The 60,948-nt window shown below is 48.0% G+C and overlaps 5 protein-coding genes across 18 annotated transcripts; 2 read left to right on the forward strand and 3 right to left on the reverse strand.

Moving 5' to 3' along the window:
• Positions 1-18,854: 18,854 nt before the first annotated feature.
• S100A16 (S100 calcium binding protein A16) lies at positions 18,855-25,061 on the reverse strand. Of its 2 annotated transcripts, none has more exons than XM_060087896.1 (3): positions 24,895-25,061; positions 19,892-20,069; positions 18,855-19,578 (listed from the first exon to the last, which is right to left on the reverse strand). In XM_060087896.1, exons 2-3 carry the CDS (start codon positions 20,042-20,044, stop codon positions 19,420-19,422), a joined length of 312 nt encoding a protein of 103 aa, XP_059943879.1. In that variant the 5' UTR covers positions 20,045-20,069; positions 24,895-25,061; the 3' UTR covers positions 18,855-19,419. The 2 variants fall into 2 exon arrangements, with proteins under 2 accessions (XP_059943879.1, XP_059943877.1); XM_060087894.1 differs by having other exon boundaries at positions 24,899-25,060.
• A 1,042-nt stretch (positions 25,062-26,103) lies between these two features.
• S100A14 (S100 calcium binding protein A14) lies at positions 26,104-29,311 on the reverse strand. 2 transcript variants are annotated; one of them, XM_060087904.1, is made up of 4 exons: positions 29,229-29,311; positions 27,699-27,806; positions 27,112-27,258; positions 26,104-26,887 (listed from the first exon to the last, which is right to left on the reverse strand). In XM_060087904.1, exons 2-4 carry the CDS (start codon positions 27,726-27,728, stop codon positions 26,750-26,752), a joined length of 315 nt encoding a protein of 104 aa, XP_059943887.1. In that variant the 5' UTR covers positions 27,729-27,806; positions 29,229-29,311; the 3' UTR covers positions 26,104-26,749. The 2 variants fall into 2 exon arrangements, with proteins under 2 accessions (XP_059943887.1, XP_059943885.1); XM_060087902.1 differs by lacking the exon at positions 29,229-29,311 and adding an exon at positions 28,214-28,728.
• A 1,388-nt stretch (positions 29,312-30,699) lies between these two features.
• S100A13 (S100 calcium binding protein A13) lies at positions 30,700-38,756 on the reverse strand. Of its 3 annotated transcripts, none has more exons than XM_060087943.1 (3): positions 38,638-38,756; positions 37,468-37,661; positions 30,700-30,924 (listed from the first exon to the last, which is right to left on the reverse strand). In XM_060087943.1, exons 2-3 carry the CDS (start codon positions 37,618-37,620, stop codon positions 30,781-30,783), a joined length of 297 nt encoding a protein of 98 aa, XP_059943926.1. In that variant the 5' UTR covers positions 37,621-37,661; positions 38,638-38,756; the 3' UTR covers positions 30,700-30,780. The 3 variants fall into 3 exon arrangements, with proteins under 3 accessions (XP_059943926.1, XP_059943938.1, XP_059943932.1); XM_060087955.1 differs by lacking the exon at positions 38,638-38,756 and adding an exon at positions 38,527-38,618; XM_060087949.1 differs by lacking the exon at positions 38,638-38,756 and adding an exon at positions 37,820-38,106.
• Positions 38,300-43,062, forward strand: S100A1 (S100 calcium binding protein A1). 5 transcript variants are annotated; one of them, XM_060087918.1, is made up of 4 exons: positions 38,300-38,388; positions 39,630-39,688; positions 41,649-41,801; positions 42,757-43,062. In XM_060087918.1, the coding sequence occupies exons 3-4, from the start codon at positions 41,661-41,663 to the stop codon at positions 42,898-42,900; spliced, it is 285 nt and encodes a 94-aa protein (XP_059943901.1). In that variant the 5' UTR covers positions 38,300-38,388; positions 39,630-39,688; positions 41,649-41,660; the 3' UTR covers positions 42,901-43,062. The 5 variants fall into 5 exon arrangements, with proteins under 5 accessions (XP_059943901.1, XP_059943909.1, XP_059943890.1 ...); XM_060087926.1 differs by lacking the exon at positions 38,300-38,388 and adding an exon at positions 38,508-38,566; XM_060087907.1 differs by lacking the exon at positions 38,300-38,388 and adding an exon at positions 38,803-38,993.
• A 1,710-nt stretch (positions 43,063-44,772) lies between these two features.
• CHTOP (chromatin target of PRMT1) lies at positions 44,773-54,282 on the forward strand. Of its 6 annotated transcripts, none has more exons than XM_060090558.1 (8): positions 44,773-45,082; positions 45,569-45,640; positions 46,071-46,152; positions 47,500-47,653; positions 48,278-48,361; positions 50,219-50,405; positions 51,234-51,371; positions 53,051-54,282. In XM_060090558.1, the coding sequence occupies exons 3-8, from the start codon at positions 46,088-46,090 to the stop codon at positions 53,254-53,256; spliced, it is 834 nt and encodes a 277-aa protein (XP_059946541.1). In that variant the 5' UTR covers positions 44,773-45,082; positions 45,569-45,640; positions 46,071-46,087; the 3' UTR covers positions 53,257-54,282. The 6 variants fall into 6 exon arrangements, with proteins under 6 accessions (XP_059946541.1, XP_059946544.1, XP_059946543.1 ...); XM_060090561.1 differs by having other exon boundaries at positions 50,222-50,405; XM_060090560.1 differs by having other exon boundaries at positions 45,569-45,610.
• The last annotated feature ends 6,666 nt before the right edge of the window (positions 54,283-60,948 follow it).

Here is a 60,948-nt window from a genome sequence, read left to right on the forward strand (position 1 = left end):
CACTAACTTGCTGTGTGATCTAGAGCAATTCTCTCCCCCTCCTGGCAGAACAGGAGGGTTGGATAGACCGACCCCTAGATTCCAGTCCCGCTCTACATTCTCCACTTCTCCATGAAGGCAGAGAAGCCGGGACACAGGCAGGCAGTGGGCACATCCTGGCAGTGACTGTGCCCATGCCCAGACTGGGAAGCTGGGTGTCTGCTTTCCGTCCATTCCCTCGCCCCAGCTCCAGGTGCCAGAGGTTTCCCACCAGCGGCTCCTGGGCTTTGCCTGTCTTGTTTATGCCTCCTGGTGGTTGCGACATGGCATTGCAGGCTGGTCTCTGGGCTCTCCTTTCCCTCCCTCCTGTCGGGGTCTGCCAGTTCTTGCCCTGCCCTGGTCCTGACTCACGCAGGAGTAGGCAGTGCTGATTCAACTCCAGTGAGCCTTCCCACACCCACACCTCTCATACCTGCCTGATGTATGAAGTTTTTCCAGCCCAGGTGGACTTCTAAGATGGAAACTGTACACCTGTAAACTGTTTAAAAGCCACAGGGAGGGGTCAGGAGGGAACTAGGTGGCAGAAGTGAGGGGCTGAACACTGCCAAGCTCTGCCAACCTGCCCACTGTCCCGGGGGCAGCTTGGCAGGAAGAGAAATGGTCTTGCTGTTGGGGCCCCAGGTTTAAGCCCTGGCTTTCTCCTGACTTACCGTGCGACTTTGGGAGAGTTGCACCAACCTCTGAGCTTACACTTTTTCACTACAAGGATCACTTTTATTCTTCTTCCCCACCCCCCAGCCCCCCGCAAATAAGCTTTGAGATATTTTCTCTTAACAAACTGCATGAAATAATTATCTACTATTCCCTGACAACTGCTCAGCATGAGAGAACCTGCGTTATCACACTGGGTGTGGGTCATTCTGGATCTGCGGTGTGTAATGCATTTGTCATTCCCTTTGCTGGAGCGGTGCAGACTGACGTTATGGGGCACCTGCTCTGTGCTGGGTAACTGTCCGTATATCATCCCATTTAATTTACACAACAATCCCAGGAAATTGGTACAGTCTTACCCCACATTACAAAGGAGAAAACTGAGGTTCAGGGAAGTTTCCCCAAGCTCACACAGTGAATGAGGCATGACTTAAACACAGGTGATCACAATGGTGAACCTCCCCTATAATGTCCAATCATCAAGAATCCCCAAGAGGGGCTTCCCTGGTGGCGCAGTGGTTAAGAATCCGCCTGTCAATGCAGGGAACACAGGTTCGAGCCCTGGTCCTGGAGGATCCAACATGCTGCAGAGCGGCTAGGCCCGTGAGCCACAACTACCGAGCCTGCACTCCAGAGCTGGCGAGCCACAACTGAGCCGGCGAGCCACAACTACTGAGCCTGTGCGCCTAGAGCCCATGCTCTGCAACAAGAGAAGCCACCACAATGAGAAGCCCACGCAGCAACGAAGACCCAATACAGCTAATCAATCAATTAATCTTAAAAAAAAAAAAACTGAGAGTGAAATTTGAAAAGGTACATAAAATAGGCAGCTTTGCAGGGGGAAAAATATTTTTTAATATATATATATAATTCACCAAAATTGACTAAGAGAGAGGAAATCTGAAGACCTATAACTATTAAAGAAATTGATCCATAATATATAAATCCACACAATAATGATAAAAAATAAAACAGATCCGGGCTTCCCTGGTGGCGCAGTGGTTGAGAGTCCACCTGCCGATGCAAGGGACGCGGGTTCGTGCCCTGGTCTGGGAAGATCCCACATGCCGCAGAGCAGCTGAGCCCGTGAGCTATGGCCGCTGAGCCTGCGTGTCCGGAGCCTGTGCTCTGCAACGGGAGAGGCCACAACAGAGAGAGGCCCGCGTACCACAAATAAATACATACATACATACATACATACATACATAAAACAGATCCAAATGATTTTTGCAGGCAAGTTTATCAAATAGCCAAGAAAAAAACTCTTATACAAACTTATATTTCTAGAAAACAGAAAAAAAGGAAAGAGTGCCCAGCTTATTTTATGTGGCAGATACGAAATAAGCTTTGCGGTAAAGACTGCTGGTTGCCCCATTACCTATTCTCTTGTCTCTCAGAGCAAAAGAACCTGTACTTTTAAGTGCAAATAAAGGCTACACTCCCCAGCCTTCCTTGCATCTAAGAGTAGCCACATGACTAAGCTCTGGCCTAGAGAAGTAAACTGAAGTGATGTTACTGAGCAGGACATTATGGAGCCTTCCCCGGACAGGCCCCCCCCCCCCCCCGATCCCCCACCCATGTCCTTCTCCTGCCTTTTATTTGTAGAAAAGCTTTGGTCTCAAAGGCCTCCCCTGAGTCACAAAAAGCCGGCTCAAGAGTCAAGGATTGAAAGAATGGGAACTTATAGTAACAAAAGATAGCAGTTTGGCCAGGAGAACTGGTAACAATTTAAACAGGTAGGCCATATGGCAGTCACAGAATCGCTCACTCCTCCCTGAAGGACATAGAGAACAGAATCTGATGCACATTTCTGAGTTGTTTTGCAGATACGAAAACCACCACCAGAGGGAAAAAGCTAACTAGATGGTAACCAGACTATAGCCATGATATAAGCTGCTCCATCTTGAGCAGTACTAAATCTATGGCTTGCCTAATTCCAGAAACTGGCCTCAAGGAAATGGGAACAAATCAACCCTGGAGTTGTAGATTGACTGCTCTTAAAACAATCAAGATGATGCTGACCAGATCACTGCATGACCAGTTTTGAGATGATTGTCAGAGTTGACTGTTACTGTTCGTCACATAGCCCCTGCCTGAACACCCCTGAAACTTCCCAGTTTTTTCCTATAAAATCCTTTTCCCTCTAACTGGCAACTTGGAGATGGTTTGGGGGACACTAGTCCACCATCTTCCCATGTTGCCAGCTTCTTGTATAAAGCATCTTTCTCCACCAACCCTTGTCTCTCGAACATTGACTTCTGAGCCAAATCTGAGTTTGCTTACAACTCTGGCCAGTAACAGCAAAAGATGCAACTTCTGATTCATGCCTTTAATGGCAGAGAACATGCCGTTCTTTCACTGCTGTTTAGAATGCAGATGAGCCATTTGGACCATACAAACCAGGGATAGCTGAGCAGAACCACCAAACTAACCCTAGACCACAAACCTCCAGATAGTACGTGACAAAGCAGTCAACTTCTTCCTCCTTGCCTCTGCTATTTTTGGTATTTGTTACACACAGCCAAATCTGTGTACTAAGTAAATCACCCTACATGTTAACACCAGAAATGTACCATATGAAAAAGGAAAATTAGAAACCAATCTCAATTATGCTTACAGATACAAAATCCTCAGTAAACTATAAGCAAATGGAACCCATCATTATACTTAAGAAAAATGCATCATGACTAAGTTGGGTCAACATCATGAATGCAGAGATGGTTTTAACATTAGAAAAAGTATTAATGTAAGTCACCCCATTAACAGATTAAAATTAAAATTATATGATTATCTCAATAGATGCCAGAATAAATTCAATACCCATTCATAATGAAACTCTTAGTAATCTAGGAATGGAAAGAAATACCTTGACCAACAAAGGGCATCTATCAAAAACTTAGTTCAACTTCATTCTCAATAGTAAATGATTTAAATTATTCTTTTTTTAATATAAATTTATTTATTTATCTATTTTTGGCTGCATTGGGTCTTCGTTGCTGCACGCGGGCTTTCTCTGGTTGCAGCGAGCAAGGGCTACTCTTCGTTGTGGTGCGCAGGCTTCTCACTGTTGTGGCTCCTCTTTTTGCAGAGCATGGGATCTAGATGTGCAGGCTTCAGTAGTTGTGGCACGTGGGCTCAGTCGTTGTGGCACACGGGCTCTAGAGAGCAGGCTTAGTAGTTGTGGTGCACGGGCTTAGTTGCTCTGTGGCATGTGGGATCTTCCCAGACCAGGGCTTGAACCCATGTCCCCTACATTAGCAGGCAGATTCTTAACCACTGAGCCACCAGGGAAGTCCCTAAATCATTCTTATTAAAGTCAAGAACAAGGAAAGGATTCCCACTATTATCACTTCACTCAACGTTAAACTGAAGAGTATGGCCATTTTTCTTAAGGTCTAAGGATTAGGAAAAAATAACAAGATGATATGATTGTCTCCATGGAAAGACAAGAACTCTGACAGCTGACTACAAACAGTGCAGCATAAAAGCCCTGTTGGGATAAGAAGTGGATGAACATAGGTGTGGGCTGACCTGGGGCAGCAAAGCCCCCTCCTGCAAATCCCCAGAGCTGGAGGATTATGACCTAAAGAGACTGCCTCTTCCCAGAGCTGTGTTTTAAATTAAAGTTTGAAGGCATAGCCCTTCCCAGAATGTTGCCTAGTAGAGTGACAGCAAAGAGAATAGTGACACTAGTTCTCTGGTGTCTTTGGCTGTCCACACTGAGGGCCCCAATACCCATCACCAGATACAATAACTGAGAACAAACCCCACCCCAGCCCAGGAAACATGTACTTACAAGCCAAAATAATCAGAACCTGAGGTGTATAGCTGTTATAATGACATACAAAAAAAGAGCAAGCTAAACCATTTGAAGTAGAATTGTTGAAACTGATGAACCAAGAAATTAAAATAAGATAATAAATATCCTCAAAAAGATAAAGAACAACTGATAGAAATAAGAACAAGAGGTCATAAAAAAAAGAACCGAGTAGACATATCGAATATAAAAAATATATTTGTTGACATTAAGAACACAACAAGTGGAAAAAATAAAGGATGGATACAGCTAGAGAACAAATGAGTGAACTGGGAGATCAGACTGAGAAAATCTCCCAGAGGGCAGAAGAAAAGATTAAAGAGAGAATATTTCAAAAGGAGCTAAATGACATAGAGAATAAAAGTGTGAGATCAGGACAATAGGATTCTCCAAAGAGAGGAAGAAAAAAAGGTGGGGGAGAATAGCTGAAGAAGTATGGTAATACATTTCTGAGAGTTAGAGAAAGGTGAAAGTTCTCAGCTTGAAACGGCTCACAGAGTGCTAACTGGGGTAACTAGGAGGGGAAAAAACACATTTAGACTCATACTGAAATTTAAGTATATCAAATCAGATAAAATTCTAAACATCTCCAAAAGAAATACAAAGGAACAAAGTCAAACTGCATCAGACTTCTCAACAGAAACACTAGATGCAAGAGGACAAAGTAGCAGTGTTTTTAAACATTGAAAGAAATCTTACATATAGCCAAATAGTCATTCAAATGTGAGGGTATTAAACCCTGGTGGTCCAGGAGTTGGGACTGCTCTTCCACTGCCTGGGGCCAGGTTCAATCCCTGGTGGGGGAAATAGGATCCCACAAGCAGCCTGGCACAGCCAAAAAAAAAAAAAAAAAAATCCTCAGGCATAGTAGGCCTCAGGAAAAAGACCAACATTAAAAACACTCTTCTGGGGCTTCCCTGGTGGCGCAGTGGTTGAGAGTCCGCCTGTCGATGCAGGGGACATGGGTTCGTGCCCCGGTCCGGGAAGATCCCACATGCCACAGAGCGGCTAGACCCATGAGCCATGGCCGCTGAGCCTGCGCGTCGGGAGCCTGTGCTCTGCAACGGGAGAGGCCACAACGGTGAGAGGCCCGCATACCGCAAAAAAATAAATAAATAAAATAAACCACTCTTTGGGACATCCCTGGTGGCACAGTGGTTAAGAATCTGCCTGCCAATGCAGGGGACATGGGTTCAAGCCCTGGTCTGGGAAGATCCCACATGCCATGGAGCAATTAAGCCCGTGCACCACAACTACTGAGCCTGTGCTCTAGAGCCTACGAGCTACATCTACTGAGCCCTCGTGCCACAACTACTGAAGCCTGCACGCCTAGAGCCCATGCTCTGCAACAAGAGAAGCCACCGCAATGAGAAGCCCACACACTGAAACAAAGAGTAGCTCCTGCCCACCACAACTAGAGAAAGCCCACGTGCAGCAACAAAGAACCAACACAGCCAAAAATAATAAATAAATTTATTTAAAAAAAAAAAAAACGGGCTTCCCTGGTGGCACAGTGGTTGAGAGTCCGCCTGCCGATGCAGGGGACGCGGGTTCGTGCCCCGGTCCAGGAAGATCCCACATGCTGCTGAGCGGCTGGGCCCTTGAGCCATGGCCGCTGAGCCTGTGTGTCCGGAGCCTGTGTTCTGCAACGGGAGAAGCCACGACAGTGAGAGGCCCATGTACCGCAAAAAAAAAACAAAAACAAAAAACAAACAAACAAACAAAAAACACTCTTAGAGAAAGTACTCAAATAAGAAGAGAGATAAATGAGGATGATGCTTGAGATATGGGGAGTAAAATTGGTTAAATAATATAATAAAACTGATTATTTTTAAAAGCCAAAGGGCAAGGGAGAGAGAGAGAGAATGAAATGGTTGGTTGGAGAGCAGAGTCTCCAGTTGCTGCAGGTTTTATTTGCAAAAAAAGGACTTGGCAGAAAATTTTATTATCGGCTGGAGGAAAGGTACTTGAGGGGCAAGACAGCTAGCCTTTGGTTGTGGAATTACACAAAAGAAGAATCAACCTGAATTTTAAGAACTGTCAAGATGATGAGAGGAGAGAGAGGAAAGGGCAAGACTAAAAGGATATGAGGGTGTGAAAAAGTACTTTTGCTATTAAGGGAAATATAAAATGAATGATACATTTAGAAATTATTCTAAGGAGGAACATGGAGTTAAATTAAAGCAATCACAACATTGTAAAAATATAGAATGTATAACTTTTAAAATATAAGAAGAAAGTTGGCTCCATCCATTGGAAAGCAAGAAAGAAAAAAACAACAAAAACGCACAGTATACGGAAAATTAAAATGTCAGAATAAGTCCTAATACTATAAAGGAATCTGTAATAAAGGTGAACAAGATAAACATACTTGTTAAAAGACAAAGATTCCCAAGTTGGGTTTAAAATTTTTTTCAGCAATATGTTGCATACAAGAGAAACATTTAAAAGAAAAATGTATTAAATGTTTAAATTTTAAATATTTTAAATAAAAGAACAGGATTAAATACACTAGGGAAATATAAAGCATAAGGAATATCAGGGAATTAATTTTGATATTTGATAAAAGAGAATTCAAGATGAAAAAATATGAGACAAGAGGAACATAATACAAGAAAATACAAACATCATGAACATTAAAACACCAATAATATAGCCTCAAAATATATAAAGCAACAGCTAACAAAACTTCTGGAAGAAATAAATAAATTATGGTTAGAAATTGTAATTAACTCTTCTCAGAAACTGATCAAGGAGACAAAAAAAAGCAGAAATATAAAATAGCTGAATAATGTTATTGGTAAATTCAAACTATTTGGTATATATATATAGACTCCTACACCCAACAAAGAGAACATAAACATTTTTTTCTAGCACATGTGGATCATGTAATATTGAATAAGCTCTAGGACACAAAAGAAGTCTCAATAAGTTTCAAAGAATCATTATTACACAGATTATGTTTTCTTACTATAATACAATAATAATTTTAATTAATAGATAATAAAATAGTTTTAAAAGAAACAGAAAAAAAATGAAAACAGCCTTACTGTTCATCAACAGTATAGAGAAATAAATTAGAGCTTTTTTTTTTTTTGCAGTACACGGGCCTCTCACTGTTGTGGCCTGTTGCAGAGCACAGGCTCCGGACGCGCAGGCTCAGCGGCCATGGCTCACAGGCCCAGCCGCTCCACGGCATGTGGGATCTTCCCAGACCAGGGCACGAACCCGTGTCCCCTGCATCGGCAGGCGGACTCTCAACCACTGCGCCACCAGGGAAGCCCTGGAGCATATTTAAACAATGAAATATGACACAGTAATGTAAATGAATGAACTTCATCAATATGGATAAAACAAGAGAGGAAGTTGCAGAAGAATCCATGCGTTATGGTACTATTTATGTAAAGTGCAAAAACATGCAATACTAAATAACATATTGCTTAGGAATATGTACACATTGATCAAAATTATTTTTTTAATCAAGGGAATCATAAACGCATAATTCAGGATGGTGGTAAAAAACTATAAACTCATAATTCAGGAGCAAAATTTGCCACCCCAAAATGTGTCTCTTTGGCTTGAAGATTAATTTAATTTTAAGAAACATAAGACTCAGGAAGTCTTTCTTTTAACGTCCCCTTTGCTGCCTAAAGAATTTGGATAAAAGCCAGAATAAAGCTATCACCAGAGCTATCTGCAAAGAATATAGGCTAGGTGTGGTAGGGAAAGATCAGAGTCCACTAGTGTCCGATTGTCTCTGCATGGCCCAGCAAATATTTATTTACAAAATATTTGCTTCTCTATCTCCAACTGAACTGTCTTCCTCTCCTTTGAAGTTCCAAACAACTACCCCCAAATTCCTCTTTTGTCTTTAGCTGAAGATGATATTTAAGGTGAGGGTTTTGACCATTTTGGTGAGTTACTTAGTTTTCCTAGGTCTCGCCCATGTATACATCTTACTAACCTTTTGTTTGATTTTCTCCTGTTAATCTGTCTCATGTCAATTTAATTATTAGACCAGCCAGAAGAACCTAGAAGGGCAGAGGAAAATTTCCTCCTCCCAACAGTGGCTACAGCTGTGGAGAGGGCCAGTGCAATATAGGATTGCACGTGGAGACCTTCACCTAGATCTGTAAATTTTGTTTGTTTTAAGGGATCTAAAGCAAATTTTTTTTTTTTTTTTTTTTTTTTTGTGGTACGCAGGCCTCTCACTGTTGTGGCCTCTCCCGTTGCGGAGCACAGGCTCCGGACGCCCAGGCTCAGCAGCCATGGCTCATGGGCCCAGCCGCCCCGCGGCATGTGGGATCCTCCCGGACCAGGGCACGAACCCGTGTCCCCTGAATCAGCAGGCGGACTCTTAACCACTGTGCCACCAAGGAAGCCCTAAAGCAAATATTTTTTAAATGTTCAAATTCAACAAAGCTTATGACTGGATAATGTGCTATTTTCTATACTCTTCTGTATGCCTGAAATATTTCAACATTAAAATAGTAGGAAAAGAAAAAGAAAGAAAAAGAAATAAAAGAAGAGAGAGCATCCATGGAAGAAAAGCCAGCCACAGACAAGGTAGGAAAATCCAGTTAGCCTGAGATTTTCCCATGGAACTCACAATGGCAGCAAACAGAGGAGCCATGTCTACAGGGCACAGAGAGAAAGAATGTATGACCTGAGAATTTTATGCCCTGCCAAGCAGCAACAGTCTCAAGCTGAAAGAACTCAGGGAATACAGAAGCCAAGAGCCCTTTGAAATCCAACCAACCAAATAATGACTCAAATAAAGGATGCCGGAATGGAGAAGCCAGGCTAAAAGGTCTGTTTGTGAGAGCTGAATTCATAGAACTAAGACTAAACTTGCATTGGAAATCGTGGTTACAAAACAGAATGTGAATACTGTATACGTCGACATTTTTAAATGAACTAATATAACTATCAGAAATTGGTAGATTGGGGCAGGGGAAATGAGAATAAGTGTAAATATACTGTTTCTCTCATCCTTCTGGTAGGTGGTGAGGAGTTGTTTTTTATCTCTGACTCTTTTACAAGCTAATATTTCTCATGATGAAAAATGATTTTTCACCACGAGATTTATTTTATTTCATAAAATTTAGTAATTTGTTCATTTTCCATTTGCCATTTTTCCCTTTTGTTATCTACAAGTAAAACTTAAATAGTACTTTTTATTATAAATAACATGTATTGTGATCCCATTTTTGTAACTTTTTTTTCTGTAAGTCTATCTATCAGTCTCTCTAGCTGTCTATACTGATAGAGAGCCAAATGGTATTCAACAAATGTTAATGCTTATTTCTGGGTGGTGGGATAGTGATTAATTTTTTTCTTTCTTCTCTGTATTTTGCTGCTTAATTTGTTGCTGTTGTTGCTGCTGCTAATGGATATGGGTCATGGGCATTCTTTTAGAAGAAACAGAAAAGATGACCTTGGCAGTAGTTTCAGGAATGGATCGAGGCAGGATTTGTGGGAAGCAGAGAAGATTGGCCCTTGCAGTGAGGGGAGATGGTGATGGTTTTGAAATGATGGGAAGGGCATTAGAGAGGGAAAGAAGTGAACAGATTTGAGATTTATTTTTGAGGTAGAACCAATAGAACTTGCTGATCAATTAGGTATGGGGAGTGAGAGGTAAGGAAGACCCCAAGAAAACTTCTAGATTTGACTTGTACGGCTGAGCAGATTGTAACGCCGTTAATATGGGAAGGTGGGATTGAGGATGTGGATTTAGAGGGAAAACCAGGAGTTTGTTTTTGGACTTGGTCAGTTTCATATACTGTGAAACATCCATGTGGAAGTTCATTTATTCAACAAATATTGAGTACTTGTTGGTGAGCCAACACGGGTTGTGAAAGAATTCACAGAAGTATTAACAAGGGGAAAAAAAGAAAGTTATTCACTTTCTGAGGGAGGAAAGAGGCCAGATGCATAGAGTGACATTAGCCCCAAAGGCTGGGGGTTTGAGCCTTTCACAGGGCTTCAAAGGGCAAGGTGCAAGAAAGAGGAGGTGGGTTCATACCTATTTTGGTACAGAGTTGTATCAAAGCTGGATGTGCTTCTACAGGATGTGTTTTTTCTGAGAATTTGTAACTTTTTGTCTTCATAAATTTTCCAGTCCTTGGGTGTCTGAGAGAGACTTGATAGTGGCCCTTGACAGGCGTTACTCTATTTTGAACAATGTTAGATGGGTTTACACTTACTATGTGCTAGGTACTGTGGGATGCTACAGTGAACAAGAGAGACAATGAAATCTTCCCTCGTGTTGCTTGCAATAAACAATAAGTAGGGACTTACCTGGTGGTGCAGTGGTTAAGAATCCGCCTGCCAATGCAGGGGACACGGGTTCGAGCCCTGGTCTGGGAAGATCCCACCTGCCGCAGAGTGACTAAGCCTGTGTGCCACAACTACTGAGCCTGCGCTCTAGAGCCCACGAGCCACAACTACTGAGCCTGCATGCCACAACTACTGAAGCCCACACGCCTAGAGCCCATGCTCCGCAGCAAAAGAAGCCACCACAGTGAGAAGCCCACGCAACGTAACAAAGAGTAGCCCCCAGTCGCCGCAACTAAAGAAAGCCCATGCACAGCAACGAAGACCAAGCGCAACCAAAAATAAATAAAATAAAATAAAATAAATTGTTTTAAATAATAAACATTTTCTAAAAATAAAAATTAAAAAAAAATAAACAATAAGTAAAACACATAGTATTCTAGAGGTCACAAGTGCCATGAGGAAAAATAAAGCAGGAAGTAGGAATAGGGTATACCAGCCTGTGGAGCGGTTCAATTTTTTTTTATATTAATTTTTTAAATTTATTTATTTGGCTGCGCCAGGTCTTAGCTGCGGCATGCGGGATCTTTGTTGTGGCACGCAGGCTCTTAGTTGCGACATGCGGCATCTAGTTCCCTGACCAGGGATCGAACCCAGGTCCCCTGCATTGGGAGCGTGTGGTCTTAACTACTGGACCACCAGGGAAGTCTCAAGAGGTTCAATTTTATTTATTTTTTTTACAACTTTATTGGAGTATAATTGCTTCACAATGGTGTGTTAGTTTCTGCTTTATAACAAAGTGAATCAGTTATACATATACATCTGTTCCCATATCTCTTCCCTCTTGTGTCTCCCTCCCTCCCACCCTCCCTATCCCACCCCTCCAGGCGGTCACAAAGCACCGAGCTGATCTCCCTGTGCTATGCGGCTGCTTCCCACTAGCTATCTACCTTACGTTTGGTAGTGTATATATGTCCATGCCTCTCTCTCACTTTGTCACAGCTTACCCTTCCCCCTCCCCATATCCTCAAGTCCATTCTCTAGTAGGTCTGTGTCTTTATTCCTGTTTTACCCCTAAGTTCTTCATGACATTTTTTTTTCTTAAATTCCGTATATATGTGTTAGCATACAGTATTTGTCTTTCTCTTTCTGACTTACTTCACTCTGCATGACAGACTCTAGGTCTATCCACCTCATTACAAATAGCTCAACTTCATTTCCTTTTATGGCTGAGTAATATTCCATTGTATATATGTGCCACATCTTCTTTATCCATTCATCCGATGATGGACACTTAGGTTGTTTCCATCTCCGGGCTATTGTAAATAGAGCTGCAATGAACATTTTGGTACATAACTCTTTTTGAATTATGATTTTCTCAGGGTATATGCCCAGTAATGGGATTGCTGGGTCATATGGTAGTTCTATTTGTAGTTTTTTTAAGGAATCAAGAGGTTCGATTTTAAATAAAGTGGTCAAGGAAGTTTCCACTGAGAGAGAGACATTTGATCAAAGACCTGAAGTAGATGAGGGAGAGGTCATGTGACTATCTGGGGAGGAGAGTTTTTCTCTAGCACCCAAAGAGGGGATAGTGGGAACCTCTGATTTATAGGCAGAAGTTCAATTGGTATCTGAAATGGGGGGGGGCGGAATTCGGGGGGACGTTTTGTAGGACTGAGCCCTTAACCTGTAGATCTGATGCTATCTCCAGGTAGATAGTTTCAGAATTGAGCTGAATTATAAGAGACCCAGCTGGTGTCAGAGAATTGCTTGGTGGCATGGGGAAAAATCTCACACATTGAATTGGAATTGGTGTCAGAATTGCAGATGCTTTTTAGACACAACCTCTTCTCTTCTCACTCCATGCTCTATCCCTTGGCATGCTCATCTATGCCCAATGCTTAGGTTTCCATCTATGTTTCTGCCTCCCAAACCGTCAATCCAGCCCTCCTCTCTGAACTCTGGATGTGTATATCCAACTACTTTTTTGACATTACCATGTGACTATCACAAGAAGATGTCTAAAACTAAAATTGCAATATCCACACACCTACTGCCCCAAATCTGGGCCTCCTCCAGTTTTCCCTGTGGCAATAAATGGCACCACCATTTATTTGGTTTCACAAGCCAGAAATATGGGAGTCACATGCACACCTGCCTCTCCCTGATCCATCAGGTCCAGCCCATCAAGGCCTGACTATTTTACCCCCTAAATCTCTCACGAATGCATCCACTTCTCACATTTCCCCACCACACCACTCCCCAGAACTCACTGTTCTTCATCTCTGCTTTATTTTTCTTTACACATCATATGATTTCTTTGTTTGTTTGCTGCTCACATATCTCCACCTGACTAGACTCCAAGCTCCATAGAGATAGAATAGTGCCTGGCATGTAGTGAGCACTAAATAAGCACGTGTTGACTGGATAAATGAGCCTGCACTCTCTCCACCCGAGTTCAGGAGATAATCGTAGTTAAGAACAGCAGCTCCCAAATCAGACTGCCTGGGTTCCACCACTTGTCAGTTCTATGATCTCTGGCAAGTTATGTAACTTCTCTGTGTTTCCTCACCTGTAAAATGGAGATAACAAAAGTACTTACTTCATTGGGTTGTGGGGATTAGGGAGTTAATATATGTGAAATAGAACAATGCCTGGTATAGAGTAAGTACTCAGTAACAATTAGCAATTATTTGCTATTATTTTTTAAATTACCTCTTCACTGGTCTCCCTGCCCCAACTCTACCCCCTCTCTTAATCTTTTCCATATTGCAAAATGGAATTTTTTTTTTTTTTTGCGGTACGCGGGCCTCTCACTGTTGGGGCCTCTCCCGTTGCGGAGCACAGGCTCCGGACGCGCAGGCTCAGCGGCCATGGCTCACGGGCCCAGCCGCTCCGCGGCATGTGGGATCTTCCCAGACCGGGGCACGAACTCGTGTCCCCTGCATCGGCAGGCGGACTCTCAACTACTGCGCCACTAGGGAAGCCCTGCAAAATGGAATTTTAAGTGAAATTTTTCAAAGTGCAAATCTGATCATGTCGCACACCCCAAGCGCACACAAACACACACACACTCACATTGCTGAAAAAGCCATTCAATGTCTACCAATCCTTAACATGTCCCTCAGGGTCTTGCCCACCCCTCCAGCCTAACCGTGTATCTCTCTCCACCTTGTTCTTGGGCTTTAGCCACACTTAACTTTCCCTCGGTAACTCTTCATGCCCCCTTTCTGCCACAGAGCCTTTGCATATAATGGTCCTTCTATCTAGGTAGCACTTCCTCCCCTCAACTTCACTCTCACCCTCCCTCTTCCCTTTGCCTAGATAACTTCTGCTCATCTTTCAGATCTCAACTCAAGAGTCACTTCCATAATGACATTCCCCACTCCCAGACTAAAATTCAAGTTTCTTTGTTTAAAATTACCGTAGGGAATTCCCTGGTGGTCCAGTGGTTAGGACTCAGCACTTTCAGTGCCGTGGTCTGGGTTTAATCCGTGGTCAAGGAACTAAGAGTCCGCAAGCCATGTGGTGTGGCCAAAAAGAGAAAAAATTACTGTAAATTTGATCCCTTAGCAGTTGACCTCAGTTTGTAATTATCCACTTGTTTGTGTTATCACGTGGTTATTTATTGTCTTCTCTAAACTGAAAGCCCCATAAAATCAGGAAACATACTTTTCCTCCTCTTTTTATTGCAGTATCTACTGTGCCTGGCACATACAAAGTACTACCTTCTGAATGAGTGCATGAATAAATGAATGAATGGGTCCTCAGCAGAAGCAACCACAACCACCATACAGGTCCCCTTCATAGTTATCGGGACCAAGACACAGACAACAGCCTCTGCCCTTTGGGCAGTTCACAGAGTTAGTAAAAGAGAGGGTCTGAGTGGCAGGTCAGCTGGTCACCAGCAGTGTGTCTTTGACTAAGTCACGTCACCTCTCTGAGCCTCCATATCTTCATCTGTAAAATGTGGATCATGATTCTTATCTCACAGGGTTAAGGAGGACCAAATGAGCCTTGGATGAGAAAGTGTTTTTTAAAACTTTTAACATTGAACAAACAGAAAGGATTGTTTTATTTTCCAAAAGGGAACTTTACTAGGAATTGAAATGGAAAGAAAAGCCAAATATACAGGAAGTACAAAAGCTGACTCAGGTGGCTTTAGTTTCCTTACCCTAATGTGGCAAGATAAGCCAGGTTCTCATCCCATAGAATGACAAGCCTGGCTACAGATGGGTTTGTGGGTGCAATTTATTGGGCACCCACAACCTCAGTCCCAATAGTTTAGACACTAGGCCAGGCCAGTGTGAGACACAAGACAGAGGGACCCTTCTCAGCTCTACTGTGGGACCCCCACAGGAGCCTGTTCTGGCCCCCTATCCCCTGCTCTGCTCAGGCCCTGCTCGGGCCATCTGGTCCCTAGACTCCTGGGTGAGGGAGGAAGGCCCACCCTTCTCTGGCCCCAACACTCCCCCGAGAGGCCTCCAGCTGAGCTGCCTGACCTCAAATTGGCTGCTTTTGCTCCTTTGGGGCCTCTCTGGCTCCAGGCCCTGGAGCCCAATCCTTGATTGTTGTTGTTTCTCTGACCTCCACTGAAGCTCAGCATCCTCCCCAGTGCTCTAGGCTTACACTTAGACCCCTCTAGAAACAGGCCTCTAACTGGGGTCACACACCAGCTCATTTTCTGCCAGCTGCTCTTAAGACTTTACCTGTGAAGTGTTTGTTTCCAGACACAAACCAGGGGCAGTGAAGGGAGCCCTATTCTGAGTTGCCTCCAGGATCTCTCATGCCATCCCCACACCTTAGGCTTCACATCAAGTCCTTGGCAAAAGACTTGTACACTGAACATGACAAACCATTGCTGAAAGAAATTGAAGAAGGCACAAATAGAGGGAAAGACATCTCATGTTTATGGATTGGAAGACTTAATATCATTAAATGTCCATACTATCCAAAGTGACCTACAGATTAAATACAATCCCTATCAAAGTCCCAGTGGCATTTTTTTAGAAATAGAAAAAAAAACTATCCTAAAAGTCATATGGAATCTCAAAGGACCCCAAATAGCCAAAACAATCTTGAGAGATAAGAGTAAAGCTGGAGGCCTCACACTTCGTGATTTCAAAACATATTATAAAGCTACAGTAATCAAAACAGTATGGAACTGGCAAAAAGACAGACAGACATACAGGGACTTCACTGGTGGTCCAGTGGGTAAGACACTGTGCTCTCAATGCAGGGGGCCCAGTTTCGATCCCTAGTCAGGGAACTAGATCCCACATGCATACCACAACTAAGAGTTCACATGCTGCAACTAAGAAGCCCGCATGCTGCAACTAAAAGATCCCACATGCCACAACTAAATATCCCGCATGCCGCAATGAAAATCCTGCATGCCACAACTAAGACCCAATGCAACCAAAATTAATTAATTTAAAAGATAGACATATAGACCAATGGACCAGAGTGGAGAGCCCAAAAATACACCCTCATATATTTGATTGAATTATTTTCAACAAGGATATCAAGACCACACAATGGGGAAAGGATAGTCTCTTCAACAAATGGTGTTAGGAAAACTGGGTATTCATATACAAAAGAATGAATTTGGACCCTTACCTTATACAAAAATTAACTCAAAATGGAAACCTAAAAGTAAGACCTGAAACTATAAAACTCCTAGAAGAAAACATCAAGGAAAGTCCTCATGACATTGTAACAAGCAAAGATTCCTTGAATATGACACCAAAAAAAGATAACAAAAGCAAAAATAGACAAATAGGACTACATTAAACTTAAAAACTTCTGGGGAACAAAGGAAATAATCAACAAAGTAAAAAGATAACTTACAGAATGGGGGAAAATATTTGCAAGCCATATGTCAGATAACAGGTTAATTAATATCCAGGATATATAAAGAACTACAACTCAACAAAATAAAACAAAAATAACCCACTTAAAAATGAGCAAAGGATTTGAATAGACATTTCTCCAAAGTAGATTACACAAATGGTCAAGAAGCATATGAAAAGATGCTCAACATCACTAATTATCAGTGAAATGCAAATTAAAAAGAAAAAGACACAAGGTATCACCTCACTTTCATTAGGATGGTCACTATCAAAAAAACATAAAAACAGAAAACAAGTGTTGGTGAGAATGTGGAGAAATTGGAACCCTTGTGCACTGTTGGTGGGAATGTAAAATGGTGCATCCACTATGGAATAGTATGGAGGCTCCTCAAATTTTTTTAAATAGAACTGCCATATAACCCAGCAATCCCACTTCTGAGTATACATCAAAAATAATTGAGGGGACTTCCCTGGCTGTCCAGTGGTTAAGAGTCCGTACTTCCACTGCAGAGGACATGAGTTTGATCCCTGGTCGGGGAATTAAGATCCCACATGCCATGCTGTGCGGCCAAAAAATTTTTTTAAAAAAGAAAAGAAAAAAATTAAAAATAGGATGTTGAAGACATATTATCACTCCCATGTTCATTACAGCTTTAGTCACATTAGCCAAGATCTAGAAGCAACCTAAATGCCCATTGACAGATGAAAGGATAAAGAAAATGTTGTATATACATACAATGGAATATTATTCAGCCTTCCAAAAGAAGGAAATTCTGTCATATGTTACAACATGGATGAACCTTGAGGATATTATGTTAAGTGAAATAAGCCAGTCACAAAAGGGCAAGTACTGCATTCCACTTAATATGAGGTATCTAAAGTAATCAAACTCATAGAAACAGAAAGTAGAACGGTGGTTGCCAGGGCCTGAGAGGTGGGGAATGGGGAGTTGCTGTTCAATGAGTATAGAGGTTCAGTCCCGTAAGATGAAAAAGCTCTAGAGATCGACTGTACAACAATGTGCATATAGCTAACAATACTGCAATGTGCACTTAAAATTTGTGAAGAGTAAATTGATGTGTGTATTTTATCACAATTATATATATATAATGTGAATGAGTTCTTCACCATTCAGTCAAGGTAGTATTTTGACACCCAGGACGGGCAAAGGATGTTCTTTACTTTTTTTTTGGCTATATTGGGTCTTCTTTGCAGTGCGTGGGCTTCTCCTTATGGTGGCTTCTCTTGCTGCAGAGCACAGGCTCTAGGCACGTGGGCTTCAGTAGTTGTGGCATGTGGACTCAGTAGTTGTAGCTTACAGGCTCTAGAGTGCAGGCTCAGTATTTGTGGCGCACTGGCTTAGTTGCTCCGCGGCATGTGGGATCTTCCCAGACCAGGTCTCGAACCCGTGTCCCCTGCATTGACAGGCGGATTCTTAACCACTGTTTCACCAGGGAAGTCCCTGTTCTTTACATTTTTAACTGGAGAATGGTTGCTGTGAAGGAGAGATGGGAAAGAAGACCAGTGTGCTACCTCGACTGCAAGCCCATTCTGAGGCAGGTCACTTTTAGAAGGTTGAGGATCTGTAATGGATTCCAATAAAACTGTCTATGCCTGTGCCTCTTTAGAAAAACCTTAAACCTTAGGGGTAAGCTGCCCTGGGTTGAAAACCATTGATCCAGAGCGCACAGGCTGGATCTCCTGCCCTGTTTCTCTTGGGGGCATGTGCTGTCCTTCCATGGCAGGGGAGAAATATAGAAACTGTCATTGTCCCCTACACCAGGCACAAGTCCCAACTCTGGCCTTCCACACCCCTCTTTCTTTGCACCCCCCTTTCTCATCCCATAAACTTCTCTGTGTATTAGAATAATCTGTACATGAGAATTCAGTATCTCTGTGCTATTCATGACTCAACACTGAGGGTTGCAGCACCTCTCTCATGGAATTTCAGTGAGGACGAAATGGGATACACTGTGTGCCCAGAAGTTGAATATGAGTTGAGTTTGGTCTATGAGGGCCCAGGGGTGATGACACGTGTGGCCTTTGGACCTTCATGGAGGAGGGAAGTAGCTGCTGACCCAGGACTGACAGCACCACCTGGGATCCCAGAGTTCTACTTCTTTCTTGCCCTGCCCTCTCGGTGAGGTTTCCCCTTGCCACCCCCTTGCATCGGGGCCCATGGCAAAGATCACCGTGGCATGAGGAAGTTCCAAGGAGTGGAAAGGTTTTAATGAACATTACAAAGGGACTGGGAGAGGGGGACACAAACTCCAAATCCAGCCTTTGTTGCCCATTTCAGTGTCTCAGGAGGGAGGGGGCTCAACCCTGTTCCCAGACCCAGAGGCAGCTGGAGGGCAATCCCTGGAAGTCTCCTCTACCCAGCAGAGGGACTGAGGGAAAGGGGAGAGAGGAGTCTCTGCTGGTGTTGCCAGGAACAGGGAGACCTGAAGCAGCAAGCTGACCTCTAAGGTCAGGAGAGACCCGGAATCAGGCAGGAACATCAGAGGTCAGAAGGGTAGATGGACTGAACAGGTGGGGAAACTCTTGGGTCCCCATACAGCACTGTCACAGAGGGGCCCCAGGGTCTGCTGGCTCCAGGGACTGAGACCCTCAGGGAGACACCCCTAGACTGAGACACTCACAAAGGGGCCCTGACGTCCCCCCTTGCCCTGTTCAGCAATGGTCAGGAGAAGGTCTAGAGGGAGAAGAGAGGACAGGGGGTCTGGGTGGGCAGAGGAGGGAGCCTAAGAAGAGCATCGGGGGAGGGGACGGTGGGAGGGTCCTCTAGCTGCTGCTCTGCTGCTCCTGTTGGCGGATGAGGTTGGCGATGGGGCTAGTGATGCCACCTATCAAGATCCAGTACTCGTCGAAACTGATGCACCCGTCATGGTTGGCGTCCAGGTTCTGGATGAGCTTATCAGCAGCCCTTCGGTTCCCCGTGTCCTGGCGAGGAATTGAGGGTCAGCAATACTGAGGTGGCAGCTCTACAGAGGCCCCAGCAAGGACCCTAGGCAGAGTCCAGGTTCTGGCCTGGGCTGCTGCTGCCCTTGGGAGATGGGAACAGAGCCCTCACTGGCTCAGGCCCGGGCACCCTGAGGACAGAGGGCTGGGCGGGGTGGAGACCCTGGTTTTGGGGGGATAACTCTGAAAGGACAGAAGCGGCGGTGGGGAAGGAAACCCAGAGAGGGCAAGAGCTTCAGGAGCTGGGTGGGGTAGGGGCACAGAGAGGCCAGGCCCTTGGGTGGGGGGACCTCACCGTCAGCATATGGTTGAGCTCCTTCTGAAGCATCTTCCGGAAGCTGCTTTTGCTGATCTTGTCCTTGACCAGGCCGTGCTTGGACACATATTTATAGAAGTTTTCCACCAGGACGACCACTGCCTTCTCCAGCTCCGTGTAGGAGTCCGCCATCTCACTGTCTCACACCTCGCAGGGCCTGGGTGCCAGGATGAGGGGAGGTGAGGAGACCCCACAGGCCACACCTGCTCCTTCACCTCTCTGCCCCTGATCTCCCGCTGGGCCCACCCCCTGGGCCTCTGGCCCCCCAGGCTGGCTGGTCCTCAGGAGGAAGGAAGCAGGGAAAGGGGAACCCAGGGTGGACCTGGAATGAGAACTATGTGTCTCCTCTCATCCACGTGCTCCCCAGCTCAACAGCCTCAACAGGTTTTCCAGGCACTTCCCCAGCCCCAGGCACTGAGCTTGTCAGAGCCCCAGAGAGAACAAGAGGCTCCGTGGGAAGAGGATGAGAGCCAGTGCCCATCCTTCCGCCTTCTCCATACCTGGCCCACCCAGAGTCCCTGGCCCGGGGACAAGCACAGCTAGAAACTGCTAGGATGGGCCACGTCCCCCACCCCCAGGGTTGGCCGAGACCCCTGCCCCAGGCAACAAAGCAGGAGGCGGGGACCTAGGCTCTCCCCAGTCCTTTCCACCAGGCTCCAGGACAGTGCGTCCAGGGTCTCAGGCCATAGCTGCCCTTCTCTGATAAAGGACAATGTCCCGATCCATCAAGTGAGGCTTTGTGCAGGCCCCCAGCCAGCCCCGGCTAGCCTAACCTCCCTCATACCCACCCCAAAATATACAGCAGGATACAAGGGCCCCTCCTCACCCCATTACCTAAGGAGGAGCCCGGAGGTTCAGCCCCAGCTGCAGACAGCTGAAGATGGAGCCTCCACAGCCAGCCAGAGGCTACAAACGTCAGCCCCTCGCTCCAGGACAAAAGGCACTCACATTGCAAGCGGATACAGCCTACTGAATAACAGGATATGAGGGGAACAGGCGGATCTACTCTGAGTCGCCGCCCATGCCCAGAGCCCCCCCAAGTGAACCCTGGCAAATGAGCCTCCCTTCCCGCCCCCAAACCCAGGAATGAGTTGCAGCTGCCTTGCCCATTGGGTCTTGGCAAGGGAAGGTGGACACCGCCACCAGGGCATCCCATGGTTCGATAATGGAAGGGAAGTCTGCTTCTCCAAGCCCCACCGCAGCCCCTGCCCCTGCCACCTGCTTTCTAATCCTCCTCTTGGCCATCCATCCCTCCTCCTGGGCCCATTGCCCTGCCCTCTCCACCTAGCTGAAGCCTGCCCAAACCGCACCTCCAGGGAAGACTGCCCTGACCCTTGCCCTCTGGTCCTCCTCCCCTGACTCCCACAGACTCTCAGCCAGCCTTGGCTGGGCCCACTAGCTGCTGTGACTGCAGTCTCTTCCTGGATCATCTCTCCCCAGACACCAGACCTTCCTTGAAGCAAGGATAGTGTTTCTTATACGCAGCCATTGTGTTAGGACTGGGAGGCTTTGGGACCACTTTTTAAAATCCTGGATATACAACCTCCCTGCTTTTAATCTCTGCATCTCCTCTCGCCCACCTGGCCTGGCCCAATGCTTTGCTCAAGGTAGATGCTCTATAAATATTCCACCTCCGGGGGCTTCCCTGGTGGCACAGTGGTTGAAAGTCTGCCTGCCGATGCAGGGGACACGGGTTCGTGCCCGGGTCCGGGAAGATCCCACATGCCATGGAGCGGCTGGGCCCATGAGCCATGGCCACTGAGCCTGCGCATCCAGAGCCTGTGCTCCGCAACAGGAGAGGCCACAACAGTGAGAGGCCCGCGTACCGCAAAAAAACAAAAGAAAAAAAAAATTCCACCTCCTGCCAGCCCTGATACCAGGTATCTAAGGCCCCTGACCACCCTTCGAAGATTTTTCTTTTACTAAACTTCTTCTGGAGGAAGGGTGAGACCCAGAAGGACTAAGCCAGGATGAAGGAAGGAAGGAGAGTTGAGAGGGAGAGGGGTCAGGCTAGGGCAACTCTGACCAGGAATCCTACCCTTTCTCTCCCCTGCCTCGTCCACCTGACCGCTCTGGTCTGTGGCCAAAAGAATGAAGTATGGAAGCAGGACTGTAGAAAACCATTTTTTTTTCTAGTACTCTTTATTTATTGTGTGTAATTGTGTGGCTCAATGTTTATACCTTTGTAAGACTTTCATACAAATGCTCTAACATTCACAAATGAGGACAAAAATGTTTCAATCCATGAACTGTATGCCCTGCTGCCCTTGGGTGGGCAGTTGCCCAGGCCTACAACCAGCATTCCTGGGGATTCCGAAAGCTGCACCCATGTCAGCAAGGATTGTGTCATGCTCTACCCCCAACCAGCCTTGGGAGTGGGGAGAAAGTTCAGAGAATCACCCACTTTCACCATCCCAGGCCTTGTTCCCCAAGTGAGGAATCCTGTGGGAAATAGTCAGGGAGAGGAAAGGATAAGAAATGGGTTTGGGGGGCAGTGTATCTCTGTCCCTCTCCCCACTGGCCGAGCACTCCCCTCCCACAACCTGCCATCTTGGAGCCCAGTCCTGCCCTTCCTTGATACCATGTCTCAGCCTCTACCTGGCAAGACACAGGTGAGCTCCCAGGAGACATCTCAGCACCTGCTGTCAGGTACACAGTCACCCCGGAGAGCTGCACTTCTGCTCCCAGGCCTCCCAGTAGTCCCCACCCCACCTTCTTCTAGTCAATTGGACAATGCTGGAGTTAACAATTTGGACAAATGCTTTGCTGAAGCTTTTTCTGAAGGAAAGGTGGTCGAGAAGAGTCAGGTGTCATTACCCTCTTTCTCCCTCCCTTCCCTGGGGGTCAGGAGACAGGCTCTGCCACCACACCCATGCCAAGGTCACCTGCCCCTCCTGCCTGCCCAGTCCTCCCACCAAACCAGGCCAGAGGGTCCCCAGGCATGTGGTTGGGGGGAGGGGAGGTGGTGGGCCATCCCATCAGCCCCTCCCTGAGAAGGGTGGAGCAGGAGGTAACTCCTGCATTGACTTTGCCACAGGTTGATCGTGGCCTGAGGGTGAGGGGGAGAGGTGGACAATACACTGGAGCCTTCCAAAAAAATGAGAATGGAGGGACTCGTCCTCCAAAGGACCCTCTCACCTGGGGCCCCCAACCCTCCTGCAATGTTCATTATCTTCACCTTGGCTGATTCATCACTGAGCAACCAAGAGGCCCCCACCCCCGCCCACCTCAGCCCAGCTTGCTGACTTCTCCAAAAGCCCAAATTGCCCTGACACCATGCTCCTGGGTCTCAGCCACTCCAGCCCCACCCTCCCACCCCCAGGTGCTGGGCCCCACCCCTCCAAGTGCCTCCTCTTCACCCTCCATCTCTTCAACTCCCCAGTCCCTTTCCGTGTGGAGCCCTGAACATCCACCACACCCTCTAAAACTCACCTCCTCTTCCCACCTCCACACACACTTCTTGAGTCTTAAATTGTTCCCAAGTGTTGGGATATGTCGCTGGACTCCTATCCCTCCTAGTCACCTCTCCTCTAGAGCCTAGGCCACTCTCAAGCCTCAATTTGGCATTCTCTGCATTCCTTTCATCTACCTTGAATTTGTTCACTCATTTATCCACCATTCACTTGCTTACTCTCTCATACATTTCCTACTTAATTCACTCATTTGCCCCAGCTGCCTGAAACACACAGGGAAGGCGCAATCTACACTGGGTTGGTAATGCTTTACTCAATTTGCAAGGTTGTTTCAAATTAACCTCTCCAGCCGCTCCAGCTCCGTTCTGTGTTCCCTCTTCTCCTGCTCTTTTCCCAGTTCCAGAGGCTAGTATCTCACACAAGTGTCCCTGCCTACCCCCCAGCCCCACCCTCACAGGACTCACTGCATCTAATCCACACAAATGTACACAATCACAATGAGCAAGGAATTCTGCCATTTCTGATCCCCTCTGCTTGGGTGACCCATCTACCTTCCAAACTCTTCTGCTTTCGGAATACGTAGCTGGAGGAAGAAGACTGTTCCTCAGAAATTTCTTTCCAAACAAGTGAAGTTGGAGGAGTTTGGTGTGGACACGGACACACACACACACACACAGCTGCCCCTGGCCTCACCAACACCCAGAGAGCTCTTTTCTAGTCAATGGGGAAAGTCTGAGCTCCCGCTCACCAGCACTCCAGGGCTCTGTCGTGGGTCTCCCAGCACACCAGCCCTCACCCACCCTGACCTGGACAGGGAGCAGGGCCAGGCAGGGGAAATGCTCTACAGGGCAGGGGGCTCCACCAAGCAAAGCAAGTCAAGCCAGAACCTGCCTGGGTCTTGAGGTAGAGGAGAAGCTGCCCAGTTTCCGGGAACCTCTCCTGGAGCTCAGGCTCCAGGGGGCCTCACCCAGGTTCCTCCCGGGCCCCATCGCCCCCGCCAAGGAACAGCCCCCAGAGCACCTGGGGCCAGCAGGCACCTGCCTGAGTCAAGAGGTGGAGAGAAGCAACCCAGGCCCCTGCCTCCCCTCCTCGGGCTGCTCTCAGGCTCCCTGGGCCCTCCCTGGCTTCTCCTGGACCCCATCACCTCTCTGGGACACGACCCCCAGCGCCCAGCGAGGCCTGTTTCTATGGTCTGGCTACTCCCCAACCTCCACCAAACACATCTGCCCTTTTTCTGTTGGGGAAAATCAGAGCAGCTGAGGGCAAAGCTTCTGAACACTCTACTCTGCCTGGTGGCCCAGCCCTGGGAGAGGAACTCAGTCAGCTGCTGGGCTGGGGAGGGGATCTTGCCACCCCATCCACTCCTCTGAAGGCCTCTCCAACCCCCAAGCCCACCGGAACGCTCCATACTGGCCTTTTGGGAAAGTTAACAATTGACGAAAGTTTCCTGCTCAGTCTCTGCAGGCCCCCCTCCTCAGGCCCCCTTCACTGACCTCTGTCCGGGCCTCCAAAGCCTGCAGGGCCCCTCCGGCAGCCCCAGACCTCCCAGGACGGGCCTGGGGTGCTCACCTACCTTCTCGGTCCACCTCCTCTCCTGCGGGGCTCTGGGACCTGGGCTCTGGCACTGCCAAGTAGCTACGCGCTCAGCCAGCCAGGACTCCTCCCCGCTGCACTCCCAGAATCTGTCCCACTCCCTCCTGGCCCTGCCTAGCGCAGCTGGCTCAGTGGGGAGGTAAGGTCTGAGCTCCCTCTTAACTTGGCCCTGGGGTTGGGCCCATGTTAAAGGGATACACACCTTTTTTTAACACCCTTCCACCCCCTACCCCAGAGGGAGTGGTGCAAGCTGGCACTCCCCCAACCCCACCCTCCTAACCCTGCAGGGCCTGAACAGAATTTACAACTTTGAGAAAGGAAGGGAAAGACTGTCACCTGCCCTTCTCACCTGGGTCACTAGGAGCCCCATTTCAGGGACCCCTAACAGACAAGTTCAGTTAGTATTCCAGGCCAGCCTGGCTGGCCGCTTAAATTTCCTTGCTGTTGGGTTTTCCGTGGGCTACAGTCAAAAGGGCCCAGAGCGCGGCTCCTTGCCTTCCACCTCCAGTGCACCCGTCCCTAGGACCTCTTGTGTGCAGAAGAGGATTCCTCTGGAAACACCCCTCCACCCCTTCTCCAAGATACCCAAGGAAATTGGCCAGTTTGATGTCCCAGAGGCAACAGCTGATGCCAGAAGTGACCCATCCCCCCACTCCAGTGACTTCCGCCTCTCACTCCGTGTCAGGCTCTCTGCTAAGTACTTTACATCATGTGTCCGATCCCCATTTTACAGATGAGGAAACTGATACTCTGAGAATACGCCCCAAGTTCCAAAGACAATACGTGGCAGAGCTGGGATTCAAACCCAGGTTGGCCAGCCTGTTTCTCAGCCTCACATTTCCCCTGATACCTGTCAGCCAGGCTCACCTTGGTTCATATTCTTCTCCCCATATGTGCACACACGCCCTCCTCTCCTGTCAGAGGGCCAGGTCACTGGCCTATCTCTCTGAGCCTGTCCCTCAGAGAGAACCAGTTCTCCCACCTTTTACGCCTCGTGCCATCCTCAACCCAAATCCACGGGGGAAAGTGAGGCCCCCTATTCGCCTCCACTGCCAACCACTGCAGTCCCACAGGTACCGTGCCACCCAATGACTCTGCCATTCACTCCAACACCTCCTCAGCCACGGACGCTTGGGGTGCGGATGGGGTTCAGTCAAGACAATGTCTTTCATTTTTTCCATCTTCTTTATTAATCAAATGATACAAAACAACCATAATTCTGTAAATGCCCAAGCACCCAGCTGGTCCTCTCACTCCCAAAACTCACTCTCCTCAGCCTCTCCCCCACCCTGCTCTCTCTCTTCCCCTGCCCTAAGCCTGGGAGACAGGGTCCTGAGAGGAGGCTGGGGCAGAGCTGGGGGCAGGGAGGGACAGCACTGGACAGACAGTTTGGGTTGGGGAAGAGATTAGGAGGGGTAGGCTCGTAGAGACCCTTTTTAGAACCGAATATCCATTCCTACTTCCACCCCCTTCAAATCAGTTCCCATAGCTCAGCTCCTCTCTGCCCTTCCCCCACTACTAAATGCCTTGGCCCTTACAGCATCTTCAACCCTCCAGCAGCCCTCCAATAAATCCCTGGCCCCAGCCACCCCCTGAGCCTCCCCCAGGTGGGGACCCCTGGACCCATTAGCCCCACGGAGCTCCCAGGGATGAAGTACACAGAGGCCCCAGGAAGGGCCATTATGAACCTGAACCTTGCAGAGGTGAGACAGGTGGGGCTGGGGAATAGTGCGGGGGTGGTGGAGAGAGGAGTTTTATTTCCAGGCCCCCCAGGCTCTGGAGGCCCCCTTTCCCCAATATCCCCCCACCGCAGAATTCCAGGGGAAGGTTTTCAACTCCCCCGGACAGGGCTCTCCAGCTTCACACTCTTGGCTGCTTCTCCAATCAGCTCCCAGAAAGTCCCGAACTCCAGTTTAGAGTCGTTACAGCTGCCCAAGTTGGCAATTTTCTCTTCCAGCATACAGTTGTTCTGAAAGGAGGGAAGACACCACAGCTCAGCCAGGCAGCACCTTCCAATCTTCCCACTCCGCCCTGCCCAGGGGCAGAAAGCAGGTCCTTGAGCCTACCTGGCACTGACAAGGGGAAGGGCTGGGGTTTGCCAGTGCCAGGGGCCTTGGCAGTGTGGGTGGGGTCTTGGAGTACTTGCTTGGGAAGTCAGGGTACTGCCTGGGGCAGGGTCCACTCCCTCAGTACCGGCATGAGGTGGGGCAGCTGCTGGGTGACCAGGTCCCGTAGCTCAGAGGGGGTCAGCGTCTCCTTCCCACCCTCCACCGAATAGTGGTGGAAGTTCTTGATCAGGGTCTCGATGGCCCTCTCCACATCACTGAATTCCTGGGCATCCTGAGGGCAAGGGACATCGCCCATGTTGCAGAGGCCCCACCCATCCTATGACACCCTGCTTCCCCAGGAGCCCGGCAGACCCAACAGGGCAGAAGACAGCTGGCAGGCACGTGGGCCCTCGCCCACTCCAAAGCCCAGCATCCAGCCCCTTTGCCCCCACTGTCCTCTGCCCTGAGCCATGTGTTGGACAAGGCTTCCTCCCCACCTCCCCCCAGCCTCCAGGCAGGGCAGGTCCCAGCATGAGACCCAGGCATCCTCTTCCAGGGAGGGTCCATCTGCATCTCCCTGTGTAGGCACCACAGAGGGTTCAGGTCTCACAGGCAGGGTCTGGAGTGCAGAGCAAGGCCAAGGTGAGGGGGCAGAAGTCAGTGAGGGACATAGACCCTCAGGGTGAAGGAGAGGAGAGTGGGAACAGAATGGCCAGGAATGAATGGGCCCACCTGTACGTTGGCTGACCCACACTGTCCCATGGTGCTCGATGCGCTTGGTCCTTTGGTGAGAGTTTTGTCGTCCTACAGCCGGCCCCAGAGGAGCTGATGTCTCATGATCTGCTCAGAGGAGGGGGGAGGCTGAGCTAAGGAGAGAGCTCAGCATTTCTTTCTCAACTATCCCCTTTGGCTGCACCCCAGATATTCTGTGCCTCACCCAGGGGGTCAGAGCCAACTCCACACAAGCCCCGTCCCTGCCCAGGCTCCCGGAGCTAAGGTCACAGCCCCCAGGCCAACCTATTTAGAGGGAATCCCTTGAGCCTCACCTTAGCCTCCTTCCTCCCACCCCTTCCAACCCCCCACCCCATTCCACACACACACACACACACACACACACACACACACACACCAGCCTCCAGGGCCTGGTCCCCCAGACCCTCCCCTGGCCGACTAGGGTAGGATAGGTTAAGCATGCCCTCTGGACTGCAGACAGCCCATTTTGGGTGAAAAGCCCTGGGACTCCTTACCTGCTGGCAGCCGCTGAGACAGGACTGGAAGAGCCAGTGCACCTGAGCTCAGCTCTTATACCTGGGGGAAGGGAGGGGAGGCAGGGGGCTGGGCCTCATCCCGAAGCCAGCCCTGCTCCTGCAGCCGCCTGGGCAGTGAGCCAGCCGCGGGGGCCCCACCTCCATTGGCCGCAGCTCCGAGAGCCCGCCCCGCACCCAGGCCACGAGGAGGGAACCATGGAGAGCTGGGTCTGGGATGCCCCTGGCCCCAGACCAGCAGGCAGAGTCCAGGGAAGATAGGGAGGGGAGGCTGGGGTGGAGAGGGAGGACTTGGAAACACTGTGGCGTGGAGCCTGGGAGGAAAGGCCTGGAGGAAATGTAGGACAGGAAAGGGTTCTGAGGGGGCTCTGAGTCAGTCACCAGGAAAGAAGGAGAAGCAGAGGCTGGTCAAGGAGGGTTTTGTGGCCTTGAAGGAATGAGGGACACGTGGGTTGAAGTAATTTAATGTGTCACACACACCCATTCCTCCCCTCAAGGCCGATTTAGATAGCGACACTCAAGCCTGCCCAGCCTTGCCGAGTCCTAATGGCAGAAATTTGGGTCAGAAGGAAGGAGCCAGAGAAGGGCAGCCTGGTGAAGGGGGCAGACTGAGTGTTGTCCTGACGTCCTTTCAGCTCCCCGCAGCCAGCATGCACGTGTGGGAGGCCCAGATGGGTTATCTGTCAGCTAACAACCTCTCCAAACTGGTTGGGCTACCTGCTCCTCCCTCCCTCAGAATCCCATGCCTTCCCCAACCCAGAGACTCCACAGCAAACCGCCCTCCCCGCCCCCCCAAATCCAGCACCGGGGATAACATCCCAGGGATCCTGGACTGTAGGTCTGGGGGGAACTCAGCCCAACCCCAGTGGACTTCCCCACCTGATGAGGAGGAGGAAGGGAGAAGGCAGGGGAGTCTGTGTGGGTCAGGAAAGGAGGGGGCAGTGCTGAGAGCCAGAGTTCCTGGACTCCTTTCCTAAATTCTGAGATCAAAGCATACCTCCCAGTGCCCCTCTGCGGGTCTCCTTCTAGGGCTCCTATGTACTTTTGGCCTCCACTGGGGTGTCTGTAAGTGTCTCAAGGAGGGGGTCCTTCCAAAGTGGCTTATTCTGAGAGTTCTTCTGAGGAGTCTCAATCTGTGGACCCCTCTGAGGCTATCTCGATTTCGGGGTTTCTCCAAGACTGCCTCAGCCTGAGGTCTCTAATGTCTCAGTCTGGGGGTCCCTCTTAGAGTCTCTCACTGTGAAGGAGGCCCTCTGGAATGTCTCAAATGGACCCTCAGAGTCCCAGCCTGGCGGTTCCTCTGAGGTCTCTCAGTCCAGGGGCACTTAGATGGAAGGTCTCAATCTAGGACCCTTTCATGGTGTGTGATGGGGAGCTTGCCTCAGAATAAATGTTCCTCTGGACTCACGCTGCCTCAAATGATGGGCACCCGACAGTAAGGCAGTGACAGTCCTTGGAAGTCAGTGCCTGCTGGGCTGCCCCACCCCTGCTCCCTCTGGCGGCAGACAGTTCAAACCACATGCCCCTCCAGCCAAGAAGGACGGGGAGAGCAGCGCTTGGGTGCCCTAAAGTTCTGCTTCCTGCAGCACGACCGCCACCCTCACCCCAGTCCTCGAACCAGAACCCTGTATTCATCCTTCTGCTTCACCCCTGCTATGGTAGGAGGGAGGAGAGGAGGGTCCAGGGTTCCCAAGCACCCGTCCAGAGAGGATCCCGGTTCATTACAGAGGCTCTGGAATTTCAACCCAGTTCTACCTATTCTTGTCTTTGTGACTTAACCTCTCTAAAATCTGTTTCCTCATCTTTTTTTTTTTTTTTTTTTTTTTTTGCGGTACGAGGGCCTCTCACTGCTGTGGCCTCTCCCGTTGCGGAGCACAGGCTCAGCGGCCATGGCTCACGGGCCCAGCCGCTCCGCGGCACGTGGGATCTTCCCGGACCGGGACACGAACGTATGTCCCCTGCATCGGCAGGCGGACTCTCAACCACTGCACCACCAGGGAAGCCCCATGTTTCCTCATCTTTAATACAAGACTTAAAAATAGTACCTACCTCAACAGTCTGTGAGCATTAACTAAAATAATACAAGAAAATGTTCAGCCCTGTTCCTGGCACAGAGCAAGCCCTCAACACATGTTCACTGCTATCATTACCATCCAATGACACAAACCCCAGGAATAAGAAAGTGGGAACCAAGCCCAAGCCCCTGAGACCTGGTGGGATATGAGTCACCTCACCTGCCCCAGAGATCTGTCTCTACCTTTCAGATATTCATTCATCAACCATGTATTTATTGAGCACCTATCCTGTACAAGATCTGATGCTGCAGAGTATCTGAAGACGAATAACATTCCTGGTCCTCAAGGAGCTCATAATTTTTGGACCCAACCTCAGGTGGGGACAGAGCTTTCCCACCCCCTAGTCTCAAGAGAAGAAATCATCAGGGTGGGTGTGAGTAAGAAACATCTGTGTTTCAAGGAGAAAGCTTTATTTGTGGGGAGTGGGGTACTGCCCAGCCCTGCCATGCCCACCCCCATCCTGGCCAGCCGACTTTACTTCTTTCGGATCTCCAGGGCCTTCTCCTTCCTGATCTCCTTGGCCAGCTCCCCAATCAGTCTCCAGTACTCATTGAACTTGAGCTCTGAGTCCTGATTCATATCCAAGCTCTTCATCTTCTCATCTAAGGAGCCCACATCCTGAGGAGACACCACAGGGAAGAGTGGGGTTAGAAACGAGGGTTTTGACACAGGGAGGGAAGAATTGCCAGTCGCCACTCCCTTCCCTCAGAGAGCAGTAGGATCTGCCCCAAACCTTCAGGACGAAGCTGCAGCCCCAACACAGCACTGCCCTGGTGCCCAACTCCAAGGGGAAGCAGAGGAGGGAAGTGGGGAGCCTGGTTATAGTGTTTGCCGTGATCTAAATATACCCACCATGGCGGATCATGAACCATAAACATGATGTCACTGAACGCAGAGAGGGGAGAGATGCACACAATGGGCCTTCAACGGCAGGTATGGGTGGGCTCCAGCACGCCGCTGTGCCAGCCCTGGGATAAGCCCAAACAGCCCTGGGATAAGCCCAAAGACACTCGGGGAGCCCTTGTAGGCATTGACTCACTCTGACCACCCACAGAGCCTTCTCAGGCCACACTCCTCCTTTACAGAAAGCTGGAGAAGTTCACAGCACTTGGCTGCTCATTTGCATAATCCTAACGCCTTCTCATTCTTCCAGTTGGGTCACTAGCCTGGTAGATCAGAGGAATGGCAAGGACACAAGGTATGTGGTTTCCTACGGGGCCCTTGGCAAAGTCTCTCCCAGCAGACCTGTGAAATCTAAGGATATTCTAAGTTGGACCATGGTGATCAAAGGATTTGTTGCCAGATAAGTAACCACAACCAGAAAGTTGACTGTTGAACGATGGATCCATGTCAAACCAGACAAGGGTGCCTCAGGCAGAGCTCATGCTAAACATTTGAATCAACATTTGGATGAAGGCAGAGAAGCCTTGCCAAATCTATAGATGGCACAAAGCTAATTTTTAGAAGAGCTAAACAAGACTTTTTTTAAAGCTACAATCATGCTTATTTATAAAATACTATAAGCATTGCCAGTGGAAGGCAAAGATGCCCAGTGTAACACACCGATGGAGGGGGAAAACATAAAATTAGTCAAGAGAAAGAAATAAAAGGTAAAATTGTTGGGAAAGAAGACGCAAATTCACCTCTTATATTAGCAATTATATAATTGTATACCTAGAAAAAAACGAAAGAGTGATAAAGGTTAACATTTCAACAAGTGTAAGCACTTAATAGTGCTGACTGTTCTGAGCATATGCTGAACACCCTACAATGCTTTACATCATTTAATCTTCATAATCTGCTAGAATGAAAGGCTCCTGAGCATAGGGACCTTGTCTGTCTTGTTCACCACCATAATGCCTGTGCCTGGGAGAATGTCTGGTACATAGCGGAGGCTTGTTCACCACTATAACCCAAAGCCTAGGACAGTGTCAGAACAGAACGTAGTAGGCACTCAATAAATACTGACTGAATAAATGCAAGACCAATCCAACAAGAACAGTATTACTATGAGTCCATTTCACAGATGAGAAATGAAGGCTCAGAAAGATTAAATAACTAACCCGGGATGACAAGCTAGACCCTGCATTTGAACCTAGATTTGTCTGACTGAGAGCTTACACTCTTACCCACTAATCTGTATTTCTTCCCCCAAAAACTATTAGAAATGATAAAGTATCAGGTGACAATATTAATACACAAAAACTAATACCAGTTTGAAAATATAATATGAAAGATCCCACTTAAAATAGTAAAAAATAAAATAAAGCACTCAGGAAAAAATGTAGAACTCTATTAAGCTTTTGTGAAGAAAACTGAACTGAAGGATATGAAAGAAAACAAGAATAAATAGAAAAACATACTTTTTTTTTTACAGAGAAAGATTCAATAGTGTAAAGATGTCAATTTTCCCTAAAATAATGTTTTTATATAATCCCAATTAAAATATTAACAGGATTCTTTTTAATAGGATTAAGTGTTACTAAAATTCTTCTTGAAAAATCAACATGTGGGATCTACTGGTAAAATTCTGAAAAAAAAAACAATAATGAGGGAGAACCAACCCTACAGGTTATCAAAGCATATTTTAAAAACACAGTAATTAAATGAGAATGTTTCTAAATAACTAATAAACAGATCAATGAAACGGAATAAAGAGGCCCAGAATATATATGGGAATTGAATAAATAATAAGTGGGGTATTTAACATCAATAAGAAAATTTTAATAATAAAGTAAAGTCTGGGAGTTTTTAATAAGTTAAACTGAGGAAGACCTTTCTAAACATGGCATAAAACACAGAAGCCATTCAGGAAAAGTTTGACAGATTTGACTACATAAAAATTTTTTATATTCTGTATGGCGAAAAAGACCAAAAACAAACTCAAAGGACGAAAGGGCAAATTATGGGGAAATGTTTGCAATGCACATAATAGACAAAGGCTATTTTCTTTATTTATAAAGAGCTATAATAAATCAATATGAAAAGAAAAACACTGATAAAAGAAACGAGCAGTTCACAGAAAAGGCAATATATATGCCTATCAAAAATATTTTTTAAAGTTCTATTTCACTCAGAATTAAAGAAGTGTAAATCAGAACAAGACACCATTTCTACGTATTAGATTGGCAAAATTTAAAAACTCAGTAAGGGCTTCCCTGGTGGTGCAGTGGTTAAGAATCCGCCTGTCAATGCAGGGGTCACAGGTTCGAGCCCTGGTCAGGGAAGATCCCACATGCCACGTGCGCCACAACCACTGAGCCTGCACTCTAGAGCCCGCGAGCCACAACTACCGAGCCCACGTGCCACAACTACTGAAGCCCGCGCGCCTAGAGCCCGTGCTCTGCAACAAGAGAAGCCACCGCAATGAGAAGCCCGCGCGCCACAACAGAGTAGCCCCTGCTCGCCGCAACTAGAGAAAGCCTGTGCCCAGCAAGAAGAACCAATGCAGCCAAAAATAAAATAAATAAATAAATTTATAAAAACAAAAAAATTAAATTAAATTAAAAAATAAACACTCAGTAAGACCCATTTTGGGCAAGGACGTGGGAAACAGGCAGTCGCATGCACTGCTGTTGGCCATGAAAACAAGTACAAACCTTTTGGGAGGCAAATTAATAATATCCATAAAAATTAAGAACAAACCTTTTGACCTAATATTTATACTCTATAAATATTTTCCCTTTAGTATGCAAAGATATATCGATATAAACAATGTTTGCAAAAGGGAAAAGTGAACACAAGAGAAATGTTCATCAATAGAGGATTGGCTACATAAATTTGTGTTAAGCTACGTATTAGAATACAGTACATCATTTTTTTAACTGGGAAAACAGCCTATATGCATTGTTACATTTTTAAAAAGCTATTTGTAGAACCGTAGGTAAGATACATTTATTCATTCACTCACTCAACAATTTTTACTTCTTTGAAACTTTTTTACTATCTCACTTATTCCCTTAGTATTTTATTGAGCACCTAACTAGGAGTCAGACACTAAGTGCTGGAGATAAAACCGTGAGCAGATTCCTTTCCTTTATAGAACAAGAATGTTTCCTACATGGAAAGGAAGGAAATTATATGTTACTTCTTGGTAACGTAAAATTGTATAATGGAGGCTAAGTTGTGAAGGAAGTGTTCTGAAAGAAAATAGCCCAAGGTAAAGGAACAGAGCACAAGGAGGTGATCTCTGTACTCAGTGGTGAAGGAAGGTCATGCTGAGGATCTGCCATCTGAGCAGAAATCTGTCAAACGAGGAATAAGCCTAGCAGATACCTGGGGGATGAGCATTCTGAACCAGGAGAGGAAAAGTAGAGACAGCATAAAGTAGAGAGTATAAATAACTCTCACTGCTTTTGAGGAGTTTTACTACAAAGGGGAACAGAGATGTAAGGCATAGCTGGAGAGAATTATAGGGTCAAGGGAGGTTTTCTTTTAAGACGGGAGATAGCACAGCATATTTGTAAACTGATCAGAACAATCTAGCAGAGACGGAAATTTTGATGATGCAAGAGAGAAGAGGAAGAATTGAGGGCTTCCCTGGTGGCTCAGTGGTTAAGAATCCGCCTGACAATGCAGGGGACACGGGTTTGAGCCCTGGGCTGGGAAGACCCCACATGCCGTGGAGCAACTAAGCCCGTGCGCCACAACTACTGAGCCTGCGCTCTAGAGCCGCGAGCCACAACTGCTGATCCTGCATGCCACAACTACTGAAGCCCACGTGCCTAGAGCCCATGCTCCACAAGAGAAGCCACCACAATGAGATGCCTGCACACCGCAATGAGGAGTAGCCCCTGCTCTGCGCAACTGGAGAAAGCCCGTGAGCAGCTACGAGGACCCAATGCAGCCAAAATTAATTTAATTAATTAATTTTTTTTAAAAAAAAGGAAGAAGAATTGAAAGAGTAATGTCTTTAAGTAGGTGAGAAGGGATGGGATTTAGTGCACCAGTGGAGGGGCTGGCCTTAGCAGCAGAGACAGATCATTCATGTTAACAGGAAGGAAGGCAGGAAATGTGCTGATCGGTTGGTAGTTTTGGGGGAGGAAGCACATAGAAGTTTCCTGATGGCTTTTATTTTTCTCAGTGAGAAAATTTCTCAGTGAGAGGGAGACTATGCAAAGAGGTACTAGAGTTTAAGGAGAAAGGAAAACTTGTGAAATAATCATCTGAAAGAGCTGGTAAATGAATTAACTAGGGAAATGTAGAAGAATTGCCAGGTATTGCTAAGGGTCCTATTGGGGGCTGTGGTTATAGATTTAAACTGAGACAAGTCAACAACATGGCAGTGCATTTTTCTCTAGCCAGATTCAGCTGTACAAGCACAGACACAGAACGGTGGGTTTCACCAACAAGCTAATGAAGCTGAAATGTTGGATTTAACCTGGGGTGGGATTTTGCCAAATAACTAGGACAGAGAGAAAGAGAATCAAGGGAGTTGGGCAAGTGATTATAGTGGTGAGCCTTAGAACCAAGCTGAGTAAGAGGGAAATGAGGTCTCAAGGGATGGTGATGGAAGATGAAAAAGTGATAGGGTCAAGAGACTGAAGTTCCCAGTGGAGTCAGGAAGTCATAGAGTGGAGGAACTAGATAGAGGAATAGAACTGGAGTGACAGGAGGTGGTAGACAGAGAAAGAGAGGCCTGAAATTGGGATTTTGGAGATGGTGCATTGGTAATGACAAGATCTAAAGAATGGACAGGGCAGCAGAGTGGAGGGGCAGGGATGCTGAGGGGCAGGAAGACAGAACCTTTGAAAGTAAGGAGTTGAAGAAATTGAAAGGCCCAAGGACTTCCGTCGTGGTCCAGTGGTTACGATGCCATGCTCCCAATGCAGTGGGCGTGGGTTCGATCCCTTGTCTGGGAACTAAGATTCCACATGCCACACAGCGCAGCCAAAAAAAAAAGAAACTGAAAGGCCCAGGTGTTGAATAAGTTGTCTGTGTGGATACTGAAGATAATGACAGTGGCAGTGATGAGAAGAAAAACAGTAAGCCAGAAGCTGGAGAGCTATAAGGTGTGTACTTAGAAGGGTGGCGCATGGTACATATGAGCTTCCAAGGAGCTGGGTGTCTTAGGAAGGAGAAGAGGGAATTCCCTGGCAGTCCAGTGGTTAGGACTGTGCGCTCTCACTGCTGAGGGCCCGGGTTTTAACCCCTGGCCGGGGAACTAAAATCTCACAAGCTGCACGGGTGCAGCCAAAAAAAAAAGAAGAAGAAGAAACTAAGATCTGGAAGTTGCAATGAAAAGCAAAGAGGTCACTATCTGCATTTCCAGGCCCAGAGGGAGTTGGATTTGGAAGAAAAAACAGTTATTATTTGACAAGGCTACAGGGACTGCTGTACTTTCAGGTCAGAGCCTGAAGTTTCCTGTGAGAAGAGGAAGGGAAAAGTCTAAGGATGCAGGAGATATTGCAAATGATAGACTATGAATTTCAGAGACTAATTTGTGTTTTGTTTTTTTTTAATCCATGTTCACACATTTTTATGTGCCTTTGAATTTTTAGAAAGGATGTAAAAGAAACTGTTAACAGCCTGGGATGATGTGCCAACCCAGAGCAGATGAAATGTAAAGCCCTACTCCATCCTGTGAATAGGAGAGAAAGAATAATCCTGTCAGTTGCATTATTGAGGGGATTCCCAGAGGGGGTGGGGAATAATCACAGATCACTTACAGGGAACTCCTATACTGAGATTCTATGACTCCATTAATTTGGCTGTGTTTTTATTTTTGACAAACCCTTTCCCATAGCTGGGCCTCAGTTTCTGTATACGTGAAGTGAGGAATTTGGACTGTGTTTTCTCTTGGCCTCCTTCTAGCTCTGATGGCCTATGAATCTCCTGGAAGCCAGCTCTGGGTCCAGTCCTGTGTTGGGGAAATGAGACCAGAGGGGCACAGAGAGACACCACGAGAACCCAACAGCAAAATCTGATGGGAGCACAAAGCCCAATACAACACTCGCACTCACACAGACATCATATTACCTAACTATACACACAAACACACACCAGGCAAGAACACCCAGAACCATTTACATGTGCAGTCGTCACACCCTCCTCCACAGTACACCTGTGGTCACCTTAACATGCTCAGTAATATCTCCTCATATACACAGTGTCCCACAGCCACTGGCTCCCAAAACCTCACACCCAGAGACCCCCACCTACCTTGAGCAGGTGAGGCAACTGCTGAGTGACCAGTTCCTTAAACTCATTGATGCTGAGGCTGCCCTTCCGGCCCTCCTGCCCTGCAAAGGTGAAGAAGGTGGTGACCACAGTCTCAATGGCCGCCTCCAGCTCAGTCAGTGGTTCGGCTGCCATTAGGACCCTGGGGATGGAGCTGTTGTCCTCACGGGGCTGACCTGCAGGAGGGGGAAGAAGAGAGAGTCAGGGCAGGCCAGAGCGTCCCTGCCCTGGCGCTGCCACCTCAAGCCTCTGCCTGGAGGAGGCCTCAAGGGGAAGTAGGGAAGGGACAGGGATGCAGGGATGGACCTTGGGGCAGGGGACCAGGCAATGGTACCTCAGTGTAGGTGGGGGAAGAAATGTTCACTTCCAGACACCCCTTCCTCTCTAGGTCTCACAGTCTGGGGGTCCTTTTGAAGTGTCCGTGTCTCAGGGACCCCTGTATGGTGGTCCCTCAGTCTGGAGACCCCGCTGTCTGGGAGCAGGCTTTCAGTCTGGGGTCCTTCTTTGGAGTCCTCTCAGGCTGGTGGCCCCTCTGTGGGGTTCAGTCCCAAGGGTCCTTTCTTGGAGCTTAACCGGCCTCAAAGGGTCATGGGGTTGTTTGTCTCCAAAGCTTGTTTGTGCAAGGACCTGGGTCTCCACCCGCCTGCATTGCACCCGCCCCCCACACACACACACTGGCCGCTCTTCCCAGCAGAGAGTCCGGGATCTGGCCAATGCCCAGCTGTGGTCAGGGCTGGCTCGGTCTGGGCAGACCCCGCCTCTCTGTCGTCCCGCTCGCCCCTCCCCTCGGGGGCAGCTGGGCAGAGTGCGGAGCCCAGGACCCCATAGCCCTCCCCGCCCCCGTCTCCCAGCAACAGGTCCTGGATGGGGCTCCGCTGACTGCCCGCGCCCAGGAGGGACTTGGTACTGGCACTCACAGCGCCCGGAGTGGAGGGGCGCCGGGGGGGGGGGCGGGTACGGCTGGGGCAAGGGGGCATGCCCAATCATCCTCCCTTTTCCCACCCACCCCCTGCCCTCTGCAAGGACTGCTGCTGGATTTACCAAAGCCATTTCCTGAATCCCAGTCTGAGCCGGCTCCAGGGTAGGGACCTGGGAGCCCAGGGTGGGAAAACTCTCCCCAGGCACCCTCTAGGAGTAAGGGTTGCGACTCACCGGGGCAAGGAGATGGGATGCAGCGAGGCAGGAGCCCTAGGGCTGAGGTTTATAAGCGTCCCTGGAAGGAGGAAAGAGCCCCTCCCAAGCCCGGAGGTGTCAAGTTTCCGTCGTGCATTCTGAAGAGAGGAGCGCGCCCAGTCACGCCTCCCGCCCGGCCCTCCCCACCCCAAGCAGTCAGGCCTGGAACCCTGGCCCCACCCAACGCAGCCCACCGCAGCCTCCACTTGGTGAGGGGGAGGGCCCGCCTGGAGCTGCCTGGCCAGATCCCATTCAGCAGGCGTCCTGGGGTCCCATCCCTCCCAACACAGGGAGCCTGATGCCCCACTACACCCGCCCCCTCGGATCTGGAGTATGTATGTTGGGGCGTGGGGAGGCCACTGTAAATTCAAAGAATCAACTGAGGGAGCTCGGCACTGAGAGGTCCCATCTAAGAAACACCACAAGAGGGCCCCTCAGAATGGGGTCCCACCAAGGACCCTGCAGCCCTAGACCCCTACAGAGGATCCAGACTGAGACCCCACAAACAGAGGGGGACCCAGGCCGAGCCCCCCATAGAGGAGACCCTGGATTGAAATCCCGCAGTGGGGTCTCAGGCTGAAACCCCTCAGGGAGGCTACCAAGACAATTATTCACTGAGAAGTTCTCTCGCTGAGCCCCTCAGCCAGGTGCGTGTACCTCCTCCTGGCCTAGCAGCATACCCAGTACTGTGGGAGGCCGGGGGAGCCGAGAAGGCCTCTGAGTGTTCCTTCTTCCCAGGACCTTTCCCACCTCCCTTCCTCCTGGGCCCTGCCTTTTGGGACCCAGCGTTGGGGGGAGGCAGGGGAGGCTGGAGAAGAGGACACAGGGCAGCCTGTTCCAGCCCAGGAGACAGAGGGCGCCTCTGTCCACTCCTGGCCCCTTGCCCCACTGGGTGTCTGTCTGTGAAGGGGTGGAGCCAGTGGGGGGTGTCGGCGGGGGAAGGACGACTGAAGACAGGTCTCCCCACACAGCTCCGGTAGCCACATTTGCAGCCTCGTCTGTCTGTCCAGAACCTGCTCCCAGGCTGACAGTGAGTATCCTGCCCCATCTGCCCTGGGTCCCTGCCCTGGCCAGCCTTGCAGAAAGGGGACTTCAGCAGGGCTCCAAAAGTCTGCGGAGGATGGCACTGTGGTGCCCTGAGGGTCTGGGAGGAGCTCGGGATTTGGGGGAGACAGTGTTTGGAAGGTGGTGAGGGGAGGCAAGTGAAGGTCAGAGGGAGATCTGGGAGCTCAGTGAATAAGGAAGCCAGTGGGGAACGCAGCCACTGAGTTTCCAGGAGACCAGGCCCTCCTCCCACAGAGTTCTCACGTGCCCCCGCAAGGCTCCCTCCATCTCCCAGGTGCTGGGGAGGAGACCCAGCTCTCGCCTTGCTTCCAGCGGTGTAAGAATAAGAAAGCAGGTGGACCAGCTCCTTCTGCCCACCCACCCCCCGCCAGCCGTGGTCTCTCTGCCACCCCCCCCCCAGCCTTGCCAAGAGCTCAGGTCCCGGGGAAGTTGGGGGGCGGGGGTGGCAGAGCATGAATCATGTGATACCAGGAAGGGGGCACTAGGGTACTATACCCACTCCCACTGTCCCTTCATGTGACCTCCCCTTTCTCCTCCTCCTCTTTCTTGGCCCAGTTTCTCCACTCCTCTTTCCTCTCATTCTTTCCCTTTGTTTTTCTGTCTGCCCCCTCCCTTCCAAGGTCCTCTCAGAATGGCCCCTACGCAAAATCCCAGGCTGCTTGAGGTCTCCAGGCAACCTCTATGTGCCTCTCCTGGATGGGGCTGATAACTCAGCCACCAGCACCCCTCCCTCCGCCCCCCACCTGCCCCCCAGCTTATCCCCTCCATCAGCCCCGGCTTGGGTTCCATCTCCCCTGTGTCTCTGTGACAACCGCTTCTCACGTCCGGAGTTCAGGTGACATTCACAAGGGCCCCATTGAAGAGCTAGGATGTCATCTGATCAGGGCCCATTGTCCAGCCCCTCAGGTCTGGGGAAGGATGGGGACACCTGATCTGAGACACCTGAGCTGCCCCCTGAGGCTGTGGAGGGGCCCACCATCCCAAGGCCAAGGGAAAGAGACCCCCTGGCTTGGCAGTCCCCTCTCCTCAACAGACCCCTCCATTTTTCCCCTCCTCTCTCCCAGCCCCTTGGATTCAGAGGACCTCATGCACACAGCCTTTATCTCCCCTAACACATAACCAGCCCCATTCTCCCTGCTGCCACTGTCCCCACATCACCCAAGTTGGGCCTGGGGGTGGGAGTGGCAGGGACAAGATCCCACAAGTGTCCTCTTCCCCTCCCTGGGAGCCCTGGCTCCAAGGAAAAGGCTCAGGCATTCCTCTTTCCCTTCCCACCACCACACAGTAGAAGGGCTGAATCTGCAGAGAAGCAAGACGAACCAAACTAGAGGTAACGGAGGGAAGCCAAAGTGACATGTTCAGGAGAGAACAGTGTAGAAGGACCAAGAGAGGCCCCCAGTCTGCTGGCAAGAAACTCAGAGGCAGTGAGACGCCCCCGTCCCCATGAACCTTGGGCCACCCACTCGGACTACCACCCTATCCACCAGGCCCACTAAGGGCACCAGATTGACTCCTTGCTCTGGGTGGGCAGCAGAGTCAAGGCTATAGAGAGGAGCCCGGCCCACCATCCCCAACAGATCTTGGCTGTGCTGGGCAGGCAAGTCCAGGGTAAAAATAGAGCCAGAGGAAGCCAGGCCGGGTCCTGCCCCACCCTCCTCAGTGTCCAGGCAGCCAGGAGCAACTGCAAAGTCCACTGCAGGCCTCTAGAGCCAGCCCAGCTCCAGCTGTTCTACCTCCATGCCCAAATCCCTGATTCCCTCTGGCTGGGGTGTGGACTGAAGGGCACAGAGAATGAGGTTAGACTTAGGTCTGATCAGTTGTGGTGGGGCTCCGATCTCATGGCTCTTTGAGCTGTGGGCCCCTACCCCAACACCAGCTACCCCAGGCACAGTACCCAGCTCACTTCCATGGTGGGACGTGGGTAGGTGAGCTGCAAGATGGGCTCTGAGCTGGAGACGGCAATGGAGACTCTCATCAATGTGTTCCACGCCCACTCGGGCAAGGAGGGGGACAAGTACAAGCTGAGCAAGAAGGAGCTGAAAGAGCTGCTGCAGACGGAGCTCTCCGGCTTCCTGGATGTGAGCACAGGGTGGGGGTACAGGGTGGAGTGGGCGAGGGGTGGGGGAACAAAGTGGGCACCTCCCTGCCATCTCCCCACCCCACCCCAGCTCAGCCGAACCATCTCCTTCCTCTCCCAGGCTCCCCTACTCCTCTGGGTTCAAATCAAAATGTCCTGATTTACTGATCACCTGTTAAGGGCTAGGCCCTGTGTAGATGCATCAATAACAAAACACACAGTCTAGCAGGGAAGGATGGACACTTGAAAGTAAACACTTGAACACCAGGAAGCACCCGGGGCCTTAACAGAGGTGCCAGAAAGGATTATGGGAGAATATTAACCTGACTGAAGTGGACGGCTTCTCCAAAGAGGTGGCACTCAGGCCCCTGGAAGATCATTAGGGTAAATGAAGACATTTTAGGAGGAGGTATAGTATCTGAACAGGAGCATGTGAGAAAGAAGATGGAGCGTGCTCGGTAGTTTTGACTGGACTGAAGGATGCAGAAGAGAAGCCAGTAGAAAGTGTACCAGCTTTGAGATTTTATGAGACCCGGGTTCAAATTCTGCCGCTGCCACTTAATAGCTGTGTGACTTTGGGCATGTTCCTTAACTGCTGTATGTCAATTTGTTTCTTCTCTAGAATGGGCCTAATGAAAGCTACTTCATACCATTTGTGCTAGAATTCAATGAGACAGTGCTTATAAAGCTCCTAGTGTAGTGCTTCTCACATTGTAGGCACTCAACATACGGTAATTGTTTTTATTATTCTGCCTCGTCAAGGAGCTGATTCTGTAGGCAACAGGAAGCCACAAATATTTTGTTAGCTTTGAGGAGGGCAGCAAGAGTCCCATAATTGGAAGTAGTTCTCCCTCTTGCTCATCTCTGCCTCCTTCTCCCCAATCAACCAGCCCCCGTGCCGCTGACTCGGTGCCGTTCATTTCCTTATACACCTACCTCTCCTCCTCCCTCCACAGGCCCAGAAGGATGCGGATGCTGTGGACAAGGTGATGAAGGAGTTAGATGAGAATGGAGATGGAGAGGTGGACTTCCAGGAGTATGTGGTGCTGGTAGCTGCCCTCACAGTGGCCTGTAACAACTTCTTCTGGGAGAACAGTTGAGCAGACGGCCCCAGTGGGCAGCGCCCTTCACCTCCACCCTGCCATACCTGCTCCTTCACCCTGCTTCCCCCTCACCCCACTTTTCCCTCCCCACTAACAAGGGCGCAAGAGTAGTGGGCCAGGCCTGCAATTCATCTTTCATTAAAGGCTCCTCTCTCATCAGCCGCCAGCTGCTGTCTGTCTCCTTTGGGGTATGGAAGTGGGTGGGGAAGTGAAGGCTGCTCACTCCCAACTTGCCATATTTGGGGAGGGATCTTATTTTGAGAGAGGTCAAGGGGCCATTACATCTTCCTACTTAAGGAATGCTCAAGGCCCAGGAAGGTTGGGGTTCAATGTCCCAGCTGGAAGTGGAGGAGACATCAGCTTCTCAGATATAAAGCCAAAAGAGTTTCCCTTCAACCTTCAAAGAATATTTACTGAAGACCTACCATGTGCTAGACATCCTATGGGAACTGGGGACACAGCAGTGAGCAAAACAAACACGACCCTCAACATCACATAGGTAAAGTCCAGGAAGGATACCAAAACATACGCACATACATGCTAGGAAGGAAAATGAAAGGATCTGATGCACGTGATTGGGGTGGGGGGTGTTGAAGACTCGTACACTCATTCTTCAAACATGCGAGCCTTTTATTGTGTGTCCAGCCATAATGAAAATCCCGCATAGGTCTACATCAAAATCCACATGGATGGCAGATGGAGAGAGAGAACATGGAAGGGGGAGCAGGGACGCAAAGGTCCCCCCCAAATAACTATTTAACAATGTTCAGGCCAAGTTGGGGAAGGAAGTGAAGAGGAAAATATGGACGGGTGGTGGTGAGTGGTGCAGGATCTAGCAGAGGTGTGCTCCCAGCACTGGCCCCCAGGCCTTGGCTGGGGCGTTTGCAGCAATCTGCAACTCTCTGACTGGGGCCAAGGCAAATGATGAGGGGAGAGCCAGTGCAAATTACGTGGGCCCAGTGGTCCACAAGAGAGACCGAGGAGGGACTTCCCTGGTGGCACAGTGGTTAAGAATCCACCTGCCAATGCAGGGGACATGGGTTCCATCCCTGGTCCGGGAAGATCCCACATGCTGCGGAGCAACTAAGCCTGTGTACCACAACTATTGAGCCTGCGTGCCACAATTACTGAAGCCCGCGTGCCTAGAGCCCGTGCTCTGCAATGAGAAGCCACTGCAGTGAGAAGCCCACGCACCACAAGGAAGAGTAGCCTCCGTTCGACACAGCCAGAGAAAGCCCACGCGCAGCAACAGAGACCCAACGCAGCCAAAGATAAATAATAAAATTAATTAATTGTTTTTAAAAAAGAGAGAGACAGAGGAACATCCGCATAAAGAATTGTAGTCCGTCTGCCTTAGCTTGAGGGGGCGAAGGGATGTGCCAGGAAATATGAACATCTTTTTCAGGGGGACCAAATCAGCCCCAGCGACCTAAATTACTAACCTGCAGCCCCCTTAAAACCTGGGAGCAGGGACTTCCCTGGTGGTCCAGTGGCTAGGACTCCGCACTCTCAATACAGGGGGACCAGGTTCAATCCCTGGTCAGGGAACTAGATCCCACATGCTGCAACTAAGAGTTCACATGCCACAACTAAAGATCCCGCATGCTGCAACTAAGACCCAATGCTGCCAAATAAATGCATACTTTTTTAAAGCTTTTAAAAATAATCCATTTTCCAAAAATAAACATTGGTATGCCACTTGGCTACGCCCCTTCCTAGGCGGGGGTCTGAGTTTAATACAGACCAGGCCTTTGCTAAAGCCCCGCCTTCTCCCTAGGGCTCCGCCCTAATCCCGCGCAGGCGTGGCACAAATTTTCCGGCCCCTTAGTGGTGCGGCGGATCTGACGCCTAACGTAACTGCGTCGACGCCATTTTAGCCGGTCCCTCTCCGCACTGGGTGTGGCGGACATTTTGTTTTCGACACCGAGCGGGAGTTAACGGCAGCCGCTGTGGTGAAAGGCAGGAAAGGGCAGGCCGGTTAGCAGGCGGACGGGCCAACCGGACAGCCAGCCAACAGCAACGAACTAACCTAGCAATCTACCGCGTAACACATCTAACTAACCGCCCACCAAGTTAACCCGAGCCCCTCCACCGTCAACTCAGGTTCGGCCGGCCCCCGGCCCGCCTGCCGCAGCCGTGGTGGCAGCCCCGGGAGGAGCACTGGCGTCCGTTTCCTTCGGTACGTGTCTGTGGTGAGGAGGGCAAGAGTCCTGGGGAACGGAGGGGTCCGGCGGACGCGGATCGGGAGCTGGCGGGATATGGAGGCAGACAGGGTGTCCGAGGTGGAGGCCCCGGAGGGGGCGGAGCCGCTGAGAGGGAGGCGGGGGAGACCCCGAACTGGAAACTCGCCGCGGGATTGATGGAAAAGGTGGGGATTTGATGGGGTTAAAAAAGAATGTTGTTTGGTGGGTTGAGCAATGTTGGCGGTCCTGACAGGGCTTTGAGAGGGAAGGGAGATCAAAGGAGGACTATACGACTTTAGGGAACGTTGGAAAGTAATGGCGGCTTCAGGGTTAAATTTTGTGGAGCGCTCTCCGGGAGCGAACTCCCAGGTGAATGCCCATTTAGGGAAACGTTGCCTACTCCCTCCGTCCCCCAGGTCCGCAGGCCCTTGCTAAGGCTCCTACTTGATTTTGAAACTGGTATGCTTGTGTCATCTTTCTAGATCAGTGGTTCTCAGTTGCGGCTGCACAAGAGAAGCACCGAGGTAGACTTTCCCCCACACCCCCACTTCGAGGTAGACTTTTTTTTTTTCCCCCCTTCTAATTGCTGATCCCCAGACCTCACCATCAGAGATTGTGCTTTAAATAGTTTGGGCCCAGGCTTCTGTGTTTTGTTGTTTTTAAAATAAAAAAAAAAAGCTTCTTGCAGCCAAGGTTGAGAAGGACCGCTCTAGATGAAAAGCCAGACTCTTAACACTTCTTCGGCTAGGTCTAAGTCTGCCATTTTGGAGGCTTGGGCAGATATTTTCTGTCCTGTGGCCTTGGAGTTTATTAGTTTGAGGTAACTAGCTTCTTAAGTTTAAGCACCTGAAATGAGTTTTGGTGTGATCATCAATAGGCACTGATACAGGCCTTTTCATTCATTTTTGGTTTGGGCCTTTGGCACTTGTTGAAATGAGGTGGTCATCATTCTCATTTGCTCATTCTGTCCATTGTCCTTTGTAGATTCTCGGGATTTGAAGATGGCTGCACAGTCAGCGCCGAAAGTTGTGCTAAAAAGCACCACCAAGATGTCTCTAAATGAGCGGTGAGGCAGCCAACAGCAACTTCAGCTCGTTCATAAGAAAACATTACTTAAATTGGCCCTGGGGTCCAATGCACAAAAACCGGTTTTAAACTAAATACCAACAGAAGGCTACAGACCTCTGTTCTTAGTTGCATCGTATGTGGTACACAAAACAAATTGGGCGGTTGTTTCAAAACCCCTTATCAGTAGATTTTTATGTTATGCTGTCTGAAATATTTATCTGGTGGGATGTATTTTAAAAAGACTCCTCACACCCTCCCTTTTCTTCACTTTTTTTTTTTTTTTTTTTTTTACATTGATACAGGGGTGGTGCAGCTCGGTAGCATGGTACCCTAGCTGCAGTAGGCTTGCTGCCCAGTCCAAGGCCAGCAGTGTTGTGTCTGGCCTGTAAGAGGCGGGTAGCAAGCTATGAATATGTCCAAAGGCCCTTGAATGTCATTCTTGGGCCTTGTAAGAGGCACTCGCTTTGCTCCATTTCACTTTCTTTCCATTCTGCTTTTAGTTTGTTTTTGTTTTCGATTCTTTTACAATTGAATGTTCTTCTCTTTCATTCCATTAAACTTACCTTGACAGGAATAATAGAAGAGTGTCTTCACAAGCTCTTAAATGATTAAGCTCATCTTAACTTTTTCAGAAGTAATCACATAGAGTCAGAAAAAGTAATCACTTGACACTAAGAAAAGTTAAGGCATTTAAAGGCACTTTCTGTCTCTGAGAGCTTTGTTCATTGAGTGCCTTCGACCAGTGACTTTATTAAGTTGACATTAGACCACTGAAAGATTTACTTATATTTGTTTGCCTTTTCTGAAGCATATGTACTTCTCTTTATCCCTTAGTGATACACTAATTCTTCATATTCACGTTACTACGTGAACAAATGTATGAGAGAATGTGATATGCTCTTACAATTTATGTGGGTGTATCATTTCCATGGGCTTTGAAGGTGCTCTAGTCCTTCCTTACATTTGCCCTTAAAATGCACCCTCAGGTCCCCAAAGGTTTTGGCTTGCTTTGTCTGTCTTTGAAACTACATCTTCTGTCTCTTGTCATCATATCTGCTTATTGCATGCTTTTCATACTTTGTACCTCTCTAAAAGCCGTTACCTGAGCCCTTGTTATCACTTTTGATTGAATGTGCTACACTTAGCTGCATTTCTAAGTTTCTGATTCTTGCAAGTTTGTGGAAAAGCAGAGGAGTCTTTAACCCACATCAGCCTTGATCTAAGTGTACCACTTTACTTAAAGTTCGTGGGATCTGGAGCTCCTGGTCTAGCAAGCCATGAAAATGCCAATAAATGTTTTGTAATAAAGCGTTTATTTAAACATCCATTTTGTTCGACCTTGAAGCTTTACTAATATGCTGAAGAACAAACAGCCGATGCCAGTGAATATTCGGGCTTCGATGCAGCAACAACAGCAGCTAGCCAGTGCCAGAAACAGAAGACTGGCCCAGCAGATGGAGAATAGACCCTCTGTCCAGGCAGCATTAAAACTTAAGCAGGTGAGAGAACGGGTCTTAATGCTCCAGAAGCAGCTGGTGATCCCTGTCAGGTAGTCCACTGAGGCTGTCAGGACGCCATGGATAATTACGAGGTGGCTCAGGGCAAAAGCTGAACTTCTCTGGAGGAAAGAGAAGTTAAGAGAATTCCCATTTTGGCAGGTACCAATAAGTAACTTTTTGTTGTCTTTCTCTTTTAGGGAGTTTGCCATCAAGGTGGCCTGTTTCTGTGTTATCAATGAGTATTAATCTCTTTTGTTCTCTGATCCTTTGCCCTTAAAACAGATTCACTGGCTTTTTCCACAAAGAAATTTTGGTTTCTGTTTTAGATGATCTTCAAAAAATCCTTTTATTTCTCATTAAATGGCTTACAAATTAGGGAAATGATTTTATACTTTCTTCCCTAATGCAGGGAGTCTGAAAGGCCTCTTAGTCAAAGGTTTTCAACGCTAAACAGTAGAAAAGAGTGGGGTGACCCTCATCTCCACAGCACCTAAAGTTTTGTCAGTAAAGTAGAGCGAGAACACTGAGTAATTAATTTAAGAGTTAGCGGGTTCTCTTTCAAATTTCCAGTAAGAGAGAATCCTATTCAGACCTGAAATAAAACCTGCTCTTTATTATTCATAGACTTTATATGCAAGTCCGGACAGTGGCTGTGGAAGGATATGTCCAAGCTGTGGCTGGGCGTCTGGAGGGCGGTGCCATGCAACTGTAAGGACTTTAACTGGTAGCACTGCATGGCTGTGCATAAAATCAGCAGTTAAATATAACACCCTTCCACCCCCACCCTGAACCATTGGGCTCACTGACCAAAAATAAACAAGGCCTTCTGCTTCAGCTACCTTAAGCCTTGGAGTGGCTGCATTCATCCCAGACTCAGGAAAGCAGTAAAAGGTGCCACTGTTTTCTGAGAGTAAATAGTAAAAATGGTTGAAGACAGGTCTCTGACATATTATTCCAAAGGACCTTTTAACAAGAAACTTGGAACAGAGGCTGTGCCGAAGAAAGTAGCCTCTAGAGCACTGCTGTCCAATAGAACTTTCCACGGTGTTGGAAATGTTCTATATCTGTGCTCTCCAATACAGTAGCCATTAGCCACATTGACTATTGAGCGCTCAAAATGTGGCTAGTGCCATTGAGGAGCTTAAATTTTTATTTCTATTTATTTATTTTTTTACTTGTAATTTAAATAAGCCACATGTGGCTAGTGGTTACCTTAGCATACAGCACAGCTCTAGAGTGAAAACTGAATGATACAGTTGACATCTTTCAGCTTCTTTTCAATGTTAGAGACTAGTATTGGTGGCAAGTAAGGGATGGGAAGGGAGAAGAATTTCTAAGTACTATGCGTTCTCCCCTTAAAGCACAGATCCTGGGAGAATGTACTAGGGATGACTAAACACAAGAGACTTGGAGAAAGAAGTCCTGACCTCGTGTTGTTCAGAGCCTGCCCCTCTGATTAGAAGCAGTTTATGATCTCATGCTAGAAAGCTAATAATAATAATAACTCGCAGCATATGGTTGCAGAGAAAATGGTTTGTAGTCATTTGTGGGTGAAGCCTGAGGACGCATAATTTATTTTCGTTCATACTGACTTACGGCGTTACAGGAGAACAGGTTTGCTAGGGCTTCGGTGGTGTTCAAGGCTACACAGTCACCCTTTCCTCTGAAGGAATTTAATTGTCTGAGATGTGGTCTTTGTAGTTTCTCTTTGAGGGACAGATTATTGAAAATTTTCTATCTATGGTATGTCCTTGTTCTCAAATGTAGCCCTGAGTTTTATGATTATAGCTAAACTGTCTTAATTCTAATGCAGGTTTAGCTAGCTTTCTGTGGAGATACATTTGAGTTATGTGTTTATTTTGAATTAAAAGTCATTATACTGACTTAATTAATGGAGCTGTTTGCAAAGGAAGATATGGAATTAACGGCTATTTAAGATATGTAAGGAAAGGAGATTTGACTTTTTTGTGTTTATTTACATCTTAAGGTAAAAAGTGGACCGTCTGGAGATAGATACTCAGAGGAAAAATGGAACACACTGGCCTCTTTGACTGAGAAATCAAACTTGTTCTTAAGTCACAAGAATTCAAATGAAATTGTAATTTAAACATTGCCCAGAGTGTGATGAACTTCCTATGGTGTTTGAGTAAGCCTTTGAAGACAGTGGTAGTCCTTGGGCAGGTATGAATCCAGTCCTGTCATTGTCAACTGGTGGTTCAAAAACAGCAGAATCTACGATTTGAAATACAGTGTTCTTATTAAAACTTATGTTCCAAGTAGTGGTATATGACTTCTGTAGCCAAACTAGTGAGGTAATTTGTGGTGATGCCAATTTCATGGGACTATACTCAAGCTTCCTAGAAGCTTTGGATCAGAATTCTGCTTGTTTTCTACCATGTTCTGAGGCAAAGGCTTGCTTCTGGTTTGGGATCCTTATGACACCCCATGCAGGTTTATCTCCCGCCACACAGACATCTCACTTGCTTCTTTTTCTCTGCACTTTGAGTTGCTAAATCCCAGTGGATTGCTTTTTTGATCTCAATTCCCTAACACCTTTTCTTCCAGAAGAGCTTAAAGCAGCGTCTGGGTAAGAGTAACATCCAGGCACGGTTAGGCCGACCAATAGGGGCCCTGGCCAGGGGAGCAATCGGAGGACGAGGCCTGCCCATTATCCAGAGAGGCTTGCCCAGAGGAGGACTCCGTGGGGGACGTGCCACAAGAACCCTACTTAGGGGCGGGATGTCGCTCCGAGGTCAGTGCTCTGTACCTGATAATCGTCGGGCCCCACCCCCTTCCCTTTTCTCTTGGGCTGCTTATGGACACATTTGTTTAACATCTTTAAGCCTGAATTTGTATTGATACAATTAATAACTTTTGAAATCACGTATTTTTAATAGTGCTGCATGTCTTTTATCGATACCATTCCTTTTCTGATAATGTGCAATGGTGAGAGGGTAGGACCTGCATTACAACAGGTAATTCATGTCATCTCCATTCCATTTTAAAACACCCTGCTGCTGCTTGAATCAAAGCACATTCAAGTTCTAGAAATAAGTCAAATCTAAGAAACTTCTTGGCCTGTTGGCCTATATATTAATTAATCATCTCTGTTCCTGGTTCTAGTGAAATACTCTATTACATCTGGAAAAAAGAGGACAAGTTGACCAATAGCACTTAGCTATCTATATGTTACATTTTAGGCACTGTTATACTGTTCTCTGTATAGTTCTTGTCCCCTACAAAAATGTATTGAGAGCAGGAACCATATCATTTATTTTTAAATATGCCATAATGCTAGGCACCTACCTGTGATTATTCAATAGATACTCAATAAATGTATATACTTAACTAATTGACTTAACTCCCAGCTTCTTCCAGAAGTGGATTTGTGGTCAGACTTGTTGAATTGATTGAATAAAGAGCAGCTTAATCCTTTCACACTCAGTGTGCAGCTTGCCCCACCCAACCTAAAAATTAACTGAATTAACTCTCATTTAACCCTCACCGCCTTCCTTTGGTTAGAGTCTACTTTGTCTCTCTTGGATTTACCTGCATATACATTGTATGCCTCCTCTCCAAGGTCAAAACCTGCTCCGAGGTGGACGAGCCGTAGCTCCCCGAATGGGCTTAAGAAGAGGTGGTGTTCGAGGTCGTGGAGGTCCTGGGAGAGGGGGCCTAGGGCGTGGAGCTATGGGTCGTGGCGGAATCGGTGGTAGAGGTTAGTCAGCTACCAACTTCAGAGACTAGCTTCCCCTTATTTCTCTCCCTTCAAAACTCAGAGCCACCTTTCTGCACAGCTTCAAGTCATAGGCAGGCTTATTTGTTTGTCTTGTTTGTTTTATGAAACTGGCTTATTTTCTAAATTCACATGCTGGTAATGTGGAGGTCTGTCATGGGTTTTCCAAGAACAGTCAGGTATGTGTTACAGAGCCAGATTATATTCAGACTTCTTTCAGGCTCTTGCAAATTGTATTGCTAAAAATGACAGAATGGTCAGTTTGGCGTTTTATCTTTTTCTGTCCCTGACCCACCACCACACACCCCACCCCATAGCTCAAAACCCACTTTGAGTCTAAGAAGAGAGAAGAGGGAGATGTACAAAAACGAAGCAGAGTTAAAGAGGATGGTGAGACTTGGAGCTAGGTTTTGACTCTGAAACCAAGTAAATTCCAGATAAAGTTTGTGTCTATGCGAAACCAGAGATGACTTTTTTTGATCAAAGTAGAAAAAGCAAGATGATATTGTGTCAGTTAACTAACTGACTCTTGTTGATAATCTTACCTTGAGACTTAGTGATATTTGTCCTGTGACCTCATGGCCCAGACTGGAAGAGAGTTTTTAATGGTGTTGCTGTTAATGCCAAATCTCATGGGAGTTTTCTGGCTTAGAGTTAAGTGGAAAACTCCCAGCAACACCTGTCCAGGAAAAATAATATATATTCTTTTAGCCCCTGGGTATATTTGCTTTGGTCTTTTTAAAGTGTGTGGTGGGTCTTCCATAATTTATGACCTTGAAGTTGCCAGGGGATAATAACTATTGGGAAAAGAAATTTGATAACTGAGGGCTTGTTTTCTTCTCTCGCATTATATGTTGCTTGGCTTATTGAGTGAAGTACAAGCTAGTTTGGGTTTCAGGATGAAATAGCATGTTTCCAAATTATCTTGACTTGGTTTCTGAGAGAGACATCACAGGGATTGGGCGGGGAAGAGTCTGAAGTAGCTTTTCAGAAAGCTGGGTATGTTTTGTTAAGTGAATTGAAACCACCTCTCAGATAACCATAATTGTTAAAATGTGAATAGAATCGGGAGATAGAAATGGCTGGGACTACTCAAAATGTTTTTCCCCAATTCTCTTCATTGTTCCTATGTCAGAATAACTCCTCAGTCTCCTGACATAGGATCAGTTCATTAGGTTTGATAAATTTGAGGAGACAAGCTAATTTTTCAGAAAGGATCTCCAGTAAAGTTTAATTTGAAAACTGTCTACCTTCACACCCCTGTTTCTCTGTGCCCTTGTTACTTCCTCCCTATCTTACTAAATGGGATTATCTTTAATGTACTTGTATTTTAATTATAAACTTATAGCGAGTCTCAAATTTTAGTTTCTCTTAGGAGAGATTAAGAAATTTTTAATTATCAGTTAACTATATTCCCTTACTTTGTTGATAGAAGAAAAAAATTTCAAATAGCATTTAGAGATGAGCATGTAATAAGGGATTCATTATGTGTGCTTTCCATGTGTTGCTTTCTACCCAGTGTGTTTCCTGTTTTTCCAGATTTCTCCTCTTGCCCTGCCCTTCAGCCTTTCTCAGCTAGGCCCCACTGCTCTAAGGGGCATTTACCATAGCACCAATTAAACTTACTTGTAACTGTTTTTCTTGTTTTTCCCTTGGGCCAGGTCGGGGTATGATAGGTCGGGGAAGAGGGGGCTTTGGAGGCAGAGGACGAGGCCGTGGACGAGGGAGAGGTGCCCTTGCTCGCCCTGTACTGACCAAGGAGCAGCTGGACAACCAACTGGATGCGTACATGTCAAAAACGAAAGGACACCTGGATGCTGAGTTGGATGCCTACATGGCTCAGACAGATCCCGAAACCAATGATTGAAGCCTGCCCACCCTCCTGTGAGACTCTTGTTAAAGTCACACATCTGTAAATAACCTTGAGATAACAGATGAGAAGAAACTTGATTGATGCTGGAAGGACCTATCATAATAGGCTGTGGACTGACTTGCCACCAGTTTGTGCATTTAGTGTGTTCCTTTTACTTTTTGATACTGTGTTGTATGAAACCCTTTTTTCCTCTGACTTGGGTTTTGTTTTGTTGTCGTTTGGGGTTTTTTTCCTTTGCCCAGATTTCTCTTTGAACATGAATGTGTTGGCCTTGTGGCTAGTACACCCTCTTCCCCGCTCTGCCTTCCCTCACTTGTCATATGCTTTGACATTCTGACATTTCCTCTGTTCATCTCCCGTGAAGAAGACCCAGAAAGAGCCCATCAGTGTCCCTCCATAATGTCTAGGTTTCTGAGATGCAGTTCTGTTCTGCATCATCTTTAAAGAGCCTCTTAAAAGTGTTTAGAAAATCTGGAGCTCAAAAATGCATTCTGCCACGCTGATGTTTTAGTAAAGTAAATTAGGAATTTTGACATAGCTACAGAGCCACCTAACAAGTTACACAAGGTAGCAGCTCTGATTTGATTAAAGTTATTACCATGTACATTTACACCACATAACCAGTGTACTGGGTCAGGTTTGTGCACTTTCTACCCTGGAATGAGATTTATAAACTTTTCCTCTTGGCTTTGCATCATGCCCAAAGAGGGTATTTTTGGATTGGCTTACACCTACAAAAGAGTGGGGAAAGCCGTTTGGTTTGGCAGATGCTTCAGAAGGGAAAGGGCTGGAAATTGATGGCAGATATCTGGTGGGAGGGGTCAGAAGATATCCATGCTGAAATGCTACTATCCTTATGTTTATACCAGGCCGATCTTGGGCTTCATTCCTTGACTTTGTTTGACCCTTATTCCCCTTGAAGGTTTAATTAAGTTCAACCATATTCTGTCAACTGTTCCAGTTTCAGTAGAATCTTTTGTTTCTGGTTCATCATAACAAGAAATTGTTCTCTGAAATCCAGTCAGGACTTTCTCTTTATTTGTTGGGCTCTTTGAAATATTATGGCCACTATAACAATACTTTGATATACCCCTTGTAGAGTTGAGGGTCCTTCATAGTTGTATTAAAATTTGGGGTGGGAGGGGGATGTGACTTTGGGGCAGAAAGTGAACAATTTGCCCTCTTTTGAATAATCCTCGAGGTAAGATTAACCACACAAAGTAATGTACCAACACATTTGGTCCATAGGAAGCTCAAACATAATGGTCTCAGGAGGCAGTCGAGGACCCCGGCCCTGGTTTCCCTTTTCCTCTGTGCTGTTTAAGGGAAAAGAAGCTAACCACCTCTAATCAAACCAGTTGCCATTGAGCTACCTGGTACCCTAAACTGTTGGGAGGTTGTAGGTTATTGTAGACTGGGAAGGAAATTTTGGCCAGGACAACCTGAACTTGAATCCCATTTGTATGACCTGGGCTACTTAACCTCTGGATTGTGAAGCAAGTTTAGTTGTAGAAGGGAGAGCTTGAAAAGACCAGGTGGTGGTAGGACAGAGCCATGCTGTCATAACCAATCTGACCTAGTTTTGAAGTGTCTGTACTATAACTACTTAATAGAAGTGGACTGTGAGACTGGAGGTCTTTAGCCCAGACAAGTATTTATAACCTTTAATCGGAAAGAGTGAAAAAGGTTTTTTTGTGTGGGCAAGGCCAATTTTAAGGATAGTTCCTTAGATCCCAAACTCCAGTCAGCCCCCAAGGCTCTTCTGTGGTAGAGGTGCTGATTGGCAGTGGGTAGGCTACCCCTTGCGAACTTCATATCCACTGGTAGCCTTTTGTCATCTTCCAGGGCCTCCAGAACACCTTTGGGAGAAAGGGAGGGAGCTGCAGGGTGAGAGTTCTACCCGCCAACCACACAACTTGGGATGACCCATCTCTGGGATTTTTTTCCCCAACCCTGTCCTTCCTAAATTCTTTGACCCTCCTTCAAGGTAGCTAACAGGTATGTGCCCTCAGGATATTTTTAATCTGGTGGCTTTTGGTACCACCCTCCATAATCCACTGAGATCCTCTGTGTAAGAATAAGGAGTGAAAGAGGCACCGCTTCTGAAGTTTATGCAAGGGATGGGGTAACCAGCTGAGGTAGAGATGAGGAGGAACCAGCGGTATGAGTCTGGGTCTCACAGGGCCCAATTCCAGTTCCATGGAGCCCACACCGGAGATCACCCTGTATACTTTTGGCAAGGTTCCAGGCTGAAAGCAAAGTGTTGAGGGAGTCGGGAAATGAGAGGTGAGGGGTGTACTGGGTGGCAGCAAGTGTCTGAGGCCTCCCACCACCGCCAGTCCATCCGCTGATGTAATTCCCTTGTGAGGGAGAGGTCCATTCCAGAACAGAGCTCCTGGATGCCTCAGCCCCTAGACTAAGGAAGAGAAGCTGGGGCCAGGATACTGGGTCCTTCAAGAAAGGGGAACTTCCCGAGGTGCCAGGTGTGCCTTAGCTGCTCACTCTCCTAGGTCAACCTCTTCCAGCTCAGGATTGCCCTGCCCAGGGTGCTTCTAGTCCCACCTCAGTCCTGCTGACTCAGGGCTCCTAGTGCCCACAGGTGTCTGTCCAAAAGGACCTGCCCCGTGTCCTCTACGCCCATCTCTTGCACTGGCCCAACTTGCAGGGTAGTGAACTAAGACCGGGTTGGGGCTGCTGTTTCTAGCACCTGTGTGATCTTTACTAACTACGAAAATGTCAAGCAGATCTAGTGGTCAGGGGACCCTGAAGCATCCTGGGGTGGGGGGGCGGGAGGGGGATTTACCTTGTGGGTCCCAGTGAAGATGGGCAGTGAGGTAACCACTGGAGCTTAAGGCCCCTTCCCTTTCTGCCTCCTCTATATCCCTCCTACCACTTGAAGAATTCCTCCCCAACAGTGGGCAAAGGAACTTCCCTACCACTCATGGACCCTCCAGCTCCACTCACTGCTCACTGCAGTTCCCAGAGTCTCCTTGAGGCCTGTGCCCACTTCTGCCATCCTCGATCCTTCGTGAGTGTCCCGGGTAGAGCAGAGTGGGACAAAGAGAGTCAGCCTGGCTCCTGGGTCAGCCTTTCACTCATTCAGCCACCGTATGCCAAGGGCTTGCCATACAGACACGAACAAGGCATTGTTTGTTAGAAAGGCATTGGGAGTACAGAGAAGAGCTTGATGAGCTAGAATATGAAAGTCAAGGGAAAGTTTAACAGAGAAGGGGGGAAGAATATTCGAAGGAGAGGGAACAAATACAAAGGTGCAGGGAAAGTGTGTTCAGTGGTCCTTCAAAGTAAGGTGGGAGACACAACTGATCAGATTGGGTAGCCTGGAGCCTAATTGTCTGCTAGAGGCCTTAGGCTTTATGCTCTGAGTAGTGGGGAGTCATTGAGGACTTCAAGTAGGAGAGTGCCATGGGATGATTTATACAGAACGGTGGTAGGAAGTGAAAACGGGCTAGAGGGAGGACCATGGAGATTGGGAAACTATTAGGTTAGTCTAAAACAAAACAGAGTTGGCCTGAACCTGGGCAGGCCACACCCTCAGCAGTTTCCTAGCTATCTGACGTCTGGGATGCCTGTCAGCACAAGAGACAGGAGTCAGGGGTGGCCTGAGCAACCACAGTGGAGAAAGCACATGGCATATACTTCTCCCTGGCCTGCTCTTGTTTGTCTCCTTAGTGTCCCCGTGTGGTGACCCCATGATGCCTGATCTGCCAACCAACCCAGCCTCCACCACAGCTACCCACTCCCTATGACCTCATACCTGGAAGGAGCTAAGCTTCCAGGCAGGAGGGGCTGGCAGAGGACAGGCCTCCAGCCCCCGTAAGTCCAAATGGCAGCACTTGCCTCCCCTCATCCAGGCCCCCTGCATCCTTGTCAGGTAGTTTCAGCTAATACCCACCCACCAGCAGTGAACAGCACCCAGACCAGCACTGTAAACGGGGCAGGCCTAGGGGTTGGCTCCTAGAAGGGAGGCAAGGGGCCCAGAGAGGCTGGGACCTGGGAGGAGACCTGGCCTGGCCTGGCTTCTGTGTCCCTCTCCTCTTCCCGTGGGCTGTCCTGTCCATCCCACTGCAACCCCAGCCCTCCCACTACCTCTCGCGCTGATTCTGCAGACAACGTTGTTACCGAAAGCTCGGCCTCTCTGTACACCGGTGCCAAATCCAATCTCGGAGACAGAGTTTTGGGTGAAATAAAAAAGACAGCTTTACTACTTTGCCAGGCAAAGGGGACACACTGGACTTCTCCCTCAAAAAACTATGTGTCCCAACCCGGGAGGATTTGATGAGGGTCTTATGTGGTTCAGAGGGGGGGTCTCTGCCAAGATTAGGGTGTGAGCAGGACTGGCACTCCCTTAATCTCCTCTCAGGTGGTCGGTCTCCTAATCCTGATGAGCTTCTCTGGTCCCTTTAATCTTGCCTCAGGTGGTTTCTTGGCAGCCCCTCCCTTGATTAGCAGCTGTTCGAATCTGGAACTCAGGGAAGGTCATGGAGGCTGAAGTCTTGCCTACAAGAAATGGGGGATGAAAGGGCCTCCATGGCTGGGAGCCCCACAGGGCCCCACTCGGTTTCACTGTGAGAAGGGCAAGGGTGCCCAAGCCTCCAGTTCCCTGGGTTCTGGGCACCTTTAAGGACTCACCTCCAGCTCTCTCTCACCCCGCAAACACACATATAGACACAGTTGTCACAGTGGAGGCATGAGAAATGGAATATTTCCTGCCATATCAGTAAACTAATGATGTCACAGTCGTCAGCTTGCAGCCCTCCAATGGGAGCTGGTGAGCCCTGAGGAAACTCAGGGCTGAAAAGAATACCTGCCATCTAGCAGCCATCAGACAGCAGCCACTCCCTACGGTGAAGCACGGAGGAAACTCAGGATGTGAAAATACAGGATACAGGCCCCAGATAGCTGAAGTGCATATCAAAGGAATGATTTCAGTGAGCCCAGACTCTTGAATCTTCCCATACATAGAAAAGCACTAAACTCCTTAACTTGGGATATCTGGTTTTCTTTAACCATAATCTTTTGATGTTCCCCGCTACCTGCCCTTTGTTGCAAAATATCTGTATAACCTGGCTCCCCGCTTCGCCTCCGCTGAGCAGTTCTCTCAGGGTTACTTGAGATGCTGCCTCCCAGGCTTGAAGTCCTAAAAATTCCCGCTGAATAAAACATAACTTTCAACTTTTAGGTTGTGAATAATTTTTTAAGTCCACAGGCATATCATCTCGTTTCTGACCCTGAACCTTCCCCAGGCACCACCTCCAGCCTCTTATCAGGAAATCATATCTCCAGACTCCTTAATGTTCTGTCTCCAACTTTTAGCTGGTAGTGTTAGGGTTAGAGTAGGATAATCAAACAGTTAGCTCAGAAACCCCATTAGGGGATTGTAGATAGAGAGAAAACTTCAGGGGGCTTTGGGAGACCACAGTAAGATTAATGATCACTCAAGAAATTAATGGGAAAATCCTGCAACAATGTGGGCTTGCTTGACTCATAAACCAGAGCAAGTCATTTAGCATCAAAGCCAGATCGGCTCGCTTAACAACAAAACCAAGCTAACTTGATTAGCAACAAAAGCATACAACAGAAGAATGAGACATGCCCCAGAACAATTAAACAATGATGACATGAGACCCACATCCTTCCCAGTGAGCTCAGTAAGTTAATGACCCACAAGACATGCTCTTTTGCCCCTAGGATATGCTCTTTGCACACAGAAAAACAATCATTATGGAAAGGGAAAGACCCTCATTGTACTGAGACCTGAAATAATTTTTCCAAAGTGCCATGACAGTCCTGGCCTGACCATGTAGGGACAAAACTCCCCTGCCCAAACTGGAGGAGGTGCGGATGATGGAAGCGTAACACCTACTCAAGAAAGACAAAGAAGGTCTTCTCCCCCTCCCCTCTCTTCCTTTGATGAGAAAAATGTAACCCACTAAGTTCTTGGGGCAGCACAATGCTCGCCTGCCTGCTTGTTAGCCTCACAAGCATCCTATTCTAATAAATCACTTCTTGTCACTTTGCCTCTCACTGAATTCTTTCTGCATTGAGACATAAAGGACTGGAGCTCTTCAGAGCCCCCCTGAAACACCACCTATCTGTTTCAGTAGTGCCAGTGGGAGAGGTGTTGCAGGTGACCTCTGGCTGCCCTATTCTCCTGCCTGGGTGGGCTCTCTGACCTTACCACACCCATTCTAGTGACTTGGCCAGGCAGGATGACCCCCGAGGGTGGAGACTGAGGCCCAGGATGGCTCTGGAACCTGTGATGGTGGCAGCAGTCTACCACCACTAATCCCCAGACAAGGGCCTCTTACTGTGTAGGGCAGGCAGCACAGTAGACCTGGGCCAGCTATGGCTCCATGAGCCCTCTTTAAAGGATTCTCTTAATTCTCCATTTAGGCTTGATTTATTTAATTTCTTTACCCTTTAGTGTAAGATGATTATCAGTTTAAGATTTAAACACATCTTTGGTGTGATATTATGAGGTATAAGAAATATATATTTGGGGCTTCCCTGGTGGCGCAGTGAATAAAAATCTGCCTGCCATTGCAGGGGACACAGGTTCAATCCCTGGTCCGGGAAGACCCACATGCTGCAACTAAGCTTGTGCGCCACAACTACTGAGCCTGCGCTCTAGAGCCCGTAAGCCACAACTACTGAAGCCCACGTGTCTAGAGCCCATGCTCCGCAACAAGAGAAGCCACCACCCGCACACCACACCAAAGAGTAGCCCCCGCTTGCTGCAACTAGAGAAAGCCCACGCGCAGCAACAAAGACCCAACACAGCCAAAAATAAATAAATAAATAATTTTTTTAAAAAAGAATATATATTTGGTCGTCAGCCCCAGTTCCTGGCACAGAACTCCTAAAACCCTTAGAATTTCCTGTGATAAGAGCAATAAAGGTATCTTTTATTATATTAATAAGTTGACTTTTGGAAAGCTCCAGGTAACCTAAGGGGGGAGGGGGTAGTTGCCAGGGAAATCAATCAAGTGGTTAGAGGGTTGGAAATTCCAGTCCCACCCCCAGACCTCTGGGGAGGGCAGAGGGGCTGGAGATAGAGTTATGTCAATGTGTTATGTTAGTGGTTTGGACCTCACAAAAGGATGGGAGCCGATTGCCAGGAGAGCCAACCTTGTGATTAGAGGGATGGAATTTTCAATCCCACCCCCAATCTCCATGGAGGGGAGAGGGGCTGGAGGTTGAGTTCAATCGATGGCCAATGATTCATACCTATGTAATGAAGACCTCACAAAAACCCAAAAGTGTTGCAGGAAGGGGGACCCCTTTCAGGGCAAGACAAGAGTGGGCTCTTGTCTTACACTGAGAAATGAATTGTCCAAGGAGACACAGGTGCTGACAAAGCAAGAGACTTTACTGGGAAGGGGCGCTGGGGCGGAGAGCAGCAGGGAAAGGGAAACCAAGAGAACTGCTCTGCCACGTGGCTCGCGTCTCAGGTTTTACGGTAATGGGGTTAGTTTCCAGGTTGTCTCCGGCCAATCATTCTGACTCAGGGTCCTGCCTGGTGAGGCGTGTATCTCTCAGCCAAGATGGATTCCAGCGAGAAGGATTCTGAGAGGTTGGTAGGACGTATGAACTGGAGTCTCCTCTCTCCTTTTGACCTTTCCTGAATTCTTCCCGTTGGTGGGTAGCTTGTTAGTTCTGCATTCT

This window comes from Mesoplodon densirostris, chromosome 2, assembly GCF_025265405.1.
Source record: "Mesoplodon densirostris isolate mMesDen1 chromosome 2, mMesDen1 primary haplotype, whole genome shotgun sequence".
NCBI classification, from domain to species: domain Eukaryota; kingdom Metazoa; phylum Chordata; class Mammalia; order Artiodactyla; family Ziphiidae; genus Mesoplodon; species Mesoplodon densirostris.

Coding starts and splice junctions, on each gene's coding strand:
- S100A16 (XM_060087896.1), bottom strand. CDS start 20,044: ATGGCGGACTCCTACACGGAGCTGGAGAAGGCAGTGGTCGTCCTGGTG. Junction 19,579..19,891: donor AGCTCAACCATATGCTGACG/GTGAGGTCCCCC, acceptor ATTCCTCGCCAG/GACACGGGGAACCGAAGGGC.
- S100A14 (XM_060087904.1), bottom strand. CDS start 27,728: ATGGGACAGTGTGGGTCAGCCAACGTACAG. Junction 27,259..27,698: donor GTGGGTCAGCCAACGTACAG/GTGGGCCCATTC, acceptor CCTTGCCCTCAG/GATGCCCAGGAATTCAGTGA. Junction 26,888..27,111: donor AGCTGCCCCACCTCATGCCG/GTACTGAGGGAG, acceptor CCCTCCTTTCAG/AACAACTGTATGCTGGAAGA.
- S100A13 (XM_060087943.1), bottom strand. CDS start 37,620: ATGGCAGCCGAACCACTGACTGAGCTGGAGGCGGCCATTGAGACTGTG. Junction 30,925..37,467: donor AGTTGCCTCACCTGCTCAAG/GTAGGTGGGGGT, acceptor GTGTCTCCTCAG/GATGTGGGCTCCTTAGATGA.
- S100A1 (XM_060087907.1), top strand. CDS start 38,957: ATGCCCCACTACACCCGCCCCCTCGGATCTGGAGTAT. Junction 38,994..39,629: donor CCCCCTCGGATCTGGAGTAT/GTATGTTGGGGC, acceptor CTCCCCACACAG/CTCCGGTAGCCACATTTGCA. Junction 39,689..41,648: donor AACCTGCTCCCAGGCTGACA/GTGAGTATCCTG, acceptor GGACGTGGGTAG/GTGAGCTGCAAGATGGGCTC.
- CHTOP (XM_060090558.1), top strand. CDS start 46,088: ATGGCTGCACAGTCAGCGCCGAAAGTTGTGCTAAAAAGCACCACCAAG. Junction 48,362..50,218: donor GAGGGCGGTGCCATGCAACT/GTAAGGACTTTA, acceptor CTTTTCTTCCAG/AAGAGCTTAAAGCAGCGTCT. Junction 51,372..53,050: donor TGGCGGAATCGGTGGTAGAG/GTTAGTCAGCTA, acceptor CCCTTGGGCCAG/GTCGGGGTATGATAGGTCGG.